The sequence below is a fragment of the Psittacula echo genome, assembly GCF_963264785.1.
Source record: "Psittacula echo genome assembly, chromosome: 1".
NCBI classification, from domain to species: domain Eukaryota; kingdom Metazoa; phylum Chordata; class Aves; order Psittaciformes; family Psittacidae; genus Psittacula; species Psittacula echo.
The window spans coordinates 109,588,478-109,649,425 of NC_137735.1; the positions used below are offsets into that span (position 1 = coordinate 109,588,478).

Below are 60,948 nucleotides of genomic sequence, written 5' to 3' on the forward strand. Positions count from 1 at the left end.
AGTAAATAGAACAGTGACTTGAAGAGGTATTGACATCAAAATGCACTGGATAAAAAGCAAAACCTGGAGATTCTTTGGAGGGAGGAAAGAGAGAGTGTGTTGCAAGCATAAAGGTATACATAACAGTGAAGTGGAGGTTTTATTAGAAACTGGCGAGCTGTAAGTAGTACTTGTGTAACTGTATTTGAGCTTGAAAGAGAGCGTATGTCAGAGAACACAGAGTACTCTGTAACATAGTGGTTACTAAGATGTTGCCATGACTTATTTTCTTGCAGAAAATAAAAACTACTGTTGTTCTTTTGAATCTCTTCTTAATAAAATATACTTGCTTCAATGATCATGTCTCAAAAATACGGACTATAATTAACTTCAATCTGAATAGTGCGCTTTACGTGCATTAATAACTAACGTAATACATTGAAAAAACTCCCCTCATACTGTTGTCCAGGCTGATTTTTCTTTTTTAATGTCATATTAATAATAGAATGTTTATTCTATAGATTAAGCTTGTAATCAATTCTCAACCATGTGTCAGAGCTCAACTTGCTAGAAAAGTGAAAACAGAGACAAGATAAATAGACAAAAGTTACAAATAGCTAGTTTTTCAGGAGTTTTAGGCATCTCAACAATAAAAGTTGAAGCTAAAATGAAGAATGTAACACGAAGTTTTCCACTTAAATCTTTTTTGACAGTGCTTGCTTGGTTTAGAGTCAGGAATCATCTAAACATCAAACTGGAATATAATTTAGTTTAAAATATATTATTTGATACAAAATATATTAATTGATACAATTTTGAGTAATATCACATTTAATGCATCTGATTCCATTCCGTTCATGTGGAAGAAAGCAAGCATAACTTCAGATAGATGTAAATCTGAGGTGATAGACTTATAAGTCTTGTCCCTGGAGCCTGAAGGCAAAGGTCACAAAACCTTTATGTCCTGTTGCTGATGAAATCAAACCTCCTGTGTTAAAGGGGTTAGCAGGCTTAAAGGGAGGCTTCTGATCTCATTGTACTGATAACCTAGAGCTGTGGTATTTCTTTACATCTTAAGTTGAGCTCTGTCTGCTAGAGGTTGACCAGTCTAATGTTTTGGATCATATATGATGAAATATATTTTCTGGTCTAATATAAAGTCAGTGTAAAAGTAGTGTATTTAAATGTAAAGTGTTCTCAACTGAGTTCCTAGTTACCAAGTTCTTTAGGGGCTTGTTGAGTTTAAAATTTCCCATTAGAAACCCATTTGATGCCAGGGTGTTGTTTTATTCTTTACAAGCAGCTTAAGTCTGTCTTTAAGCTAGATTCTGTTCTCAGCTTGAGCTTCCAGGATTGGAATTATTATTTTATTTATTGGAGTATGTTGTTTCAACTCAGAGTAAATGTCTGTATCTGTAAATGTCTGGGTTTCTGTGGGAGTTCTACTGCTGGAAGGAAGGATGATGAGTAAAGTGTAGGATGTGCGTTATCTCTCCAACCTATACGACAGTTCCATGGCCCTGTCAAAAGATGCTGCTGCTTAATGTAATAGAGATGCTGTCTGATCTGTAGAGCAGTTTTGAGCCCTCGTCAGAGACTTAAGAGGCATGGTTGCATTACTTCAGGCAATGCAAGTGCCTGGTTTACAGGGCCAGCCTGTTCATACAATTATTGGAATCTTCAGAGGGGATTAAGGCTTCACATACACATTTATTTGTTGGCCATGCAGCACATGTATCCCTCTCCCCAGCTGCTTATTTCTGTTCCCTCCACTGAGCCAGCACAAATATTTGTAAAGCTTTGAAGTGAACTGGATCAGGGAAGCAATCTGATCAGAAAGTACCACTTCTTAATTTGTAATCGTGGCCTCAGAAATCAGTTGTGGCTCTGGAAAGTCCATTGAGTTCTACTCAACCCAAACATGTGAGGTGCTTGACACGACATGAGATGAATTACTGCTCTTATTTCTGTTTGCTGAAAACTAATTTCTGCTTTGCAATATTTTTTCTCCATTGTTAATTGTGTCTATTATCTGAAAGTGGGAGGGTATGATATTTGAGATAGATAGTTTAATTACTGCCTGAATAGTTTTGTTCTGTCTTGCTATTATCTATTTCTTAGACAGTAGTCTTGGCAAAACAAACAATTTTTAGAACTGTTTGGAGTATAATGAACATGTTACATGATTGAAAGAAAACATTGGAGGAAGTAGTGATTTTTATAATCACAGAGTGATTTGTCTTGGGAGGGACCTTAAAGCTCATCCATTTCCAACCCCCCTGCCACAGGCAGGAACATCTTACACTAGACCAGGTTGCTCAAAGCCCTGTCCAGCCTGGCCTTGAACACTTCCAGGGATGGGGCAGCCACAGCTTCTCTGGGCAACCAATTCTAGTGTCATGCTTATAATCATGAAGGTATGGAAAGCAGCTGAACAGTTGTAAAACAGAAATGTTGCATTTAAAAAGGGAATGAGTGGTCCTGTTCAGAGACTTTTATCTTTAATATATTCTAGGCAATTAGTCTCTCACTTTCTGGAGGTGGGACCCATGAAGTAGCTTTTACCCTGTGCCACTAAATCTTGGAAAGAAGCTACAGGGAGATGCCAACAGGGATTGAAGCTGGCTCAGTAACTGCAAAGTAGTTGCATAGTGATGTTAGTGATTATGTCATCGTTCCCTAGTTTTTCAGTCCATGTTTCTACACCTTCCTTGGCTGGTTAGTTGCTTTCTTCCTGTCTTTTTCTGTCTGTTTCTGTGTAGGGTCTGCCCAAATTTTTGGAATTGAGCAGTGTTAGGAAATCATTTCAATAAATATTTTGGGCTTTTTTGGTCTTTTTAGGTTGTGATATTGGTAAAAGTGCTATTTTTTTTTTCTGTTTGTATATACAGCAGTCATAAGCAATTCAAAGTTCTATTTCATGAGGAAATAGAGTAGCATTTTGTCTAGTGATCCAAGATGACTTTGTATGCCTTGCCTTTAACTGAGATTTTTTTGTAGTAATATAGACTGAGGTTTTAGATTGTTACTTGAGAGGGACATAAATGTTAGACAGATGTTCTTAGAGCCTTAAACTTTTATTAACGCAGATCCTACATCATGGCTACTTTGCATGTAATATGTAAGGAATCTTTCACGTTTAGTATGGCAACCCCATCTTTTACAACCCTTGTTTGTTTTCTCTACAGAATTTGTATCCTGATCTTATGTTTTACTGTCAGTAATGCTCTTCTTGCCGCATGACAGGTGTTGCTTATGTTAGCATTTCCTTACATATGTTTTTATTTTTTAAGAGTGGTTTGCACCAGGAAACTTGTGGATTTGTAGCACGGAGCTGTAAATTACATTTTGTAATTTTATTAAGTAATTTCCTTTGATTTTTTTCAAAGTAAAAATAACTGAAGGCCTAACAAAGCAGTGACAGTCTAAGAATGGAGATTTTTGTTAAATGTCATAGCTCTTAAGAGTTTGCAATTTAAATATCATTTTTCAAAATCAAGGTATAGGAAATTTTATTTGTTTTAAATGCAAGGATGCTTATTAGTTTCATAGGATATCTTGGAGTACAGCTCTGTATTGGGGAGGGGTGCATCTGGCAGTCTCGAAGAGGTGGCTCGTGAAAGTTTTTAATCCCATGCATAGTAAATTCTCTTTGTCTTAACTTCTTAATACTTTGTGATATATAGAATGTTACTAGTATATAAGGTTACAAAGCATGAAAACTGAATCAAATGTCACAGGACAGAGGAGAAAACATGCATCCTTTCCCAGATAGGAGACTGTACTTTGTATTCTTGGTGCCAGATTTTATTTTCAGTTGTTTTTTATGTGTTGAATCAGGATATTGGAAATATCCTGTAGCTTAAAAATTCATCTCTTCCTGTTTACCTAAGTTTTCTAAACCTATCTACTGCAGCCGCTAGTTTTAAATGTGCTGTGTTCAGCTACAGCATTCTCAAAGTGACCGAGAGGTAATGATTGTTTCAACTTTAACCTTGATGTTTGCATGCAAGCCCTTTACACGATCAATTTGTTTATGCAGTAAATCCAGACTTTGTTACTGCTTCTCAGAGACCTTTGCATCTCAGCAACCCAAGGGATTATCCCTAGTGTGGCAAGTATTGAATGTGGAAGGGCCAGTGGTTCAGTCTCCCACTATCCCTTTCCAAAAATGAAGCAAATAACCGAATGCTGCATGATTAGGTATTTTTCTTTGATAGGCTGACCATGATTTCTTTAAGACCTGTTTCAAGATTATAGGTAAGTTACTCATTGGGTATTTGCAGTGTAGTGGTGGGAAAGGAAGACTTCTGAAAATAGGCTTACTTCAGAGATAAAAGGCTGTGAGAGATGGGTGTTTATTCTTAAAGTCATAATTACATGAAATTGTGTTCTTATTTCTCCACGTCATGCTCTCTTGTTTTCAGTTCACTTTTTGTGTGTTTGTATGTGGGTATAGGAAAGGGGGTATGAAGACTAAAATATCATATGGGGAATGGAGAAAATCCTCTGTGAATGTCTGGCACAGGATTTTTCTGAAGTCTTAAGAGTTAGAAGTTATACAGATGCTTTAGTGGAATTATCGTGCTGCAGCTACCACATCTACTGTTGTAACATGTACAGCTTTTTTTGCAAAGCAGAATACTCTCTGGGAATATTACTTAAATGAATTTCATACTCATTACCCTTTTTAGTTTAGAAGGTTTGCTTTCATACAAGCAAGGATCAATGCATATTAAGTGAAACCTGCCAATGAAAGCATACGCATGTATAAACACGCACAGAATACAGAGAAGACAGAAGGCAAATGGTTTACTGCATGAACTCTAGGCATTTCACCTAAAGGTTTTCTGTGCTTATGGAAAAAAATAAGTATAACCTTTTCAGTAAAGAAAAGATCAGTATAATTTGACAGTCTCCAGAAATGGAGAGTCTCAGAAATGGCTATGCTTCCTAAGGTAGCTAGTTAATCTTTGACAAGAGCCATAATGATTAAGCAGCTGTAATTCACTAGTAGTGTTTGAAAGTACAAAAGGGTATGTAATTTAGTAGTTAAAACAATAAGCACTTCATTTATGTTTCACTAGCTGTTAGATTGTTCTTACATCAATTCAGCTAAGATGACTGCTGAATTTTAAATATTTACTGTAAATGTGGAAAAGTATGGTGCAACTTGGGCAATACCAGGCATGCTGCTGGAAGAGCTGTTGCTATGTTGTGTTCAGCTATCAAGCCTTTCGTTTGCTTTCATGTCAAATAATGTCCATATTATTTCAAGGTAGACTTCAGTATTCACTTAGTCTTTTAAAAATGCTCTTGCTAGATGAAGAAGTGATACTTGGAGAGATGTATGTCATTCAGTAGTATACTTGAAGTAATTTGAGTACAAGGAGAGTAGTGTGTCCTGGAACCTCCCCAGCTATCCCGAGGCATACTACTCATGGAATCATAGAATGGTTTGGGTTGGAAAGGACCTTAAGAGCATCAAGTTCCAATCCCCCTCACACTAGACCACGTCACTCAAGGCTCTGTCCAGCCTGGCTTTCGACACTGCGAGGGATAGAGCATTTACCACTTCTTTGGGCAATCTGTTCCAGTGCCTCACCACCCTCACAGTAAAGAACATGCTATATATCTGCTGAGGAATATAATGTGTCTGTGTTGTGAACAACTCTACCCTGGGATAAGTTCGTGAAGAGTACTGTGAAGGGGCAGTGCCCATCATGTGCTCTGCCATTGCATTCTTCCTTTTTTGTTGATGGCTCCTTAGGGAGACAAATTTGGTAGTCTGTTTTGGATTGCTGGAGAACAGTTATTCTCAGCCATCATTACAAAACCAATGTATGTCAAGGTTTGTTTATTCTTCTCCTTCATCACAAAACAACTACATCACAGGGATAGCAATCTAACTTCATTTTCACAAATAAAATACGTAAGTGATTTCTCATTTCTCAGCTTGAGTATATTCCAATTGTGTCAAGGATATCAGGTGAATAATGTAATGTTTTGGACTCGGATCTAACAAACAGCAAACAGCGCGTTAGTTCCAGCTGTTACTGGGCTGGTTCATGCTGCCTCAACAGAGAAATAGTACAAAGATATTCAATACTGAAAGTACTGGCAGAGAATAACAAATGGTGTTAACCAGAAATGTTTGCAGTTGATTCTTTTTCTTTCTTTCTTTGTAAAAATGATGGTTTTGTAAGGCACTCTTCATCTGCTAAATTACTTTGTATGTTGGGGTTTTTTTTTTCAGAATAAGTGATTTATTTTCACAGGATGAATCTATCCCAGATTATCAGAGAAAAGGGTTGATTTCTTAATCTAAAATGTTCAGTGTCATATGAATCAAACTAGTTGGTATTTGAAACTTTAATATCAAGGAAGTTTGGTTTGGGTTTTTTAATCAGAACATCTCACTTTTATTTTAAAATCAGAATTTGTATGTATCCATATAGCCACTTATTGGTAGTTTCAAGCTTCACAATAAACTGCTGTGAACATGTGTTCTTTGGAAAGGAGTGGTAACCAAAGTAACAGTCAGAGCTTCTCTAAATGCTCGTGCATATTCATTGCATGGACAAGACTTGCAGCACTATGTGTATGCACAAGTGTTAGTTAGTCAGTGTGAGAGAAGTTTCTTTTAGCAGAAGCATATCTATGCAGCAGTAGTTAACATTCTGCAGTACATTTATTAATTCCTTATCTGAGAAGTCAACAAAAGAATAGTTACAATTTGGGATGTTTTCTAAGGGATTTGTGCTGTTACTCAAAGTAGATGACAGTGGTGGCTAGCTTTGTAGGCAACTTTGAAAACTTACTTCACTGTAGGAAATAAAACTAACTCTAGGAATTACTGATATATTGGATTGCTGAGATGTTATCTGACCAAAGTAGGTAAAAAAGGTATTAGTTTACAAAGATTTTAGTATAAGACAATATTTTGTTCCCTACAGTGTCATAAGACCTGTTGAACAAATTTGAGAGATGAGAACAGAGAACAAAATCAACATATATAAACCTGTTGGATAAAGTGAGAAAAGACTTGCCAAATGTACATGTATTGATATTTGTAATTTTTTTTGTATCAATTTTGATGGGAGGTGCATAATGCACAATATGTAATTTTTATCAGCAAAGGAGAGAAAACAACGATCCACAGATCAATCTTGTCGTAACTCTTAACTCATAATGAAATATATTGGGCATGTTTTGGGGTTTTTTCCCATGCCCTGTTGACAATTCATGTTGCATAAAGCTTCTGGAGGAACAGAATGCTGTACAGTATTTCACTAATGGATTAGAATTCATGTATTGTGTGCTGTGATTCAAATATGTATGAAAAATTAAAATATTGTGGTATTGTAAATACAGGGGTTTTTAATTATTCTTTCACCAGCATAAAGAAGTTTAAGTGACCGCTCTACTTGATCAACATGGTGGACACTGAAAACCAGCTCTATCCCCTTACTCCTTTGGAGGAGGATGATATAGGCAGCCCTTTATCTGGAGAGTTCCTACAAGATATGGAGAACATTCAAGACCTCTCTCAGTCTCTAGGTGATGATAGCTCTGGAGCTTTAAGTTTAACAGAGTTCCAGTCACTGGGAAATGGTCCAGGATCTGATGGATCAGTCATAACAGGTAAGAGAGTTTTGGTTTACCATAAAACTTCATTTTATAAATACATGTAGTATTGCGCAGTGACAGAAATTAAAAACCTTTTAAATATAATAATTGTTGCTTATGACTAGGTGATACTGGAAATATATAAGCTGATTTATAGCACAGTCATAAAATATTTAAGGCTGAAGTTAACTTATTAGACAAATGCCGTTGAAAAATGACTGTAAAGTCACTGTTTTAAATTATCATTAGTATCAACACCTTTTTCACAACAACTTGTAAAATATCACTTTGAAAGAAGTTACTACATATTGGAGTCATATAGGAAGTCATAATATTGAACTGAAGGAATTCCTCATTTTTTAAAGTTTCTTCAAATCACATATATTCAAAAAAGGTTGTGAAATGTTTGCAAAAATCTGACCCCTAAAAGCTCACCTAGAATTCCCATGTATTTTGGTGTAGTGGTGTTCTGAACATGCTGTTTTCTCCCTCTTCCAAAGAGGAATATTATTTAGCTAATGACTTCTACCCTGGTTCAAGTAATACTCTCAGAGTGCTAATACATTACATAGTCTTTAGTCAAAAGATCCTAGTGAGAGGCTTTGAGAGATCAAAATGGAATTCACTGAAGTGCTATGGGGCACTGCAATGATATCAGTAAGGTATTCCTTTTGAAACTGTGGGTTTACAAATCTTTTAGGAGTAGAGCCAGTTTATGATTAACTTTCTGGTTGGTTTACATTATGTTTTGTTTTGGGGTTTCTTACTTTAAATCAATTTACAGGCTGCGATTGCTATTTTACCTTACAAAAACTGCACTAACACATCTGAGGTGTGCCTCTGTGCTGAAGTGGTTGAAAGGAATAGTGTGAGTTTTCAAGGCAGCAGGGCGTGCTGCCTTTTGGCACTACTGCCCAAAGAAATGTTTGTAGAACAATGATTTGTGTCCCTTTTGGTTGTAGACCTTCACATTAGAGAGATGCCTTCTACAGAAAAAGTTTATATGGGTTTATAACATCATTCTGAGACATGAGGCTTTTAAATGAATTGCGTGTATGGGTGTCAAAGTTTCTAGTGTCACCTTCTAATTTGAGTATTCATTATTCATTGCAAAATGTTCTAGTTTTGCTGTTAGAGAAGATGGAAAGTGTAAACTTTCAAGGCTCAAATTCCGTAAGGCAAGTAAAAAGAAATTAAAATCAAGCTTTAAAAAAAATCTTGGGTTTTAGGCTGTTCTTGATGACTCTAATGCCTGTGGGCTTGGCAGTGCTGGCAGTGCAGACGCAGTTCTATGCCAAGGTTTTTTTCCAACATAATACTTGCTGACCTACATTCATGAGTGTTTCTTAATCTTTCTTTTAAAATAACACACCCATTAATTTGCTGAAGTCATGTGGTGCAAGATGCAAGATGGAAGATAAAAGAAATTCTGGCCTCGGAAAATATTTTCCTTGAAGAAGGTGGAAAAATTAATTGAAATAATTAAAGTTGGAATGCGTTAGGTCTTTAACATGTTCATCTAGTAGTAAAATGTGTGGAGAGGTTTTTTCATTGTACAACAGTTCAGAAATGCTTTTCCCATTATAATCATAGAATAGTTAGGGTTGGAAAGGACCTTAAGATCATCTAGTTCCATAAAATACCTGGGCGAGACTTCTGTTGCTAGATTATCTTGGAAGCAGACGTTTGTGTTACTTTCCGTTTAATATCTATTCAGCCTTTCTACTGATGTGCAGGAGCTGGCCTTCAATTTGAGAAAATCTCTTTAGAAAAAGAAGTTGTGTAACTGTTTTTTAGACTTCATTTTAGATTAGCATATAAAACTAGGAGTACCTCTTCAAAAGTCAAGGGGGACCATAAATGTATCTTAAGTGTAACTCACCATGAGCTAGGAATGTGTTTCTTGTCATATCGTAGCAATAGATCTTATGCTTCACACTAAGGCACAAGAGATGGAAGATGTAATGGCAAGTTGAGATGTTAATAACCTTTCTGGAAAGTGTGATTGACAGGTTGAATGGATATTGTGATACAAACTTGAAGTCATGGGGGGTTCTATTTCCTTGTGAGTTTTTTTGATAGGCTGTTCGGTTTTGGTTTTGCTTTGGGTTGGGGTGTTTCTTGTTTTGGGTTTGTTGGTTTGGGATTTTTTTTTAATATATTTTGTATCTACTACTCAAGACAAACAGTACATAGAATCATAGAATCACAGAATGGTTTGGATTGAAAGGGACCTTAAAGCTCATCTAGTTCCAACCCCTATACCATGGGCAGGGATACCTTCCACTAGACCAGGTTGCTCCAAGCCCTGTCCAACCTGGCCTGAACACTGCCGAGGTGGGGCAGCCACAGATTCTCTGGGCACATTGAATATTGCATTTTGGTTTCAAATTCCTGTTATTTGAGAAAATGGTATATGTACATTCTTATGGTTAAGAAAATTTCCTTGATTTAAATGAAATACTAATTCGGGGGGGGGTTGTTACTTATTTTAAGTTGTGGGATAAAAAAATCATGTTCACATCAAATTGAGAAACATTTGAAATGTTCCAAATAAAAAATGGAATGTAGGAAAATCCAGAATAGCTTGGTTTTCTCTTATTTTGTGTGCTGTGTATGTATTGAATCCTCAAGGACCATTATCAGACTTCTAGTTCTTGTTGTCAGAGTTACTTCAGCAAGGCTTTTTGTTTGTTGACATTGTATGTCTCATCAAAATTAGCAAGGCACACCCTGTGTTTTGTGTTTGTTTGCACTGTTAATATAAATATGAATTATTTTCAAACACTTATGGCCAAATTATAATATCACTTAATGACTATTAACTCATTATTTTTTAGCATAAGCTTTTTTTTTTTCCTGTGGTTTTAGTATAGCAATGGTATCAGTTTTGACAGTATAGTATTTATGAAGTGTTCCTTTTTCTTTTAGACACCCTTTCACCAGCATCCAGTCCTTCATCCATTAATTTTGCCACAGCTCCAGGTAGCATAGATGAATCACCCAGTGGAGCATTAAACATTGAATGTAGAATTTGTGGGGATAAAGCCTCAGGCTACCATTACGGAGTACATGCTTGTGAAGGTTGTAAGGTACAGTCATAATTTTCTTTTTAAGAACCTAAATCATGTTGCTTTATTTACAGGGTTATATGAACATAAACACTTGTTACATAAATGTTTAATTGATATAATTCTAGCCATTAAAAATATTTAAATAATAAACATATTGGTGATCTTTTCTCTGAAATAAATTGTTCAGATACATACCTGGATACCACAACTCAATACCAGACCTTCATCAAGCAGGGGCAATGCACAATGGTATTTTTAATGCTGATTTTCTGCATATAGATAGTTAATCACTAAAACAACTTAAAACACTAAACTGTGACCAAAAATCAAAGCCTACTTGCTCCACTAGTGTTTTATTTGTGTTGGGAGTATGGCTATGAGAAGCATGCCAGTTTGCTAGGTTTCCATTATAACAGTAACAAATGCTGAATTTCTCATCTTCACCACATTCTGCCTGAATCACTTAGTATTGTACCTCTTTTAGTTCTGGGGCCAGTGCATGTCTTTGCGGCAAATTAATGTTATCATCAGTGTTATCATCAGCTATTTTATCGTAGATCATTGGCCAATGAATTAGAAGACTCTTTTTTTCCAATGTTTTAGTTTTCCATTTTTTTCTAAGTTGTAATGTGAAGTTAGATAAGTAACTGTATATGTGTACATTTTTCTTTCATGCACAATGTCAGAATATGATAATTCCAATATAAATCTTCCAGAATAATGCTACAATACCTATGAGAGATGTGGGGCCAGTTCGTAGTCAGTTGTGTCCCACAGTCTAAATGACTTGTTGTTATGCCATGTAATACAAAATGGTACAGTGTCTCTAAATTTACTAACCCTATGATTTTGTAGTAAGAGACTAACCTTACACTGCAGTACCAAGACATCATGGTAAGATGTTGACTTACAGGCTCTTCTGTAATGCTTTTTTTTGTGTCCTTGGCTTTTTCCATACACTGTGCTGTGTTGTCATACCCCTCACATTTGCTGGATGAAGAAAAGATGTGTTACATCTGTGTGCTTGTGTGTCTTATACATATGAAAGATGAAGGTTATTTCTGACAGAGGATGCTGAGAGAATGTGTACAAACACAGTTTGTCACTGTTTTGCTTAATCCTTAAGGCCAAATCTACCCAGGTACTCCAGGCTCTTGGTCCTCTCCCAAGAAAGAGGGCTGGGACTTACTCCTTCCTTTTGTGTTTTCTATTCTGTACATACCTTCATACTTACCACTTCACTGCATAGATTCTTACCTTCTGAGAGGTTATACTTTGTATATTGTTTTGCTAGTGACATCAATAAACAATGAAACAAAAGAAAAATTACCTGTATGACTGAAGCTTAGTAGCCAACTTTCTTTAACATTGCATATTGTTTTCTCAAACTTTTTATAGGGTTTTTTTAGAAGAACAATTCGTTTAAAACTCATCTATGATAAATGTGATCGCAACTGCAAAATTCAGAAAAAAAATCGTAATAAGTGCCAATACTGTCGTTTTCAAAAGTGCCTTTCAGTTGGAATGTCACATAATGGTAGGTAAGAGTGCCCTTAATAATTTGTTTGGTCTTACCCAGAGTCTGCTTCTGGAAGCAGGCACTTGGATAGTGTTTTTACTTGTACATACGAGTTGAACCTCAGATTTTTACAGTCATGTGGGGGACACCATTTTCCCTAATGAGTAGTTAATGTAATTGATACACAGCTGCCAAATGTACTGTTATGAGCTTTACACTCAATTGTGCTGGATGTCTATTTGTCTATATGAGTGTTCATTTAGTTGCTTTCTTCACCCAGAACTTTGGCACCATTACTTGCATTGAAACAAGTTTCAATACTGGAAGAATTCTGATCAAGGGCATTTTAGATGAATAGGAGAACAGCTAGCTCATTGTGGGAGGGAATGATGTAGGATAGAAATCTGTAGGAAACCGGACTTATTATTTTTCAGGTTACAGTACAACAGCTCTTGGGCAGATGGTTCAGGGAGTGGTGAGGGAGGGCAAAGATCTGTGCTGACTGTGGAACAGAAATCTGGTAGGTTGATTGTTAAACGGAATGGTAAAAATTCAGAGTGATTAGATATTCAGTTTAAAAATTACGTTATTGTGTTAATGATTTAAGATAAGGCTGGTAAGCCTTTGGTTTACAGGCCAATTTCAACCCACAAGGCAGTTTTATGCACAGTAGGTAGCTTGCTAAGCAACTTTGGTAAAGAGGGAAAGGCCCAGCCATGAGAAAGCACATTTTGTTCAGGCAGATAACAGTAGTTTGCTTTTCCTACCTAGGTCTGATAGTGTCAAGGCTGACTCTGAGAGCAGGTGCAATTTGGGAGTGGGCGAAAAGTAGGTGAAAATGCTGAGCTGTGGGTTAGGAGACTTCCTAAGGAAAATATGCAGTCAAGATAGATAGCTGGGTGGGGATGTGGTTGGGGAAGCTGCCTATGACGTGGTAGTCTAGGGTCCTAGAATGGCATTGGGAGAGTTGACTTTCTGGTTCTGGGAAGTCTGACTTCCTTGTGGTGAGCCTTGACTGAGATTAAGTTCTGCTGGGAGAGAGCTAATAGTCTCTAAAAGACTGGTGATAACCTTCCTGAAGCAGCAGGCTTGAGGAGAATGTGCCAGCCGACAAAGTAACGGCCCAGTGGCAGGAGTTGAACAGGAAGCTGTGCTGGTTGGCAGGAACTGACATACAGTTGAAGCTTTCAGTTTAGAGCAGATATTCTTCCATTTTTCCAATAGACCCATGGCCAGATTCCAAACAGGCCTTCCATGTTGGGCTTCCACTGAAATCCAAAACCGTAAGTCACGTCATGCCTAGAGTCACCTCCTTATGTCATGAGATATCTCCTCAAGTCAGAAGAAAGTTCCTCGGGCATGTTGAAGGGCTAATTCTCCCTATGTTCTGAGTTGCTCAGTCTAAGCACTGAGGTTCTGTCCTCTCACTGGTGGGATGCTGAAATGTGGTAAGAGTAGCCATCTATATTAGCCATTCTAAAACCTTGCACATCATCAGAGGGTAAGGCCCCTTCTAAAATAGAGATGGTTTAGTTTTTGACTGAAACTAAAGAAGGATGTTGACATGCCTGTTTTATTGTTAAATTGCAAGACCACTTGCCCGAGAACTGGGAGACCTCCGTCCCAGTGGCGTTGCAAACTTATGTCTCCCTCTCAAAAGAATATCCTGATGACTAGATTGGATACTCGGACTCTGTTCCCATCCTCTTCAGTCGTGAAGGACTAATTTATTGAAGAAAAAGAAGCATAAAATGCTGAGGCTAGGAAGAGGTTTTGTTGACAATAGCCTTTAAGCATAAATCAGAGTCTCTGGTCTGTTTTATTCTCACTAGACAGTACAGATAATGTTGAACTGAAAATGGAGTGCATAAAGAACTGAATGCCCCAGCAGGTTCAAGATCAGCAGTGGGATTTGGGCCCAACCCTGTTGCAGTGTTTCCTGTGGAGTAACCTTCCAGGCAGGTCTCCAGCTGGCATGTGCACTCTCTGCCAAACTCCTGACAGGAGTTTACTCAGTTTTTAGAATTCCCAAGGCATACTTTGAGTTTCGTATTGGGAGCTGTAGAACACAACAAGGAGAGGAAAAAAAATAAATACAACTACTTAGGTAATGTAGAAGGAAAAAAGCATGCGTTCATTGTAGATACCAGGTTGTGTTTTAAAACATCTGATTACCTTCAGATTTTGTCTAAATACTTAATCACTGTGTTAGAAAGTATGAGATTTTTTCACTTGTGAATTTCTCATAATAAAGATGCTGCCTCTGTGTCAGTTTTTCTAGTCACAAAGTCTTACTGCTCTAACCAGCAACGTTAAAAGGTACAGGTTTCTGTGTAACTAACATTTGTTTTATAACTCTGTCTTCCCATCAGCAATACGTTTTGGACGAATGCCAAGGTCTGAGAAGGCCAAGTTGAAGGCAGAAATTCTAACAGGTGAAAATTATGTAGAAGATTCAGAAATGGCAGATCTTAAGTCACTTGCCAAAAGAATTCATGATGCTTACCTGAAAAACTTCAATATGAACAAGGTTAAAGCCAGAATCATCCTTGCAGGGAAAACTAGTAACAATCCAGTAAGTACTTTTGCAGTAACTTTAAAGTAAAGCTATCAGGTATATAAGATAATTATAATAATTTGTTGAACTCTTAATCAGATCTACTAGAAAATAAGTGTCATGTTACTATAGACAATAAATATGCAAAAAGAATACCTATAGTAAATATGGTTGCTTTTAGCCACTACCAGAATAATAGAAAACTTAAGGAAAATCAAGTGATTAACTTGTAAATGGAAGCTTAAAATATTAAATTGTAGTACGCACATAAGGGAAAGATAATTAGTTCTTAATTAAAAGAAAACAAATGACATCTAAATGTGAATACCTCTTGGTATGGGTGGGGGAAATGGTTCCAAAATAATTTCCTATTTGACAGTGGAAAAATAAATACGTTTTTTCCTGCCACAAATGCCAGGATAAATACTGTTATCTTTTAAGGTGTACAGGAGCTCTGCATGACTTCTCTTTTAATCACAACAATATTAATGGCAGGAGGGAAAAGAAAACTTGAGTTTGTAATTCTTTATTTACAGTGGTGGCCACTTCCTCACCCAGCCTTCCTGGTCTTTACTGTATGGTTACCTTGAAAGGGAGAAGCGAGCAAGGTTGTGAAGACACGTATGCTGTAGAGGTTATTTTTCTCTCAGGATAATTTAGCCAAGGCCTACTGACTTCTTTCACTTCATACATATGGTTTTAAATTCTGTTGGGATTTATGTTCATTATATGTATGTAGAAGATCAGTCTCTTATTTTACCAACAATTTTAATTTCAGGAAAAATTTGCAGGGAAGAGGCTTTACCTATGCCACAATAAAAACCCCATGTAACTGTGGGGATGAGTGTTATAAAAATTGTAAGCAAGCTGCCTTCTAAATTATGGAACTTGGCATATTATAGTCTAGTCTGGCCAAGAATACAGGCTTCTACATTAAAAGAGAGATATACGAGTAATCCCAGTCTTTTTCGTCGGATTAAAGAGATGTATAAAATTAAGCACAGGCTTAAACTTTTGGGGGTACAAGCTGACATAAGCCTACAGTAAATACCATGCTTTAACACCTTACCAAGTAGGTATCTGCATAAAGTTTTTTTCATGCTTGTTGCTACATGTCAGAATCACAAGTTAAAATATGTATCATACATGTAGGGATCCCAGATCACTTCATCCTAATTGTTGAGTTTCTATTTATGCGATCAAGGCTCTTGGATTGTAGTCATCTGATTGACTAGCTAATAGTGGCTGGCATGTCTTGGTAAATTTACAAGTAAAAATTAATCAGGAATAAGGCCTAGTATGTTATCAACAGGCTGGTTTCTCATTCTTCAATATGCAGGGAAGAGAAGAGGTTTTTTAAGCTATTTCATCATCTCTTGGGAAAACAAACATTTTAATTTGCTTGTGACTTTTTAACATAAAATTAATAAAAAAAAGGGAGCGATTTGTTGTTAGTAATCCACCTGCTTCTGAACAGTGAATTAGCAGCTGATTTACTGAATCCTAATTCCTGTCACCACTCTAATTCATTTGAGAATTAACTAGTGTTTTTAATAATGGCAGGGTATCATTTTTAAATTTAGCTTCTAAGTCGTTAGCCATATGTATTTTCTGCATAGTGAAATGATGATAAATCCAAAAAAAGATTTACAAGATGGTCTGCGTCTTTCAAAGGGTTTAGAAATGTGTTTATTGCTTTGCCACTTTCGATTCATATCCAGATGCACACAGAAATTTCTGTTCTGTGTGACACTAAGTATAGAAGTGAGCTGGAAAGTGTAGCTGCCATAAGCATTTCAAAGTGGGCAATTGTGGGAAACTATCATGCTTGACAGTTTTCTAAGTGAAATAAGTGAATTCTGTGAGTTTCTAACAGAACACCAGGTGTTCCTCATGATATTTAATCTGAGATGACCAAAACAGCACAGGGAAGGTGCTTTGCTTAGCATGTACATAACTAGATATATTTTCAATTGCCATGACTTTGGTAGGCCAGGGAGCATTGGGTTTTGTTGTTTTCCTTTAGTGGATTGCCCTCTTCAGACATGTATCAAAATATTTTTGAATTCTAATTGTTCTTAAGAAAGTCTGAATACTTTTTCTTATATGATGTTTTAAAAGACTGGCTCATCAGTTTGTAATGCACATACCTCTTTAAGCTAAGGGGATTATGGAAAAGACCAGGATCAAGACTGGCATTTTGTGTTGTCTGATGTTCTAGTGGGATTTTGGGTTTAGAGATGACTTAGCACTAATCGTAGCTAGAAAAATGAGTTGAATTTCTGTGGTAGATCAGCTGGGACATGGTCTATGAAAATCTGATAATAAACCACAAGAGTAGTAGAAGATTCATGTTGTACAAATATGCTGTCCTATATTTAAATGATTGTCTGTATTCCCCCTAGGATACTTCAGGAAAGCATCATTATGGGCATCAAGTGTAGTTAGTTTAGGAATCGATAGGAGTGTAGGCAGAATAACCTGGACTTCTGGAGAAGGTAATACAAGTCTTTTGTGAACCTTCTGGGACTTGCACTAAGATGGATATATGCATACTAAGCACAGTACTTCCGGATCTTCACTAAAACTACTACATAGAACTAGATTAAAGATATGTCATACATATTTACATTTTACCATTTGCATTGTTTGCAGAGCAGGCTTAGATATTGCAGTTTGTAGTTCTATAATACTTGGTTTCTCTATGCAGAAATATGAAAGAACTCATGGTTTATTGGTAGTTGAAGACTGATCAGCATGAAAGTTAGATTATCAAAATCTCTATTCTTTAGGAAACCAGTGATTAATAACCATTATTTTGAAACTGAATTAGTTTTGGTTTTTCCTCTGTAGCCATTTGTTATACATGATATGGATACCTTGTGTATGGCAGAGAAGACCCTGGTGGCAAAATTGGTGGCCAATGGAATTCAGAACAAGGAAGCAGAGGTTCGAATCTTCCACTGCTGCCAATGTACGTCTGTAGAGACAGTCACTGAGCTTACTGAATTTGCCAAATCTATACCTGGCTTCTCCAATCTTGACTTGAATGATCAAGTGACACTGTTAAAATACGGAGTTTATGAAGCCATATTTGCGATGTTAGCATCTGTGATGAACAAGGATGGGATGCTAGTCGCCTATGGAAATGGTTTTATAACCCGGGAGTTCCTGAAAAGCCTGAGAAAGCCATTCTGTGATATAATGGAGCCAAAATTTGATTTTGCAATGAAATTCAATGCACTGGAATTGGATGATAGTGATATATCCCTTTTTGTTGCTGCCATCATTTGCTGTGGAGGTAAGCATTGCATCTTTGTTCTTTAAGGTAGTAAATTTTAATATTCCTGTGAATCAATAATTTTAATGGAAAAGCTTATATATTTCTTGAAGGTTCAATTCTACCTCTAACAATGTCATTTTGCCTTTTAGCATGTTTCATGGAAGATGCTGTGTAACCATTAGCAGTCTTGATGCTGTATTTGACTTTGTAGAATTGTAGATGTGCTTGGAATTACTGTTAAGCCTCATTAGAGAGGGTTCTAGTTACTCTCTGTTATTAAAAGTGAGATGTGAAGTGTTGGTGGGTTTTTGTTTGGGGTTTGAAAGATTATTTTTTAATCATAGAATGTTTGCATTGGAGAGACCTTAAAGCTCATCCCACTCCAATCCCCTGCCACGGGCAGGGACACCTTACACTAGACCAGGTTGCTCAAAGCCCTGTCCAACCTGTCCTCGAACACTGCCAGGGATGGGGCAGCCGCAGCTCCTCTGGGCAGCTTGGGCCAGTGCCTCACCAGCCTCTTTGCGAAAAACACCCTCTTTCTAATGTCTAATCTAAATCTCCCCTCTGTCAGTTTAAAGCCAGTCCTCCTTGTCTTGTCACTACATGCCCTTGTAAGAAGTCCCTCTCCAGATTTCTTGTAGGCCCCATTTAGGCACTGAGGGGCTGCTCTAAGATCTCCCCTAAGCCTTCTCTTCTCCACGCTGAAAAAGACCAGCTTTCTGAGACTGTCTCCATAGCAGAGGTGCTCCAGCCCCCTTTATCATCCTCATGGCCTCCTCTGGACTCGTTCCAACAGGTCCACATCCCTCTTATGTTCAGGTCCCCAGAGCTGAACACAGTACTCCAGGTGACGTCTCACGAGAGCAGAGCAGTGGGGCAGGATCACCTCCTTCGACCTGCTGGTCACTCTCCTTTTGATGCAGTTCAGGATACAGTTGGCTTTCTGGGATGTGAGCGCACAGTGAAGCTGGCTCATGTTCAGTTTCTCACCAACCAACACCCCCAACTCCTTCTCCAAAGCGCTGTGCTCAATCCAGTCTTTGCCCAGCCTGTATTTGTGTTTAGGATTACCCTGACCCAGGTGTAGGACCTTGTACTTTGCTTTGTTGAACTTCATGAGGTTGGCACTGGCCACCTCTCAAGTGTGTCAAGGTCCATCTGCATGGCATCCCTTCCCTTCAGCATGTTGACTGAACCACACAGCTTAGTGTCATCAGCAAACTTGCTGAGGGTCCACTGAATCCCACTGTCATTGTTGCCAACAAAGATCCTAAACAGAGAAAAAGAAAATAAAAGATCAAGAAAGTTCCAACAACTGCTCCTGCCTTTTTTGCATTCTGCCAAACTCACAGGGTGTTTCATTGCCCTGGTTGCATCCTTAGCAATTACAAGGAGACATACAACCTGTGGACTTTCAGAAGCTTCATATGCTAGCTTAGATAGCAAATCAAGATCAAATCTTGAATTACTTTTGCAATAAATTGGTATTTTAACATTTTCAGAAGTGCAGAGAGTTCTTTGAAGGCAAAATGTTTTGTTTTGCTTTGCCCCTCTATCCTCCTCCTAGAAACTAGCTTAAGTTTTCAAGAAGCACATGTAGTCTGTTGTCCCAGAGTCTGGAGAGTGAAGGTATTACAGGACTAAGTAGCTGAAAAAGAGATCATATACTAGAAAGAGTGAAACATCCTTAATAGGGGCTTCTCTACATCCTGTCAATAACTTGTGCTATGACAGTGTACATACGGGAACCAAGAGTGAAAGCCTGCTATTTAATGTCTTTCTATGTTGCTACCAAACTTCAAGAACTCTCTAGAAATAGCCACATGCTCTTTCCATCATTACTGTTTGAATTCTGTTATCATGCAGAATATAAAACCAGATACTTCTGGTTTTGGGGGTGAGAGAACGGTGGAGGTTTTGTACTTTTGTGACAGGAGTTGTATTTAGTGGTATGAAATCTCTCCTCAAATAACTGTTGGCATTGATGAAATTAGGCAAAAGGGATAAGAAAGACTACTTTTTTTTTCCTTGTCTTTCTTTGTCAGATTCATTTTGAGCCTCATTGCCCTCTGTATAATGTAAATATACACTGTAGCCTACGATATAGAACCTATAAAGTAGCTTACTTTAAGGAATAAGTATAAAATTATGACATGTATTCTTTTGCTTGTGTTGAGAACAGATCGCCCTGGTCTTGTGAATGTAGGACACATTGAAAAAATGCAGGAGAGCATTGTGCATGTACTGAAACTTCACTTGCAAACCAACCATCCTGATGACACCTTCCTCTTCCCGAAACTCCTCCAAAAAATGGCTGACCTCCGACAACTAGTCACAGAGCACGCTCAGCTTGTTCAGATAATTAAGAAGACTGAATCCGATGCACATTTACACCCTTTACTACAGGAAATCTACAGGGATATGTATTAAGGATTTTTAGTAATTCTTTCCACAATATTTAAAGACGAGCAATACTAATAACAGATGGGAGCAAAACTACTTGCATGGTTATCTGCTGTTCACTCAGCCCAGAAAAATCTAATGCTGGGTAGCTGGAGTGTTACACTTCATTTGGTTTGGGATCTTTTGACTTTTTTTGAAAGATTTCTGCAGGAAAGTACTGATCATAGTGCTCGTGAAGTGTCTTACAATGGTTCTTTTACTTGGAAATTTGAAGATTGGTAAGGAATACATATTTGTATAATAAATCGGAATGTTAAGTAACAGAAATGAACAAAATTGTATTTCCTCTTGGCTTAGTCATTTTAGAATTACTATAACAAATCCCACAAATTCTCTGCAGGTGTATGCACAATCATAAAGGTTATGCGCTTTTGGCTAACGGTAATTGCTGAGAACCAACTAACACTTTTCCTTACAGCAGTCAGTCTAGGTGTATGAAATGCTTGGATATTACTGTACCTACACATCTAAAAAATTTGAAAGACCTTTGATCCACTGCTGCTTTAATTCCATGAAATGCAGTACAGCTTCATATACATTGGTAAACCTTAGGATTAGCCTAGGTGTATCCTAGTAAGGTTACACCTTAGAACTAGCATGTTTAAAAGATGGTTCTTTTATGAAATGGATTAAAGTCTGAACAGTTATCTAAAATACAGCAGGGATGTTCCATTCAGGTGTCTCTTGAAGAGTAAATGTGATAAAGCGATGGAACCCTTTTTTCAAGTGTTTTAAGGAAATATGAAAGTGTCCCTGAGGAAAAATGGTGTCATACCATGTGTATTTTGGAGAACTTGTAATAGCTCAAGCAGTTTTGGCTTAAAAATGCTATTTTGTATTAGCAAGAGTTTTGAAGAGACTGAAAACTCTGATCCTAGCCCAGAGAAAAGAATTTCAGCTGCACAGCATTCTAGTGCCGTGATAGCTGACTCTGAAGATTTGATTGTATAGGAAAGGCACCTCCTTTCTTGACAAGTATCTTGGCAGTACAGAGTTGTTTGGATCTGTTTACATTTGTGATGAATATGGTGTTTCATTCTTTCCAATTGTCCACTCAGCTCTATTTCTTTCTGTTCTGTCTTAGGCCTTGTCAATAGAAGTATTAGCTAGATTACTTCATCAAATTTTGTCCTTGTCCATACAGCCGCAGTGGATATGGGGACAATATTACCAAGAACAGCATTGGTAGTGTTGTTTGTGCAATATTGTGAAAGAGAGCAGAGTTGAGAGTAAGTTTATCACTGAGAGCAAACTCTGATTTTACAATAGTGCGTATTGCTAATGCAAAGTAAGCCGTAAGGAAACTGCTTGACTTTGCCATTTTACAGGATCTTTTATCAGAGAGTACTACACAAAAGTGCTAGCTGCATGCAAGACACTGTGCTATTTCTTTTTCTATTTTAATATGGTGACTTCACATTGTTTCCTTATTTTTGTGTTTATTTCATAACACAAAGATCTCAGGAGCCAATCTTAGCATTTTCACAATAGTTAAGCTTTCAGTGGCACAGGAGAACCCTTTGTACTTGTTTTATTGTAGCACATTTGAAGAGTTCAGAATCACACCTTTACTAAACGAATTAAGTAAAATCATTGAAGTGCGGATATCACACTACGATTCTCGTTTTAGTCACTTGTTTCTTTACAGGCCCGCTGGTATGGCTAAACACTGGATACATTACAGGTTTAAAAGCATCTTGTCATTTGTCCAGGCAATGGTCATTAGCAGAGGTTTTGGTGTCAGATATATTTAGTGTAAAATATTGAAGCATAGGCCTCAAATTTGGTGAACACTGAGGTCAGGATAGAACCAATGAAAGCACATGCACAAAAATTTCTCCTCTTCTCGGCTGCCAGTGGGCAACAGGAAGAAATAGGCCTTACATTACAGCTACTTCTAACACTTCATTAAAAGAAGATTGTTGCTCTTACCAGGAAACAGCAGATGAGAAACAAGTTGTCTTTTGTGGTTTACAGCAGTACAAGGTACGCTCTCAGAAATAACAAGAGGATTTTAGCAGTGATGCTGCTTTGTTCTTCCAGTCAGCCATGTGTCACTGGAGGACTGCGGGGTTTAAGTGCAAGACATTCAGCATTGAAATAATTGATCCGCAACATTGCTTACTCAGAAAAAATGGTCAAGGTATCAGCCATTCTGTGATGGCTCTAATACCCAAATGTTTTATCTTCTAAAAAAAAGTGTAAGCTGAATTTTCTTCCCCCAAAGCTTAGATATTTGCAAAGAGCAAATCCCGAAGTCATGTTCCATAGTTTGGGAGTACAGAAGTTTCTCAAGAAACCCAGACACAGTCAGTGCAGACAAAACCTGTTTTTCCTGCTCTTGTTCTCAAAAGTGTCTAAACCAGTTTTCTGAAATTTTAAAAAAACATGGAAAATTTAATAACAAATATATAAATTCTCAGCTAAACTATAAAGAATTGAAAACAGCAAAATGCAGTGGAAGGCATAATGTTTAGCTGTGTTAGCAGCTGCTTGTAACAGGTTCCTATTATTGGCATTAGTAAAGGATGTAATTTGCATTTCTCCTGTTCCAGATCCATTTTTTTTTTTGTTAGTTGAAAACCAGCAAGCATTTTTTGACTAGTTCCTTGGACACTGAAGTTTGATTTCTGTTTTAAATTAAATTGCAGACCTTTAATGGAAAAAAAAAAAAAAAAAGAAAGAACACATCTCTGAATTACAGAAATACAAACAAGATGTTAATATAGCCTAAAATTCTGGATGGATTCCACTGCCCACACTGCTGCACTGTGCACTTACCCACAGCCCCTTTAAAGAGTGACACAGGGCAGACGATTCACTTCCCCAGCATTAATGGCCAAAACAAGTTCTGAATTTCTACCTTCCACTTTTAATGAAGCACATTCACTACTTCAGTAGGTGACCGCAGCAGGCTTTTGCCATTTCAAACTGACCCCATTTGTGTTCCTTTCTTGGAAGTTTGGAATCTGAACTAGTTTGAACTCTATTACTGAGGAGCCTTCAGTATCTCCATCTTATACAGATCATCTAATACTTTAAAATACCCCTTCTGTGGAGGGAAATAAAGGGATCAAATTTTAGAATTACAAAAATATCAAAGATTTACTGACTTGTTAGGTATAGTTTTAGTCTGATTCTTACCAATGTAACTGCTATCATAACACCGAAGTGCTCTGGTTAGCAAGCAGGTATCCACAAATAGCTTGAGACAAGAGACAGCAGATGGATAGAGAAAAATCCTAGGAAACAATGGTACGACTTAAGTTCTTAACAAACGTACAGCTTGCTCATTTTTGACGGTTGTTTTGGAGGGGTCTGTTTATTTATTAGGATGCCCTAGGTACTTTGACAAGGGGAAAGAGAAACCCCCAAAAGTTTTTGTGTCCAGTATTAGGGAAACCTCATGTTCATTTGTATCTTCCTCTTAGATATTTTCTTTAAAGGTGTACTGTCTTCAGTGTAACAGCACACAACTGCCGCTTAAAAGCAAAAATCAGTTAATTTGTACCTTTGAATCCCTCTTATATTTTAAACACTGACAGACAATAGGTAAAAACGTCGAGAAATTGAATTTTTCTCTGCATTTAAAGAAACCTTTTTTATTTAATTGTAATTTCTATGTGCCTTTATGCTTTGGTTCTAGCCAGCTGCTAGGAAGCTGAAGTGTTGCCAAAGAGTGTATTTTTGCCTGATTTCTGGCCCGCACAGATTTAGGAAATACCAGCAGTTGCACTAAGTCTGTTCTCATGAGAGAGCTAGCACAAGTTTGCATATCAAAGAGCTTATAATAAGCATCTAAACATTTGTTTGTTTATTCAAACTGCTAAAACTTGGGAAGATTTATGCATCACGGGAGCTGGGTCACATACTATTGAATTGAATTTCTGCCTTAATTTCTAATGGAAAGCCTGGAAGACTTAATGCACCATCTCAGACAAAGCAGTTGGAGATTACACTGTAGCTGCCTGTACTGTGTTTGAAGAGGAACAATTTCAGCCCTGTCTCTCCTTAACAGCATCCCTCTTACTTGGTTGAAAACCTGCAACTACACTGAACAAATACATTTGCAGCTATTCTGATACTGCTTATGCATGAGGTCTTTCTTACAAATAATGGTCCTTCCCTGAAAGCCCTAATCCTTTCGTTAAGTGTTGAAATGTAAGGTGTAGTGTGGCATCTGGTGCTTGCTTATATCTCAAGTGCTTTCTTGGTAGTCCATTGCATATGTTGGGTTTTTTTAATCTAGGTTTAATCAGCTTTATTATCCTCCTTTTACTAGAGATTTAACTTATATGTGGGTTTGGTCTAAGGTTATTGATACTGTTATGTGTTGTGGGATTTATTGTTTAAATTAATGTAATACCATTTCTTCATGTTTCAATTTGTAAAATACAAGAAGATAATTGCAGGGTATAAACTTTCACTAAATTATATTACAGAGGTGCTTTAAGAAAAATATATAAATTATTTAATTTAAATATGTGTTTCATACTTTATCTTGTGAACCCTTTTGTACAGTGAGGAAAGATATACTTTTATGGGGCAAGGATAATGGGCCTGAAGTCAAGGGCAAACTGCTATTTATCCCTGTCTTTATTAATTTGTGAAGAAGTATCACAAATTCTGCAACCTATCAGTGTTTGGTATAATTGTGACAACATTTTAGAATATATTTTCACATGGAACATAGACTTCCTTTTATTCAGTTTTAATAAAAGTAAGTCTAGGCAAGGAAGAGCTGCAATCCCAAAATCGAGTTGGTATTTTTAATGTTTTAAATCAAGTTGACTGATGGGAAAGAGAGTTTCTAGCACAAGATGCTGAAATGCCATTACTGGCTTTTCTATAGGAGCGTTCCTTTGATGATTTTTAGTAGAGATGAAGTCAGAATCTGTTTGTAGGGATTCTGTGTCCTGTGATTCAAGTGTGACAGTCTGTGCCTACAGCATTCCTGCTAACAAATCTTGGTACCGAAACACTTTTAAGTTACCTTTTCAAGGTATACCTCTTATTTTGCTGTAGTCGAAATGTAGCATCTAGTACAAGCACAGTACATTACGAATGTTCCAGCTGCGATTTATACTTAGTGCATTTTATTTGTAATAGAATTTTATTTCCCCAAATCACTGCAACTTGCAATTTTCACTTGCTTGGTGTCACCATACAGGTATATTCCCTACTAAGATGTTTGTGTCGTATTTGTGAAAGGTCTGCTGGACTTTCTTGTGGTAACCTACAGCTACTTCTTTTCTGAATTTCATAGGCAGCAATGATAAAAACCCCTGTAAAAGGTACTAACAGAAGTCACATTACACTGTAAATACCTGATACAAATTCGTTGTTAACTAAACCCATCCTAGGGCAAGGGTGTTGCCTCTTTTGTTTTCTGTAATGTGCTTACAGGGGTTTTTAATCTTTTTCTGCTTCTGAAGCTGTTCTGATATGTTTTTCTTAAACACTTTTATTGTGCTTGTCGATCTTGTCAGATTCCATTGCCAGGGTGTTTCAAAAGAGAATTTCTATTGCAAGGACCTCAATTTCAGATGAGTTGCCTCTGCCCAGGGGATAGGCTGCATACACAAAAGAGATTAATCTGATTACTGGTTGGGCCTTAAATAAGGACTGCAAGATCAAGCATGAGGTACTTAAAATTGGTTTTGAGTATTTTGGTATGTCTTCTTAGGCTGGATATGCAGGTACAGTAATCCCCATTGTGGAAAAAACACCAACCAGCCTTATGATTAATGCAAGACATTTCCTGGCATTCTTTACACTTGAAAGGAAAAAAACCTGGCAGTATGGGAAAACACAAACCATCCGCACTGTTGGCAACGTGCAAGTACTGCATCCTACACCTACTGCGTAGGAGTGCAGTATAGTCATTCAGAACGTGTTTGTGCCGTGCGGCATCAGAAGGTTACCAAACCTTCTGGTGGGTGATTCATATGCAAATAACCATGCAGAGAGCTGTTCAAATCCACGCTTCATTACCTCTGGCACGTTGGGGTACTCTAGGTGCAATTTGCCACACGGTAGCATAAGGGTTGCCCTCGTGGAGACAAGGTGCCTTTGCCATCCTGTTAGTAAGAGCTGTTTGTGGTGCCATATGTGTGTTCAGGTATCTGCAGGCACTCACCAGCATCGCTGCTCAGCAGAGGGTCACTGAGGAGCCTGTTGCGGCCCTGCTGCGGCTCTTCTGCTGCTAGCGCTTCTGCAGACAGCAGCAGGGAGCTGCTTCTGATCAAATCACTCCCCTGGAAAACGAATCCTGGGGCTCAGGTGGGTATGTGAAACCATGGCTCAGTCTCAGTAGCCACAAGTACTTTCCTCTGGTTTCAGAAGTGGATGAACACTTACGGCTTTAGTTATTTCTTTAGTCTCAACAAATCTAATCAATGTTTTGATATTACGGATTTGAACAAGAACACCCCTCGTGACTGTTTGACAAAGTCTGGTTTATCAGCTACGAAGGTGAGCTGTTTCATGTTGCTCCTGCTATTTCACAGCTTTTGCAAACAATGGCTCTGAATTTTCTTTAGGAATGTAACACAACAGTTTAATTACATCATGATGTTAACACCCTTTATCACGTCTTAAATGGTCTGGTATCTGATATGGCACAAAAAAGCACATTTTTGTTAAGGTTGCCAAACCCTAATTACTGCAGCTAACAAGTGTTTAATTAAACCAAGATATCAATATTAAAGAATAAAAAAAACCAACAAAAACCAGATCGTTTCCAGTCACCTCTAGTTTTTAGGGTTTGGGTATGTTTTATGACAGTAAATACAGAACCTACAAAGAGCAGCCATTTCTTGCAGGGAGTAGTCAAATCTAATTCTCATGGAATGCTTGTTTCCCAGTAAAATACCACTAATTCAAGCCAAGTTCCCAAGTTTCTTTCTGTCAGAACAATGCAAATGCCATTTTCAAGAAAGAATGGAAGCCCTGGTCTTGCAGGGATTTGTGGGAAAGACTTGCACTTGTGAATGTGAAAATGACACATGGTTAAATATGATGATGCATTCTCAAATGTTACCAGCCTTCTGATCTAGGATGACACAAACTTGAACTAAACATTTTTCTTCTTTTTTACATTGATTTTTTTCTGTCTCCTTTAAAAACACGAGGTTGAATTCATAGTTTGTATAGAGACTGGTAGGAACCTATGTGCTTTAAAAAAGAGTAACCCTTTAAGACTGTAAACACAGTTAATTTGAAATGTGGATTTGCCTTAATGGTTTAAGAAAAAAATAAAGTATTTTTAAAAGTGAATTTAATGACTTCTGCTGATCTTTTATTTCTAGGAAAGTAATTCACTGTAATGTCATGGGTTTGAGACAAACATGCTCCTTACCCTCTGATGGATGCCTCTTGCACATTATCCAAAGCAGCTGCCAAGTCTTAAATGAGTCCTTCATTCAGTGACCATCCCTGCATGGGTAACTTTTGTGTACACAAAAGTAGTTGTGTTCTTTACCCTCGTACAACCACTTGTGATCTCACCTGATAGCTTGTGTAAATGTTTGCAGTTGAGACCTGAGGACGGTGACACCCGTCACTCCTTCCACAACAGTACCAGTGGCACGAATGTGTCTTTTGTGCTGCTCTGCTGCAGTTACGAACTTGAATGGTTTTGCCTTAACCTGATTTGCCTTCATTTGGCATACAAAGCCCTGCTTCAGAAAACTCTCAGCTGCTTAACTTTATACCAGGGAGTAATTGTGCTCATTTTCGTACTGAACAAGAGTAGATAAGCAACCTTTGCTGGGATTGATGCCAAGATAGTTTTGCGTTAGCATCAAGTATCTCTTAACAAATTGTATGAAGTATGTTTGCTGCATAATGTGTGTATTGCAAGGACATTTTGAAGGCATCTTTAAAGTGCTGATGCTTACAGATCTACTGTTAGACACACCTTTTAAATTAGGAATGTGTGTGCAACATACATATATACATAGCATCCATAATATATTTATTATAATATATATATTTCATCAGTTTTTCTGCTGATCTACAGTCCTGCTGTGTGCTTCCATTCTCATTGACTGTATGACCAGCTTAAGACATCTGGTCAATTTTTTGCCCAGAGAAGCTGTGGCTGCCCCATCCCTGGCAGTGTTCAAGGCCAGGTTGGACGGGCTTTGAGCAACCTGGTCTAGTGGAAGGGGTCCTTGCCCATGGCACAAGGTTGGAACTGGGTGAGCTTTAAGGTCCTTTCCAACCCAAACCATTCTATGGTTCTGTAACTTCACAAACACTGAATCCACTTTACATGTAGTGTAGCATGCTAACTAATTTGATGAGCATGGCTTCAGTGTGTTGCAGATTACTGTTTTCTGTCAAGAATCTGGGGATTTATTAAGCTGATAAAAGAGGGATGAAGCAAAAACCGCAGCAGAGGATAAAGAATCACATTTCTTCCTCAGCTGTGCTCAGCACTGAAGTCCTTATTTGTGAGCAGCAGAAAGTACTCAGAGAACCTGATGAAGCCGAATTGCAAAGGCCATTCTTGAAGAGTAGGCCTTGTGGCTGGTAAGTTGGGCATGATGGCATTTGGCCCATGAAATCCCACATATACCAGAATTATGATACCAAGACCATAATGCTCATGTTCAGTGGGAATATGAGAACACGGAATACCTAAGTTTTAAAAGCTGGGCACAGATGGTAATCCTTTGTCATTCCAGGAAACACTAAGTTGCATATAGGTCAGCCTTCTTTCCCAAAAACATGGACCAGAGGTGACAGAACGTATCTGATGGCCCTGGGCTACTGAACTACTTTGTGGTACTTACTGGAAGTGTGCTTTTCTTCACCTAAAAGGTATGCAGAACCACGTACTGTGAAGCAGAGGTACCCTTAACTTGGCTTTTTGTACTGTACTCAAGATAGATAAATGAGTTGTACTGGGCCAAAGTAAAAATACTGTAGTTACAGATTCTGCTACCTTTCAGTATGTGAGTCTACTCCTGCTCCACCACTAAGCTGTGGTTCAACTTAATAAGTACTTAAAGGCAGGGTCATTTCTGAGGGCTTAAAGTGGTTCTTATATCTTAGCATGATGGTAAAGATAATGTTTATGATTAAGTTAACTGCACTTTTCTTAAAGGGCACAGAGGAGGTTGAACAGGAAGGAGAATAGCTCAGAGATACAAGATACTTCCCAGCATATTAGTGGGTGCATTTCTCAGTGCCAAAACAGATTGGACGTCATACAACCAAAAGGCACATCCTCATTTAGATGGGAACTGTGCTAGCCAGACTTTTAAAGCCTATTTTCAAGATAAGAGTTAAGATGCAACCTGCTGCAAACATTGTGAAATACAGGAAATAAAATGTTTTAGAAAAACATTTGCTGGTATAAATGTATTATGTGATCTCATGTAACTGTTGGTTTCTGTCAGCTTGATTATAGCACTAGAATTTTAAGATGGAAAAGTGCTGTGATTCTTTTTTGAGCATCGCTCATTCTCTTTACAGTTGATGTTTTAGCATGGGATGTCCTTCTGTTATGCATACAGGGCAGATAGGTAAACTACAGCTGTTAAGCAGATAGGTACACTTACAGTTTTTTGGTGTGGCTAACATGAAAATGAAGTTTCCAATTTTATATAATTTAATATCACTTTCTTTAAAAGAATAGGCTCTTGTTACTGCAAAAAGAAAGCTGAAATATTGATTTTTTACATGTATCTTTTCCACAATTAAAGATGTATATGCATTTTACGTCTTAAGGCATCTAGAGCTTGAAAAGGATATGAGTAAGTCCATTATTGCTTCTCTAGTAATTGCAAGAAATTCCAGTCCTCAACAGAGGACACCAATTCAGAAATTAAGACAATTCTCGGATACCCAAACAGCTTAAAGATCTAAAAATAACTCACTGAAATGATGTTGATTTCTTTTAACAGACACACAGTTCATTCTACTAAAATGATCAAGTTTAGATGCTGACATACGACAAATGATGGGGATGGAAGAGTTGAGCAAAGAGATGTTAACCAAGGCATTAACAGGTTCTGAACCACTGGCCAACAAAAGCTTGAGTAAACGCATGATTTCATGGTTAGGGAGCATTCTAGACATACCCTTAAGGTGTGGGACTAAGTGTTTTTTACATAAATGCCACTTAATCTTCCTGTAATTAAGACAAAGTCAGCATAGATAATTGTAAACCTAATTTTTGAGCTAAACAAACTGCTGTTTTCCCAACAGACGGAAACCTCTATTCTCACTGCAGTTTAATTGCCCAGTTCAGGAAAGAATTAAACTTATTAGCTGAACTTTTCTATTTCCAGATTAACTGATGTGACAGTGAAAAGGAAATCATCTTTACTTGTAAAGTATAAACCAGCTATATTAAGGATCTTCTCCTGTTGCTGTATTTATATGGGCTTAGAAGATTGAGGGCAAAATTACTGCAACTGAAAGTAACTTGTATCTTTCTTTTATTATTATACTGATATTCTATTACAAGAGCACCTACTTTCAGAAGTCTAATGCTGTGATAGTATTGATATTCTAATCTTGAAGAATCTAGGTATTGCTATGGGTATCTGTGTCATTGTCTTGTAACTATTTTATTTTAGACTTAAAAATAAAGCTTTGAATTCCGTGCCTACTGTAATCTTATCAGGCCAGCTTTGTCATGTTAACAATTGGTGTACACTGACTTTCTTGGATATATACTGAATCGAGCCAGATAAATCTGTCTCAGATTTTCATAACATTGTAGGAGTGTCAAGAACAATACAAAACATTAAACTAACAAATGTGAAAAGAGGGACATAGTTCCTATCCTATACACTGTTCAGTTTTTTACTACATGCACTTTGCATGACGACAACAGGCTTGTCTGCCTTTCCTTCTGGCTCTTCAACACCTTCAGGCCATACTGCTGGCACTGCAATCACTGCATGACAATGTTTGAAGCCAAGCCAATTGTAAGGAAACGTGTAACTGTGTTCTGTAGTAGCGAGACGATGAAGGTCACTTCTTTAAAAGGAGTAACATGATAGTCTCCAAAGGGAGAGAAGAGAAATCCTGGCCAAAGAACCGTCTCTCTTGGTCCTTCAGTATTTATGTTCTTGTATCCGTTTTTTTGCAGGAGGATTTTTCCTGGGGCTTCCTTTTATCCATATCTTCTTGTATTTCCAAAGGAAAGGCTTTTAGGTTTTCATTCACACAAGGGAGGCAGAACCTTTTGGAGTAGAACAGACTACATTCCTGTAAAGAAAGTAACATTATTAGCAGGATACACAAAATGGAACTGCTTCCGTTCCAGTCCCATTAAGCCACATTTATATTTAGAATTATTCTAAATTAAATTCTTCTTCTAGGTTGAAATATTCCAGCAATTTTGCTTCTTCCTATTCAATAACTAACATCTGATTAGAGCTAACTGACTGAAAAACAGAAATGTTGGGTCTGTAACACCGCTAACCAAACCAGTTGTGAATGAAACCTGTCAGATCACTGTGTTATTGCACTTCAAGGGCAGGGAAAATACCTTGTGTGTGTACAACAGCTTTTATACTTTGCCATCAAAAGTTCAGAAAAGAGATATCAGCCCAAGCTTTAGCACCATGTATGTTTTTAGTTTCTAATCAGTGAGTACATTTATTCAAGGTAAAGGTGGGCAATGGATGAAGTGTCAGTTTAATTGTCTCAGCCAGTTTACAGTACAGAGTTTGGGCAACTGGAAGAGAAGCTTATTAATGTATGATTCCTTTGCCCTGCAGCAAGACTGAAGTCCATGGTTCTCCCGGAGTGCTGATCACTAAATTCCAAACAGGATTTAATGGGTAAGCTGGTCCTGGTATTGCTGATGGATTATTCTTGGGGATTTAAGCATGAATAACGATATCAATTTTAGATGGTTGAGGACATCTTTTGGGGAGTAAGGGATTCCATTGCATTTTTCCTAAATAGCAAAGTTTTCTCTTGCCATGGTCATTTGTGGCTGGCCTTTCTCTGGGGGCTTGGCTTGGCTATTTCTGTGCTTCCGTTCTTCCTTTTGTATCCTTTGTCACTACTGAGACTTTAGCAGTAGATGATTTTATCACAATCTCTATCAGCCTGCTTCTGTGCAACTTCCAAGCCCAAGGAACAACTCCTCTTCATCCATTGTCCGCTTCTGCACTGACTGCCAGGCACCTTCGTATTGAGAGCTAGTGTGAGGACTTGGTCTCTGAAAAGCCCTGAAACTGGATTTCAGTTGCACAACCTCCAGAGCCTATTGTTTTTTGTCTCTTGGTATCCCTAATACTTTAAGCTGCCAATTAAAAGTGAAGATTAGAGTTTAAGTTGGCCCTGCTATTCTTGTTTGTATTGCAAAATGACACACAGCTCCCCCTGCCTCCAGGTTAAGTTCATGTCTCCACAGTGATGGACACTGCGCCACCAGGCAATAGCAAAGCAGGGGAGAGGCTTTTCTCCTGTTCTGCAGATGGGGAACTCCGATGTCAAGGCGCAGCTCCTCACAGATATACAGGTGCTCAATTTACATTCTTTTAGCTGAAATAAGCTGCCAACTTTGGCCAGTGGGACTTGGACAAATGATGAATATGAACCACCGCACATCTGAGCGCTGGGCCCATCACTGCAGAGCCATGAATCTAACCCAGAGGCAGGCTGTGGGATCAGAGTGGTGAGGCACTGGAACGGGTTGCCCAAGGAACTGGTGAATCCTCCATCCCTGGCAGTGTTCAAGGCCAGGTTGGACAAAGCCTTGGGCAACATGGTCTAGAGTGAGGTGTCCCTGCCCATGGCAGGTGGACTGAACTAGATGAGCTTTAAGGTCCTTTCCAATCCAAAACATTCTGTGATTCTATGATTATTCAGCCTAACTTGTTTTAAAGCCCTGCGAATTACCCTTACTATGTATAGACAAGCCCTTCTTTGACCATTATCCTGATAGGCTTCAGGGCTTAACTGGAAAATTCTTTAATAGGTTTCACCTCTTCCATGACCAAGGCAGGATGAGGCCATTTCAATTTCAAACTTAACAATCCAGTTCAGGAAAAACTGTGCTGACAAGGCATGCTGCCAGAGTTTATTTCTGTTGTGACATGGATCATGTCTGGAAGTCATATATACAGGGATAGTATCTCTATCACACTTGTAAAGGAAGCTGTATGTAAAGGAAAGGTTCTGCCTAACCGTGTCCAGGATTGACCCTGCATGACTGGAAGTTGACTGGAAAGTAGCTGTAGTGTTACATTTATCACTTAATACCTACAATCATGTCCAAGGTCAGTATCTAGTCACTGTCTGCTGAGGTGAGCAATAAGAGATGAAACTTGCTCCCTGTCCTACTTTCTTCTCCAAAAGACACCTCTTTTCTTTTCCTATGTTTAATGAGTGTTGCAATAAGAAAGAAATAACTGTTTTAAATGACTACTATGGTGAGATGGCATCACTTCCTCTTCCGCTTTCTGAAAGGGAAACAGGAAGAAAGCCACTCAAAACTTCCTATGGACTTTTAAAAGCATTTTTATCTTCCTTTCTGTGGGGTTTTGACATGTTTTAAGACATTACAGATAATAATTAGAATTATTAGTTATATATATTATATATTATATTATATATATAATATATATTATATATAATATATATATATTATATTAATATATATATATTATAATAATATAGAATTATTAGTTGGACCACAAATAACAACACTTACCAATACACTGTGATAAAGATTGGTTCAGTAGGGTGATGGACACTGCAAGCTGACTGGAGTAAATTAACTGAGCAAGGCTTAAGAGAATATTTGCAGAAGTGAGTTTATGAGCATTAAACAGAGCACTTGTTTAGTCCTGACTTTCACCGGCAGAGCAGCTGTAAGGGAAGCCACTTCAGCTAACATAGGTAGTCTCATGAAAAGCCTAAAATCTGATCTGTATCTAAGCCTCCTTAGATACAAAAGCTACAGGTTAGTCCAGTACAATTTTGAGTCAACATAAAAATGAAAGCAACCTGCCACTGAAAAATTCCCATCCCTTTGGTCCAGCTTCTTTGCCAAAGAGGCCCAAGAAAGCACCATTTTCTTCAGTTTCAATTGTTATGTTACAACATTACGGAAAGATTCGGAACAGGACTGAGTTGATCTACTTGGGTCAAGCACAAGCAGGAACCAAAACCAGTCCACAGAGATATTATCCTAATTTCATCTCTCTCTACTGCCTTGGATGAGTCTTTGCTTCTCTGGACTTTTAATTTTCCTTACATGAAAGAGGAATAGTATGTGTTTACCTACTTCATGGTGTGGGTGTTTAAAGCACTAATCTTCATTTCTGCAGATCTCTTTCAATGTTACCTAAGCAGTATTGCTAAATACATTTTGAAACCATAGCCATAGATGTGATTCACTATCTGGTCTGGCCAGTTTGGTAAGAAATTTATTCTCAATTATTTGCAATCAAGGTTTTGCTTTGAGTGATACCATAAGGGGAATCTTGAAGATAACAAGAAGCAAATGACTGATATATTTCCACAATGGGTGAAATAGGCAGGCATGTCAAAAAGATTAGAAGGGGCTTCTATTAGCTCAGTGCTAATATCCTCTTTACATTGCTATGCCCTAGATTAACAGAAATAATTTTTAAAAAGAAAAGGCCCCACCTTCATTCAGAAATGCACAGTGTGGAAATATACTGAGAGGCTAAAAGGCTGTATTTCTGAAGGATTTAACTGCCAGACTTGGAAATACCAGTTGAATCCTTCCTAAATTCAAGAAAACTCCTTTGGGAATGAAGACAGCTAGACGTGCTCAAGTTTGCCCAAAAGTGCCTAAACTGCCAATCTTCTGCTGTAAAAAAGAGGACTAAACCTGACGTGTCAGGGCAGGAATCAAGCTCATAAGCCCAAACGATCGGACTGGTTGCATCTGCCTCTACAACTGGCTCTCGGGGGGAGTGAGTCAACTTCCAGCCAAGACAGCGACATTGTCACTGGGAGGATCTTGCTCACATGTGAGCTCTGCCTCCACACAATTGCCTTTAGCTACTTGGCTCTGGAAATCTGAGCCCAGCTATCAAAGATGTAACCAGAGAGCACTGGTACTTCATCTGACTCTCACATAGTCCTCAGGTAGTTCCAGAATGGAAAAACATAATCTCAGTTGCAATCCCTAGTCTTGATGTTCTGGTGATTTTCGGTCATTTAAATGACAGAAGAGACTTCAGAAATAGGAAACAAATTTAATTAGGAGCAAGGTGCTATTCCACACTCCTCTTAGGACAGGGGCCAAATCCACCCTTGGTGCTAACTCCCTGCAAATCAGAATAGCAGCTAAACTTGTCCAAGTGTGCCAATTTACTTTTGGCTGTGTTTGTCTAACCCTCTAAATTTTGTCAGTGTAATCTGACCTTTTGTTTTGTTCAAGAGAATTTCCTCAAGTCCCCACACAGAAACTGTCTGGCATTGGCATATGAGCTCAGTCTCAGTTGCCCAGATTACCTCACCTCGTGCTCTGAGGAGGCCAGGAGCATTAATTTGTCCCACCAGAGCTATAACTGGCCACCAAACATGAAAAATAAATACATAAATAAATCTACATCTTCACAAAGTTTTTAGCAGGTCTGTTTGTTTTAAAATTCCCACTACTAGCTACCTGCAGTAAGGATCATGCCACTGGAGCTGTCCCCTAACCACTGCAATTACAGAGCAGGCTGAAAAGGTTGAATCTGAAAACTGCAAAAGCTGACACTGAAGACCCAGGTATGCTCTTGCTAATAGCTCATGCTACTAGCTGCACTCTTAGATTTAAGCATGTTACTCTAGGATAGCAAACAACCACTTTGAAAGAGGAGGCCGGGATCTGGCTGGCATTACGGCAATGGTGTTTGGCATAACAGATGCATGCCGTTGTCCATGTCAACAAGCCAGTGATGTCTCCTCATGGGTTGAATCATACATGAATCCTGACTACTGCAGTCCCGACTCTCTTTCAACCACAGAACTTGCTTGCTGAGGGAAAGGAGTGGAGCCTAAGTTTTCTCAATTCATTTTACTGCCTCCAAGAAGCACAGTACAGTCTCCAGACACTGATAATTGTGTAATAACTTGTCTTCATTTTTGCTTTGAACTCTCAGCAAACAAAGGGGCCAGTTCTGCACTGAGGAGAAGGAATTAAGACAACTGTAATTTTACACCACCTTTCTGGACCGCACTCAGATTTCATAGTTTTAAGGTTACCTACCAGCTGCTACTCAAATGCATTCTTCTTCAGAGAGCTATCACGCCACTTCACAGCTCTCCTCCTTGCTCACTTTCTACATTAACTTTTGCAAATAGGATGGTAGCCCTGTGCTCTGGACAAACCTAACAATCCATGGATAGAATCATAGACTGGTTTGGTTTGGAAAGCACCTTAAAGCCCATCTGGTTCCACCTCCCCTGCCATAAGCAGAAACACCTCACACTAGACCATGTTGCCCAAGGCTCTGTCCAGCCTGACCTTGAACACTGTCAGGGATGGAGCATTTTACTTCTTTGTACAACCTGTTTCAGTGCCTCACAGTAAGGAACTTCTTCCTTATATCCAACCTGAAGTTCCTGTTTAAGTTTAAACCCATTGCCCCTTGTCCTGTTGCTACAGTCATATTCCCTTTAGAGGCAAAAAAGAAAAATCTATTGTTGGGGATAGTATGATCTACTGAAACTTAAAGGTCTTGAAATAACATGTGATCTGCCTTGCATTTCCTTGTGCTAGGAAAGTGGAAAAGAATACTCATTGTGAGGTTGGACTGTGCTCATCTGTAAACAGGACACTTAAGTTGCTGATCATTTTCTTTTAATACAAAAAGCTTTATCTGTGGGAATCCACAAGAACATACAATTAGCTTGCCTTACAAATAGGCTGTTTGGTTTTTTTTCTGTTTGGTCTTTCTCCAACAGGTCACCAGGACTGTAACAAAAAGAAGTGATTGAAGAAGCTTGATTTACTTGTTACTTACTGCACCAACACACACTGATTTGCTACACAAACTGCAATGAGACCCAAGGATGAGGAATTTGTCCTTGTCAGGGGTGAAAGGATCCTTCATGACATAGCTTTCTTCCAAAAGCCTATTAAAAAAAGAGGATAATTTCAGGCTTTTAAGGGTACATTTCACAGTAGGGGAGAGTTGAAAGGCTGGGGCAACTGTGGAAGCTGAAAAGGTATCAGCCCTTTCTACTTGACTTCCTTGGCCTGGTGTTACACGAGGCAAGGTAGCTCATATGCGGCTCCTTTCCTCTTCAAATACCAACGTTGTGGCTGCCTTGAGTCCTATATTGCACTTCCTATGTGTCTTCTAAAACTAGGGGAATTGGTGATCCTTTTAACATTACCTTACTATGATTTTCTCTACCTTGAAGTATTTTCTTATCTTCCATATTTCTGACAGGCACACCTTAGCATGGCCAACTTCAGTACCTTGTCAAGTTAGCATTTCAATTGCACAGCTTTTTATTAGAAGTTCTATTCCAAAGCTGGGTGCACGACAGTATAAAAAGTTTTTACTGCTCTTAGTTATGTCACTGCTGTAAAGCTACGGTTCCCACCTCTTGAAAGCTGGAGCTACTGGCACAGAGCTTTGCAATGACCTGGAATATGCTTACTTTATGTCACAGGCTCCACTGTTTGCTTCAGGGTATTAAGGGAGTGTATTTATTAATAATTTGGCAATCTGCTTGGGAAAGACTAAGGCCTTATCCTTCCTGTGAGCTCCAGGCAAAGTATTACAGAAGTCACTTGGGTGCCTGTCTGCACAGGGCATCCTGCAAGGCTAACTTATTCTTGGAATTAAATCAAACTTGGATTCTATAGTAACATGGAGTAGAATATATATATTAAAATGTATTCTTTAAATTCATATTGCCTTCTCCTTGTCTACATACATACACACTTCTGTGTGCATCTGTGAGTGTATTCCTTTTTCTTTTTTGTCTCCACTCAAACAAAAAATGGTATAGCTCAAGCCTTCCGTAGGAAAGATCAGGCATTTTATCACTGGAGATCACCTTGTCAACAAGTCTCTCAATATACAAAGACTAGATTACCTTTGCAAAGTTTCCCTTGCAAGATTCACAGTCTTAATGGAGTCATCATCTGTGCAGAGACCTGGCCATCATACAAGCCTTTATGTCTGGCATATGTTTCCCGCATCAATTGCATTTAGGACATATGAGTAGGCCAGAAAGAAAGCCACTAAAGGCAGTGTGTAAAGTTATTTCTTATATGCATGTATAGAATTATTATGCTTCAGCATTATTCTTTTGCTTTTTGAATCTCAGTCACCTATATAAAGGTGAGATGATAACAGCTTGGATAACCTAAAGTTAAGATTATGTTCAGCTTTGATTTAGACTCTTCAGGAATGGACCTGATCAAAAGTAGGCCATTGCTCTGCTGAGTAGAAGAGAGAAAACCAGAAGCACTGTGGGATTTGCAATGATAAAAATAGAGCTGCCCAAGAAAAATAGCCCAAGCAGGTAGCGATCAACAGCTGTGCAGTTTAATGCCTGCAGACAACATTGTAATGGCATAGTTTCTGGTCAAACTATCCCTACTTTGCAGAGATGGAAAAGGATTTGGTCTCTTAAAATGTAAATTTGCACTACATTTCCACACACTTAAATACCACACAATGTGCCAAAGAATTGTCTAATTCATGCAAAAAAGCATGGCTGTTCAGAACTCCAAGTCAAAAAGCTCTTAAAAAGCGTTTTTACCATATGTATTTAATTGATTCTGTGTTTACATGTTTCCCAGCTGACACAGCTGAAAGGAAAGGGCTATGCCCAGAACTGATAGGCTGACAATCAACAGCATTCTAGTTAAAAAATAATGATACAGTTGTATTCTAGGGTGGTCAGTGGAGTTAAAAAATAAGTTAAATGAAAATCTTCACATGGTGTTGAAGCAGATTGGGAAAGTTTGATTTTTGTCTTTGCTATCAATGCTGACAACTTTTAACATTTCTTCCCTTTGGAAACAGGTCACTTTAAGCACCAAGCCCTATACATTATACAGTATGATATGTTACTGCATTCATGCACTGTATGTCATTCCATGGTACAAGGCTTCTAATATTCATAGCATAAATGAAATCTGTAATATGAAAGACTGTACTTACACAATAAAGCGCGTGTATGGTGGCTTCTGCCCATAGTACGTGTATGGAGCCGTTAAGTTACATAGCTGACATGTGAACTCTCCTGTAGGTTGAACTTCTTTAGGAGCATCCATCTTTAAGCTACCTACAAGCAACACAAACACCTTTTTAGAGCCAAAATGCAATACTGGGAACATGCCTGCATGCAAGAAGATTAAACTGATGTGGGACATCTGGCTATGCAGATTAAAATCCAATGGAAAATTGACTACTGCAAACCTTGATGAGTAAATCTTTTCTCCTAAATCAAGTTGATTTCTCATGTCCCAGTTACACTTACAAATCCCTTAGATAGCCTTAGGCTTGACTATAAAGTTCATCTGTTAATTTGGAACTTGATCCATAAAAGAATTTAGGTAACAAAGCACATGCCTGTGATCTGGAAAACCCTTTGCTCAACCAAGGCCTATGCTCCCTAAGCGCTACCTGGGAAATGACTCTCTATCTGCTGGGTGGAATCCCAGTTCTGCAATGCCTATCTCCTCCTCCCTGCAAATGGAGCCATGAAAGGGTTTGGGACCCTGCTCAGGAGGCAGGCACCAGAAAGGTAGGCGCTGCAATGATTTACTACATGTTTTTCTTTGCTTCTGGTTCACCTTTGAATAGTTTTGGAAGCTTAACCCTGGCTCCCTCTTCTTATCTGGCTTCCTATGGAAATGAGGCTGATGTAATCACCCTGTGCCTAGATAAGAGCGCTGGCCCATGCAAGCCACAGAGGACAGAGGAACAGGTACCTTTACAAAAGTTTAGGTTCTATAACTTTTACGAAAATAGGCAGAAGAGGGATACTCCGCTTTACCCTCATGGAGGATACCTATGTATTTCTATGAATCAGAGAATCTGCACATAGGAAAGCTACTGTATCTATCTGAAAGACTTCAGACACCGATTACAAAGGTATAGCTATCTGTCAATGAGATATAAAACCTAGAAAGCCATGTTTCATCAGCTTTGATGTTTACAAGATGACTTGTTTAACATCTTGGCCATTGGTTTACACTTGGGAGCTCACCTTTCACTAGTACCACTTTAGTTGGGTGTCATACCCCAAGCTTTTCAGAGCGTGGTGTAGCAAGTATGCTTTTACGACTGATTTTGGTGTGTATGCATGATCAGATCAAACACAGCTAACCATGTATTTGTCCCCAGATTTGCACTAATCACACTTTTCATGGCATGCAGTTTGCTGCTGCAAATCTGTCAGCTTTTTTTAAGTGAAGCAGAAGTCACATCAAGCTGTTAGGAAGATGAGCACTAGGAACCTGGATTTGAGCAATATCTCAGCAGTTAGGTTGTGTGTGCTCACAGCTGAGCAGATGCATGGTCTGCCAAAGGACTGCAGCTGATTCCCACTCACCTAGCTTTGCAGTCATACTCTTCCCCTACAGAGCTGATTCAGTTCACTATGTGAACGCTTGGTTTGCATCATGAAGCAGTCTGAAAGCACACAAACTGGACAGTTTCAGATGAAACTAAATGGAAAAATGTGCTCCAGAAGCACAACTAATACACTTCAACCTGAATACATACCAGTCGCCATACAGTCTACAGGCTATCACCAAAGGTAATCTGAAACATCCCAAAACATAGAGTGAGCAGCTGGTATCCAACATCAAGCACCTTGGTTTACGGTTTCATTCTTACTACATCTCATCAGTTATTACTGTAGTAACGAGTAAAAGAACTACCTCTTCTTTTTATTTTTTTTTTCTCCAATGTCTTTTTTCTCTCTTATTTTAGGGAACTAAATTGGCTTGCAGAGGAATCCAACAACTGTTAACAACAGTTCAAGGTAAGAGGCAAAACTACACAGCCAGGAGAAAGGGAGGTCTGAGACGAGAGACCTGTATTTGCCTCTTTCAATGACAGTAAGCTGCTATTTCTGCTCACCCTATGTGGTGAAACTGAATCCTTAGGGACATATGCTGCTAAGGTGAATTAGGGGCAAGGTGAAGCAGAGTTGTGACTACTTGTCACCTAATGTTCCAGAAGAAAAGGGAGCCCCAAGATATTCAGAGGTTACAGAGGCTTCATAACAGACATCCAGTTCAGAAAGCCCTAGCCTTTTAAATTTTGGGAATAATCTCCGTAACCCCATCATTCTTTCCACCATCCTTTCTACTTCCATTCCTGTCATTTCAATGGTTCTTCAAATGTAACACAAACGGGGGTGGATACTGGTTGAATAAATAAATATGACTTATGAATACTTTTGGCAACTACATTTTTTCAAAAGTGATGTAACCCGTGGATATTGTGTACTTTCTCTACCTCACAGGGATGCTTGAAAGAATTTAATTTACTAAAGTGCTTTTAGATTTTTCAGTTAGATATAAGTCATGAACATGCTCCCTAGTTCTCCCTGTATATTAAAACTGGGATTCTTCAAACTATTCACAAACTCAACTAAGAATATGCTTTTTGAACCATGCATCTGCATTTTAGGATTACGAGGTAAGTCCCCCGAAACATACCTAAATTTACGTTTTCTGTAGGTAGTCAGCAGCATTACCAAGACACCAACCTGTCTGACTGAGATTCAGTCCAGTACAGTGTATGCAATTTTTTGTAATCAATCTTTTTTTAAAAGGGGAAATAATCAACCCCACAGAGGTAGAGTACGGAAAGTCACTTGAATCAAACAGAGAAGAATATCATGGTGATATTGTCTTTAAAATAATGCAAAAGACTCAGAAAAACAACAACAACAAAAAGAGTATTTATGGCAGTGAGGGTCATAGACTTTGGAATGAATGTGTGCTGATTCCAAGTAAAAATAACAGCCATGGGTTCAGAGCTGAAGTGCGTTAGATATAGAAACACCTGCTCTCTTATAGTCCGTTGGCATGTAGAACAGAATCTGTTCAGTGACTACCACTGGGAAGGAATGATATCTATGTACAAACAGATTTTTGGCTATGCCAGTTGAAAAGCATATGATCCTGCCTTCAAGGCACAGATGAATTTATGATGCTTTCCATTTTACTCCCAGCTTACAAGTCACTGGTATCAGCTATATCACTTGGTATAAAATTGATACCAGTTTTATTTCGCTGGAAACATCATTTGTCTACACAGCAGCACTCAGGAATGTTAAAGTTACCAACTCAAGGTGTAAAGTGAATGTATAGATTTCAGAGCGAATGCTTCAATTCAGAAGTTATATTTATTAGTTACATATATTGCTTTATAACCAAGTAAAGCCATTTCCCTTCTTAAGAAAGAGATTCAATGGCAAATGTAACAAGCTTTTAGTTTATGCATGTGCTTCACACCTTTAGTCCAAACAACCAAGCAAACAAGTCCTAAGATGCACTCTCCCACAAGGCTTCCAAAAACCTCATATGCAATTAAAAGACCTGTATGTCAGATAGCAAACACACAGAAGCAAATCTGGGATAAAACCACAGTCGAGACAGACACTGGTTTATCACAAAGTAAGTTTGTTGGTTTGGCTCCATACACCATCTTAGTAAGATGCCTGATATGACAACTATGGCAGGGTGTCTGCTTCCCCTCCAAGCAGACATACGAAGCGTGAGTGAGAACTTGTTTCTTTCTAGTACACCAACAACAGGATGAAGGATCTCTTGAGCAGATAAAAGTCTAGGGCACTAATCCCTTCATAATAATGACAGGCAAATTTCTGACCTTAAGTGACTCAAATCATCACCTGTGCTACCACTGGCTTTTTGTCCTTTCCCTGAAAATTTCTGAAGCAGCAACACGTCCCAGTAACATGTCAAATATCCGGCTGGCTGGTACTGAAGAAGTCTTTCAGAACAGCTTTTTTAGAACTAAACTCTGCCCAAGCGTTTGCCATTTTGGCGGGAAGCTGCAAGGTACTTAAACACATACTTACTTTAAGCACATGCATAGCTCTTCTGAAAGGAACACAGCTACCCACACATGCTTGATTACGAAGCAAATGCTGAACTAGCATGCTCAGCAGAAACTTGCCAAGTCAAGCCCAGAATGCTGTAGGACGTGTGTGAGGTTGGCCCATGTGTCATGGCGAAAGGTAAAGAACACAGATTTGAATGCCATGCTAAGGAAATAATCACAATGAAAGAAAGGCGCAGGTTAGACAGCGATATAAGAGTGTTTCTCCATGCTGTCTGTGACTGATACATGATATGGATGCGGGGAAATGGCTCTCAGTGCTGTTCTCTAGGGACTCCTAAAAACTTCAGGGCAGTTCTGCTTAGAGTATTCCGCTAACAGGCCTGGAAGGCATGCCAGAAATAATAAATCACCATTAAATAGTCAGGGTCAGTGGCAAAGTAGCAGCACAGATAAGTAACCTGATTTTCTTTGCTTCAAACCTCATTAGCACAAGTCTTTACAATGCATAGGTTAAGCCCCTCTTAATACTCCACAGGAGACTCATGTATTTCTAAGTCACTGATAAACTAGAGAAACTATACAAGAAACAAACTGCCTACAGACGCAGGCTTTGATTTGAAAAGGTGTCAGATAAAACCAACATTGACACACCTTTAATCCTCTCCAATTAAACCCTTGTTTCTTTTACTTGCCAAGATTTTCCTGCAGTATCCACTGTTGATGACAATGACCTACTATGATATTCACAGCTTGATTCTCTATGAGAAAGAATGTTCTCTAATAGAAGGGCAGCAGCCAGTAAGTTCATAGCCTGGCAAATGCTAACTTATTTTGCAGTATGTGGTGTGACATAAATTCAAATACACTTTGGCACCAAGAATGCACTCGCTTCCTTCAGAAAATTGCCTAATTGCTTAGGTAGTAAATGAAACAGCAGAACTTTCTTGCTTGCTAGTTAATCCCCAGGTGAACAACTCTCTCTCTCCATTTCCTCTATGTTACTGGCCTTAAGGCATGTTTAGGTCACCTGCTCTTCCTTTGAGGTGACTTACCTTGGGTTCAGCATAACAAATTAGCCCAGGAATGCAATTTCACCAAGCATGGTCATTTTTTACTCTTTACATCTTCTACCCTTATTACCTCTTGCAAAGATCACTTGATTGAATTAAACCTTGACTTGTTGCAGCAACTTCTCCCTTCAGGCTGTGGGGACTGTGCTGGTATTGCTATGCTTTCTCTGCTCTGAAGGAACTGAGATGGCTGCAGCACACAGGCTTCTCTCTAGGTATCACAGGGTCGTATCACAGGCTCATATCGCAAGCCCCAAGCCCTGCTTTTCAACAACAGCTTGTGCAGATTCCCCATGGATATCTCCTAGGACAAACAACCTAGGTAGTCACAGATGTGAGCATGTTTTCTGAACAGTTGTAGGGTATGTCAGAAGAGACGAGTAATACAGACAAGCAAATCAAAACACTACCTTAGGTTAAAAGGCTTTATGAACACAAGATGAATCTCTAAAAAGCATCTATTGAGAAGACGTATGATTTAACAAAGCTGAGAAACCAAAGCTTAAGAAAACCTAGCCCAAGTCCTCCTTACTTGAATATGGCAGGCAGCCAGCTCTAAATTAGACAGCCTTTAATAATCAAGAATCTCAAATTAGGTGAGAATGTAACAGCTTCACATAGGAACGCTGCAACAAGACGTTAACCGGCAGATACCACTGTCCTCTAGTGGACACATAGGACCTGCACTGCCCTCTAGTGGACACAAAGGACCTGCACTGCCCTGGTGACTGGCGGTATCCCCGTTAGTAGCTGCAGGGAATACTTGTTTCAGCACCTCAGCTGTTCAGAGTAACTTAGTTGCAAAAGCCCAGCTAAGCGGATCACACAGTAGGAGTGAATGACAGAATAAAATGAAAGCAAGATGCCTAAGCATGCCTGCTGGAGGCCATCTCCACGCCCGTTTGGAGAGGCACAGTGTGTGGTGGATCTCTTTGCTGCGTAACAGAACAATCAGTCTTGACAGAGGAGGAAGAACTATACTGTCATTCTTCCTTTCCTTCTCCCAAGAATTAACCTCTCATCATATCTAGTTTTCTGCTCAATACCCCTCTTTCCTCTTTCTTCCCCTTGTCTTCCAACATGCCTTCCTAAGCAGAGTATAAAGCTTATCACGCCATCATCCATAACTCCATTCTAACATTCTATCAGTAAAATGGCCTAGAAATTAAAGAAAGGCAATGCAAGATTATTGCTGTTCTCACAGCACAGTTATAGGGACTTACAAGAGAGGAGGTAACTGCAGCTCCCTATTATAGCTTTGTTAGATTAATATCTATAGTGAGGAAGAATAAGTCAGTAAGGCTCTATTAATATAAGTGATGATGATTCCTTTTAAGCTGTCCTTAAAGAATAGTTAAGGACACTGTCCAACAGAGTCTAAAAATAGGAACTCCAAGAATTTGTGGAAATACATGAGGAGAGGCTAACATGCTGTTTCAGGAAACAAGACACTGCAATGTGACATAATCCTGAAAGAAATAAATATAGCTTCACTGATTTATCTCCCTACAGAAAGCAAAGTTGGTACTGTAAGGGAACACTCAGCTCCCACTATGTGGGGTTGCAATTTACAGTGTCCTTGCTGAGACAGCCACTGCCCACTTTCCCTTGTGTTCAGCATTAATACACTTGTGAAGGAGAATTCTTTCCAGTAAAATGTGAATGAAGCTGTCAGTGTTTTAGGACTGGGCTCAAGCAGAAGACTTCATAATGAAGTAAAACAAAATCTTCAAAAAGAAAAGACAACACAAAACTACTGGTGGGGAAGGGGGCATGGGGTAGTGTCAGCTTCAAGAACGCCTGAGAATAAAGAAACATCTGTACCTACTATACTTACAACTTTCTCATGCCCATAGTCACACACACACCCCTTCATACAGGCATGCCCATTTCCTCTAAAAGACATGTTCATCAAGTTTTGTTATCCCAGCTGCTGAGAAGAGTGAGCACAAGAAAACACCAAAGAGTATTTCTAGCATATCTGACAAAGCAAAGAAGTCCACTGTCACTCAACCCTTAGAAACTTTTCTTTTCCAGGGTACTTGCTGGGAGTTCTGTTACAAGAATTTACAAACAGGGGCCTTGTTTCACACCTTCACACAGAGGTCATTTTGGTTTTGCCCCTTTGATTACATTTTACATTGGAAATCAACCCTTCATTCAGGGGCTAACAGCTTCAAGACTTCCTAACTTTCATCTGGTAAATTCCTTTTTTCTAGCCATGTAGCAACATGAAATAAAGTGAATTCAGCCACGTACAAACACTGAGTTTTTTTGCATTTTTTCAGGTTAGTCTGTTTGCTCTTCTCAGACTTCACTTCCCAACCAGTACTTGGATTACTGTGCCCAGAAAACAGGCAGGTACTAAGGCTGCACTTACTTCTTCCAACACCTGATGCTCTCATCAAATAGGTATCAATGCACATATACAAGAACCACTTCCACAATTTTCTGTAGGACACAGAGAAATTATGCTTGTTCTTAGGCAAGTATGTGGAGACATTTTGCAATAGACAGCCAAGCCATTTCTTTTGTGCATGCTCTGCAGTCTGCACAGCTGGTTCTCCAGAACACGTGTGCTTATGCTCTTCTCTTCAAGAAGCTCTTTTGGACAAATTCACTGCTCTGTTCATCACAGGTAAAAGAGGAGAAAGGTGGGGTTTTGACATGTGACAAATTTAATCATGGATAGAGAAGTGTGCTCCCTGGAATTCTCTATAAACAGAGTAAACTGCTCCTACTGGGTCATATGCTAGGAGGGCAGACGTTCAAAATCTTTGCAATTGTGTCTTTTTGCCCAAGCAGCTCAAAATCCAGTGAGAACTAGCAGCATCCTCAATGTGTCACAGATACTTAAGGAACTTTCCTTTGCTCAGCAAGCATAGATGCATCTGACTAAGATTTCACTGAGGTCCAAGAAGAAAGTATGGGCTGCAGAGTAGAGCTAATTAAGCAGGAGAGCTGATGGGGTCTTGACAGACATGTTATATGCCATATGGTTACATCAGGAGTTTTTAAAAGTACTGGCTATTGCTAGATAGATAAGGCTTAAGAATGCTGTGATGTCTGTTACAGAATTAAACACATTTTCTTTTTGCACATATGCACACCTCTAAGTGTGGTTAATTAGTAGTAACTTTACTCAGTGTTAGACAGAATAAACGAAAAGGTGGGGAAGATAGCTTGGTGGAAAATTGTTATGGCATGTAGTTATAAGGAGACTTTACAGGAGGCAGCAGAGTTCACGTTAGCTGGCCAGCAAAAAAACTAACACATTGAGCAGGTGAAAAATGCTTTCATTTTTCACCCGCTCAATACCCAAAGTATTGAGAAAAGGAACATAACAAAACATTCTCTCTTGCTTTATCCTGGCCTAGAGCAAAAGAGAAACCTCAAACTGTTGCAACCACAGAGATAACTTACTTATTAATCCAAATCTCACGTTTTACTTATCTATTTGGAGTTTTGGGACTCTTTGCAGTTTTTTGGTTGATTGATTTTTGTGCCAATAAAAGCACTGCTTTAGGAAACAGGCCAGCGCAAAGGTAATGCACAGGCTAGGAAGTTTAACATCTCAACAAACCTAGGGAGTAGATCTCAATTCCAGTTCAGGTTAACAGCGGAATCCAATCCACTGTTATTTATCATCAAATAAAAACCTTCTTTGGTCAGAATACCTCCAGGCAACCCCAGATTGGGAAATTAAGGCATAAAGAATTTTATTTTAATTTTTTTTTTTTTTGGCATGGAAGCATGAAGGTCTTACATTTTACATTTTGTTTTGTATAAAACATACAATTTCAATTATAAGCATATAGGTAAGGTAGTGTTACAATTAGTTACACTGACATAAAAGGGTTCGTATCAATACAACCTGTAAACTATACCAATTAAGGGAAATTAACCAGCACATGGTGTCTTTGCACCACTATACTCTAGTGTCCATCCGAGGTGGTATACTGGTAACATTGCCAATCTGATCTAGTTGAAGATGTCCCTGCTCATTGCAAGGGGCTGGACTAGATGACCTTTGAAGAGCCCTTCCACCCAAAAAATGTTCTATGATTCTGTGATTCTATGAGACTACAGCAGAGGAAAAACCCTAACTGAGAAAATAAAATCAAATGTAACCAATGCACAAACCTGTGAGTACTAGTATAACTAGCTGCTAGTACATAAATCCAATTCTTTGACTCATAGATGTGCAGAGATGGAAGACAGCTCAAGAGATTATTTAGGACATCATGCCTAAGGCACAACTGGCTTTATTTTGATGGCATTTTGCAGTGTCTGTAGAGACTTCAACCAGCCCAAGTGCCTTAGAGACAAGTTACAGGTTAGCAATCAAACCTGGATTGAGCATGAAGGAAAGCCATGCGATTAACACCTCTCCTTAAGCAGAGACCATTTCTAGCCTCACTGAGATATGGATATATTTCTTACTATATAGGCTCTCAGAGCAGAGTCAAAGAGAAATTGTGGCACCCCATCTCTCATACATCTTGCAACTTCTTACTTCCCCTCATTTTGCAAGAGGAGTTGAGCACCCAATTATTTACATAGCTCTACAGTCCTCTAAGCCCAATGTTGTAGTCCCAACACCACCTTATCCAAGTGCAATCTCAAACTGGAAATGCCTACATAGGACAGGAAACAAGGGTTTCCCCTAAGTTCCCTGGAGTCCTTAAAGCTCCATCTTTGTGTATATCCAAAAGCAGTGCCCTCAGACAGCTCAGAATTTCCCTGGAATCCTCTCCCCAGTCTCCTCTGAGGCTGCATCCTGTAGTTCCAACCTCAACTCATGCAGTTTCTCAGAAAAAGCAATCTGTGGCCACTACATTCTATTAAACAAAGAATAAGCTTTACACTAAAAGCCCTGTGTTGAAGAAAAATCAGAATCAAGCTTCAGCTTTAGATCCAGAATCATGAGTATCTCCCAATAAGCAGTCAACCTGGTCAGCAGGGATGCTCTCTCTTGACCTCAACACTTTCCTCACTTGCTTCAGAAATCTGAAGGGAAGAAGCAGTTTAACTCACGCTCTAGCAAGTCAAGCATCCTGGAGGTGGGAGGTGCAGGCTTTAAAACTTTAAGCCTTCCCCACTCCAAGCAAATACTGGAATCATAGAATGGTTAGGGCTGGAAAGGACCTTAAGATCACCTAGTTCCAACCCCCTGTCATGGGCAGGGACACCTCACACTAGATCACGTTGCCAAACGCTCTGTCCAGCCTGGCCTTGAGCACTGCCAGGGATGGAACATTCACCACTTCTCTGGGCAACGTGTTCCAGTGCCTCACCGCCCTTACAGTAAAGAAATTCTTCCTTGTATCCAACTTGAACTTCCTCTGTTTAAGTTTAAACCCATTACCCTTTGTCCTATTGCTACAGTCCCTGATGAAGAGTCCCTCTCCAGTATCAAACGGAAAAAAATCCAAGGTTTGAACTCTGCTCTCCCACCTCTGCAGGGACGCTTCGGTACTGCTGTGCGCTGCGATGGAGAAGCCTCCACAGCAACCGCTGAGCCAGCCCGGGTCCTGTCCGAAGGAGAGAGATCTTCCAGGGAGGGATCACGGCTGGTAAGGAGCACAGAAAAACCGTTCTCAGATCCCAGATGACGTGAGAATAAAAACTCGCTCCTTTCAATAATATAATACTCATAACGACTGTTGCCGGGGAGCTCGGGCTTCCCACGAGGCCCGTACACCGGGGCCCCTTTTCCCGGGGGGGCGAGGGGAGCTCCGGTTCGGTTCCGCTCCCTTCGGTCCACCCCTAGGCCAACTCCCGGCCCCCAAGCACCGCGGCACGCACGCACCGCGGCACGCACGCACCGCGACACGCACGCACCGCGACACGCACCGCGACACGCACCGCGACACGCACCGCGACACGCACCGCGACACGCACCGCGACACGCACCGCGACACGCACCGCGTTCACCCGACCGCTACGAGCGCTCCCGCGCAAAATCCCAACGTCAATTCCCTGCGCCGCTCCTCCTTAAAGAGCCAGCGCCATAGGGCGGCCGCTGTCGGGGTGCGCCTGCGCGCTTGTCGCCTGTCTTTACTTCGGCGCGTCGGGTGTTCGCAGGCGGTGCCAGCGTCTTTCTGGTCACTGGGTCCGCCGGGCCTGCGTCGTGGTGCGGGACGACCCTGTAGTCTAAGGGAGAAAGACGCTTTGGTTTTGGTCTTGGTCGTCCCTGCACTGCGAGGAGCAAGTGGCTGCGGGCCGATGGGCGACACCATCTCATGACCTGGAGTGCTGCCTGTGAACTCCATGCACTGCGTGGAGCATGTAAGACTTAACTAAACAGTAATAATAAAAAATTCAGTGGGCTCTGTGTATTCGGAGGGAACTGCCTGGAGGATGCCCCCTGCTTTGTGGACAAGAAATAAGAGTTTGCACCAAATTGCTCTATCTTCCTAGTTTACTTGGTCAGTCTGTCTTTACTTACAGCGGGGCGCAGGGTGATCCGTGTGCAGGTGCAGTTTTACAAGACAAAAGTCTACTTCTCCCCAGGCCCTAGAACAGGATTTTACGGTCCACAGTTTGTGTCTTCCAAAGGGACATCCTAACAAAGTCATCTGCATATAAATGCAATGCAGGATTGTGAAGCTCTATTTTTAATTGCCGGCTGGCACCCTGCTAACTCATCCGGTCATTTCCTATTCCTTACGCTCAGAGTGGGAGGGATTTATCACCATTTTCAAATGTCAGGCCACTTCTGCTCTTATGTTAGCCTGTGCTCAACCGGACGCTAGAGTCCTGCTCACACTCCTGAGCTAACTCCTTATGCACCACCTCTGTGATACAGGTATCCTTTCCTGTGCAAATGGGGCCTGGCTGGCATGGAGTTAGTAAAGCCGTGAGATACAAGGTCACGCTTCACAAGAAAACTGGAGAGAGGGGAGCTTTTTGAAAGTAATTATGATTCAGAGACTGGCAGGGCATCTGTCTGCCCGTGATGAGTGACTGCTTTTCATTGCTTGTGGGTTTAGGGTTTTTCCCCTTTTTGCTTCTTAAACTGTCAATACCTCAACCCACAGTGTATTTTTCCCTCCATTTTTGCCCTTCACTTCCCTCCCCATTCTGCTGGGAGGGGAGTGTGTGAGCAGCTGGGAGCACCGTGACAGACAAGTGCCACTGAAATTGATGCAGAACAGTCTGGGGAACATCTGAGCCCAAGCACTAGTAAGGGGATGAATGATAAAAAAAGTCTTAGAAGTAAATAATTTATTCATTAACAATTACTTGAAATATGAATATTACAGAATAAAGTGGTCTTGAATACAAAACTAGTATCTCCTTTCTCATATGACAAGATAAACCATTTTCTTTCCATGTATTTTTCTGCTTTTGAGTCCTAAATGTCGCTGACGTCTTCTCTCAGACTGCCCGTAGACTGCCCTGTGAAAAAGGTCGGTCTCACTGGTTTTGGATTTTTTACAGATCAGAAGATAAAACATCCTTCTGAGCCTTTGCAATACAAAAGCAGCCATTTGTGTTTCATCAGATGGTTCTTCATATACGGGTTGTTTCATATCCGAATAGGCAGACATAATGACAGCTTGGAACAGATTGATCAAGACACAAACCATCACCACCACAAAAGAGGCTAGGAAAAGGCCACCCAGCAGTCTGTTGGATGAAAATTTGGTATCTCTGAAAGCTGAGACGCAGTAAGAGACTATGGTCTGAGCTGAGTGAATCATGTTATTGTAACTCTTTTCATGCTGACCAAACACAAGGTAGCCAAAAGCCAAAAATACAAAGAAGCACAACACTACTATGACGGCCATTGAGGAGATTCCAGGAAGAGCTGCCAAGAGCGATCTTTGTGCCAGGTGCATGTCGTAAAAGAACTGAGAATATTTTAGAGTTTTCAAAATTGCAAGAAATGCTAAAAAGCCCATTGTACCCCTTAAAAACTGATCTAAAAGAGAAACTGCATGAAAATAAATGAAATCATTTGGATGAAGTAAGTAAAAGTTCACTATATCTTCTCCCATCTTAAACTTTATGCCCTTTAAAAGAAAAAGAAGCAGGAATGCCAATTTTAAGGCAAAGTTGATTAGATTGGAAATTTTTTTCATATAGTCTTTTTTTTGTTGGCCTATGACATAAAGCTCATCTGCAATGTAAATGATCAGAAAGGCAAAAACAATTGCAGACACAAACATCTGAGCTTTGGTTTGCTGGTTAAAAATTGGGAGCGCAAAAGAGTGGACTGACAAACTTGGTTTGATGATCCCCAAATGAGACATTTCAAATATGACTGAGATGGTACAAAAGACAGCTGCATCTGAGTTAAATGTAGTTAGTTCAACGATTACAGCCCATGTCTTTTCATCAAGCCAGTTGTTCTGTTGTAGAGCATCCAGCCTTGTTGTTGAATTAGATCTTCCTTCTTCAGGGAAGAAGTAAAATGTGTATCCTGCAGGTCCATAAGTGTACAAATCTCCATACGAATAATACATCCATGGAGTCTTGTTTGGCTCATACATGAACCCATTGTAACTGCTGGCATCTTTGGAAGCAGACTGCTTGGCAACTCTTGTCCACATGCCAGCATAGTCACCTGTCTCTGGGATGTCACTGCCGTACTTGTGAAGACAGTGGCTTTTCCTGATCACAGAGTTATTTAGAAAGCTGTGAGGATGGAAACACTTTTTCTCAGTACCTTTAGCCCGCACCTGCCTCATTCGGGGCAAGCCGATGATTTTGGACCAGCTCTCGGGAAGAAAGGTTGGCTGAATGTCATTGTGGATCAAAGGCAAGAACACATCTTTCACCCACACATAGATATCGTCTAGCTTATCTACACTGGAAAGTTGTGGAGAGAATTGGTGATGTATGAACTTGTTGTAGGGGAAACTGCTGGCTTTCTCAGCGGAATAGGCAAAATTTAATAGCAGTGTTAAAAAGACAAGGTGACTGATGAAACCTGTGGTGAAAATAAATGCCTTGACTTTAATTTTTGCTCTTTTACGCATTTTTGCTATATCAGCAGCTTCTAAAGGCCTGTAGTGCTTGCTGCCTCTGACTTCAGCCAGTTTCAAGTGCGCCTCTCTCATCTCATCAGCACTCATCATTCCTCTAGCCAACATAAACTCACAACCCTTACCCTGAGTTAACCATGGGATGTTTTCACAGTGTTTGGGGCGAATCGTACTCACTGCTGAGAAAAAAATGATTTTTAGAATTGAAAGGAAAAATACATTCTCAATAAAGGAGGCTGCAGATGCTAAAAGCCACTCTAGTGAAGTCTGATAGCCATAAGACAAACCATATAACACAATGAAAAATGATGATAGCCCAGTTACAGCTACAACCAGGGCCCATGAGACATAGACACACCACCAATTAAAAACGATGGGTGTTCTCTTGTGAAGGAGCATGGAGGCGGTGCCTGGTGGTTTCCTTTCTTCCTGAGAGTTGCCACCTGCTTCTGCGTAGTTCTTACTAAAACTAGAATGTGCTGGTGGCCTTCTCTGGCAGGCTTCAGCCGCTGGAGGGGAACTTGCAGTTATCGCCTGCTCTTCTGTTCCAATTACGTTTGCATCTCTTTCAGGAACAGCGCAATTCCTCCAGTTTTGGGGAGCTCCCTTGCTTCCTGTCCTCTTGGAACATGGCGGGCTTTGTGAGTTGTTGGGACCAGGAGGGGTCTCTGAGGGAGTGATATTCCTCGATTGTTCTGAGAGGCATGATTTTTGCAAGCGTTCCTTCGAATTCTTACAATTTCCAGATAGGAGGTGTGAGCTTACCTTTGGGACCTGAACCACACCATGAGGAGGAAGAGGTTCCTTCTGGGAATACTTGAAGAAGGCAATTATCATCATTTCCACAGGTATGGTAAGCAAAGCACATTCAATTCCTAGTGTTACTGATCTCAAATACCTCAGGTGTACTGACGATTCTTCATTCTTCGTTGCATTAAAGAACATGATGTTAACAAGCAGGTTAAATAACAATATTGCTAAACATGAAGACAACCTTTGGAGCCTGCTGTAAGTGCCAGTGAGATCATTAGCAAAAATGGAGAGCCATAGATGGCCCTCTGTTAGGCTGTTGGCAAGTTTAATAAAAAAATAGTCGATTCTGGACAGCGGTGTCTTGGGGTTTGTGACAGAAAATCTCCTTTCTATTAAACGATCACCCTTGTCAAGCGAAAGCCATTTCCTGCACATAACAAACCAGGTCTTCCTAGTAGACATGTTCTCAACTTTGGCTCTGCTTAAGAACCAGCTTGGAGATGGGCCCTTGTTATTGTGCCAGACCCTGAGGGAACAAATGTCTCCCAAGTCTTCCTTAGCAGTTAACAGAAAGCAGGCCATACTTCCTTTTTGGAAAGATGGAAAATGTGGGTGCCATAAACAATGGACGTCGCTGATGCCATTTTGCCCGATGAGCTGAAGAAAGACGTTGGCTGTGGTTCCAGCTCCCCAGCGACTGCCTGTGTATAAAGTCACCAAAAAGCTCACTTTGTCAAAGGGGTCATTGTCTGGCAGAACTAAAATCTTGTTTTTGCTGACCCTGTCAGCTTTGTCCTTTCTTATGGCCCAGAGAGACAAAAGAAAGTAGATGGCAAAAATAAATAGCACTGTTAAGAGAGTCACTGGGTTTTCATGGATGTCTGCTATCAGGATTTTCCCCAGATCTACTGTGTTGGGGGTAACTATTACTTTGGCTGCCAGGAACCTGATGTCAATTGTGGATGCATTTAATGCAGTGTGCACTGACAGGCTTCTGTGACGCCGCTTCATATTGCAGACACAGTGTATCTTCTGCCAGTCGGTCATGGAGCCAAGCCTGCACGTGTCTTCTCTCCACAGACTTAGAACCCCCTCCAGAAACAAGCACTGATCACTAAAAACATAAATGCTCACCAGTCTCTGGCTTTGATACCTTATGAAATAGGGTGTCATCAAGACAACGGAGATGTTCTGAGTGTTGGTTCCGCTTCCTTGAGCTGTGGCTGTCAGCAGTGACTCTGGGAGACAGATAATATAGGGAGCCTTGATGTTACATTCAGTGCTGGCTGTCTCGGTTTTGCTTGCAACCGCTGGCATGTTGTGAGAAGCAGCAAACAAAGCTATGGGATGAGCATCAGTGACGTTGGAGCCTGTAAATACTAGCACCTTGAATGTAACTTCTAATTTTGTCAGGATCTGGATGTATATGCTCTTGGTGTTTCCATTGACTTCTAAAGTAAATCCTCCAGTTGTGTAAGCTTCTGTTTTATCAGGTCCCATTGTTAACTGAAAAGTTGAAGATTCCTTATCTTTTCTAGCAATTGTAATTTCTGCTCCTTCAGGCACTATCCCTAGCTGATCCCCATTAGCTTTAGTCTCTACCATTTTGAACCCAAAGACTGTTGTTGTGATTTCTGTTGTGTAACCTAACCAGGGGAAGGGGTTCTCATCAAACTCAAAAAGGGCAGTGGAAATCACAGCATTATGGGGCAATTCAGAATAATTTCCCTTTTTCAGTGATGGATAAAAGCAGTTCCTGCAGGTAGAAGAAGCATTTACACTGTTCAGATTTTCATCTTTCTTCAGAGTGATGTTCCAGTGTTTTGTTTCCATTAGAGTATCTGTTTCTCCAGGGACTTTGCCCAGGAGAACTATGTCTATTAAATTTTCCATGATGGAGAAGACTTGTTTAACTGCACCTACATTGACATTTCTATGATGCAGAAGAGCAGCTCTCAGGATGTTGGACAAGCACGTTAGTATTCCACTACTCTGAATTTCTGCTTCTTCAGACCAGTGCTTCCTGTTCCTCTGTATCTTCATCAATCCCGTAACTTCTGTCAGTTTCCTAACAGCAAGGTCTTGTGATCTAAAGTTCAATTCAGCAGGGTTGTCTGTGACTTGAGAAAGAGAAGCAACTACTTGATTGATTTCCATTATGTTTTCAACTGAAATATTCATGGCTATTTTAATCAGGTTTTCCCGAAACTGAGCGTTAGGGAGCTGGATGGTTGGTGTGGCTTTAATATAGTTTAAGACTGAGGCTGTCAGATAAGCCAAATATCCTGCGCTAAAATAATCTCCAGTCTGGAGATAAGATGTCATTGGTGCGCTAAAACCGCTTACTGAGGCCAGCAGTTCATGAAACACAGCAGCTACTGGTCGACTGTCAATTGGATTCTGCACCCGGGCATATAAATTCACTTGGGTAAATGCTCCAAGGGAATCGTGGATTTGAACGTAAAGTGTCAAGGTGTACTTCTGAGACGGCACTCCAATGGGGAGAAACGATGGAGGAGTTTTAGGCTGATAACCAAAGTACATAATTATGCCAAATGTGTTTTCCTTCACAGAAGTTATTTTGGTAGTTTTGTCAGAAGCTACTATTACTTTATATGTCAGAGGTAAATTGCTGTCAGAAAATCCACTGCATTGAACAACAAATTTTGTCAGAAAGGCAGTACCCCAGCGTGGGTTGATGGTACACTTGCCAGACCTAGGAGGAATATTTATCTTAAAAGCATACTTGTAGACGGAGGACCTACCATCCCAGGTAGTTACTTTTAACAGAAGTATGTAGGATTGATGTGCAGTCTTCGTAAAAGTCAGAGCATGTATAGATAGGTAAGTCCCATATCTCCCCGTTGAGGTTCTGGAAGACCAGTCAAAGCTAATTTCTGTAGAGTTTTCTGAAAAAAGGGACCAGTAGTAGACTGGCTGGTTGTGTGTTCTACAGTTCAGGCATTTTCCAGACAAGGTAAATCTCTCTGTTGGAATGAGACTGCTCCCACAGTTTTCGAGGCATGTCACGTCCAGAAGGAGTTGGGAGCCGGGCTGCACATTTACAGTTTGGTCAGCGTAACTCATCCTTGTATCCTTTCGAATCACTAGACGGAAGTAGTACATGGCATTTCCTGGGAGGGATTCTGGTGGCATGGCTTGAACTGGACCTGAGGATCTTAACCATTTCAAATCACTCTGGGCTGGATGGCATTTTTTTCCTGGGCTGATTTTCATGTTTTTGTAGTCTGATATCTCTTTAGTACAGTACCAAGTAAATGTGATTCCCACTAGTCCTTCCTGTGTGTATGAATCAGGATCATAGGATGCAGAGCCACTGAGAACCCAGTTGTCATGAAAACCCACTGTGCGGAATCTGCCTCCTGCAATATTTGCCACTAGACTGCTTCTCTCAATCAGAACATAAATCCCATCTGAATCCTTGACAACTTCTTTGGTAGCAGCAACGGTTATCTCAAAAGTGAAATTAAACAAATACAGCCCATAATCTAAAGCAAATCCAGGAACTGTTAAGCGTATCTTTTCTATACCATCTAATGAAGAAATGTTCATTGGGTTTGTCCAGTCCGGAATAGTGGTTGTGTCCTGAAGAGGATAGACTCGCCAGAAGGGTTTAACAATTCTGACAACTCTGCACTCTGCTATCACTTTGGCAGAGAGGATGAAAGTTGATGCTCTTTTCTGATGCAAGATAGAGGTATGAAGAGTAGGTCTCTGTATATACACGCTGTGTATTTGACATGTTTTTTCCTGGCAAGACACTGGTGCTTCTATGGTTTTTGCAGCATAGTTGTTGACTCTGGCTCTTAAAAGAGCTGGTGTAAGTGCACTTCTGGTACAGTTCACTTTTGCCACAAACCCTGTATATTTCTCTGCATCAAATGGTAAAGCAGAGCGACGGACAAAACGTGTGGCATTTCTTACATGATCATTGTATGTGTACGTGCTATTCTGGAGAAGGTGGTCTTTTTGTGTTCCAAAAATCTGCAGATGGAAGGTCCACTCACACTGGAGCATTGGATGTTGTGCAGGGATAAACCACACTAAATAAGTAAAGCTCTGCAAAAAAGGATGGCTGCTGCTGAAAACATGGACTTCAAGGTCTCTTTCTGCCAGGGACCTAAACAAAGCCCTCTTCTGATTTACATAAAGGTACATATTGAACTTGTAAAAATGGAAGGCCACAAACTCTATGGAGAATAAGTAAGAGAGGCCCTTGTGTTGGTAGAACACAGTGTGTGTGTTAGGGCCATCTGTGTAAATAGGGCTGTGGTTATCTTTGGTTGTGTAAAATGTCCCATGGTTGTACCTGAAAATGTATGTGCTACTGTTGGTCTTCCCTGGCTGAAGGTTGACATGGGTGGGTGTTTCTCTGCCTGCAGTTAGACTGAGAGTACCATTGAGTAGATGTATTTCTCCTGTCAATTCCTCAAACCTCTTTCCATCAACAGGAAAGTAAATACTGGCCACCACCACCTCAACCAGGCTTTGAGGTATGGGAACAGCACAGAAGTTGCTCTGCAAAGTAAAGGCACTGTAGGAACGGACCCAACCTCCTATAGCCTCTGTGTCCACCAGTCTGTAGGCCAGTGCCTGCAGGGTAAGGGGCTGAAGACTCCAGGAGAGGCTGAGTGGCTGTTGAGAAACACTAAGGAGTTTGGAGCTGATGCTGAGGACATGCAACAAGTCAGGCTCTACCTTGAGAGAGATGTTGATGCTTATCTGAGGCATCTGCTCAATGCTGACTGAAGCAACATGAAGCCCGGGATGCCCGTAGCGCACAGTCAAGCGGTAGCTGTAGTAGGTGGCACAGGTCTGCTGCAACTCAGCTGTTGGGTAAATATCAAGTGGTAGCGTCTCTTGGTGCTCACTGCTGGGAAGGAGAAGGGTAGAGGGGCTGCCTTCCTGGCTGCTGAAGCGGTACTGCCAGCTGACACTCTTGAGACGTGCACACCAGCCCAGCTCTACTGGCTGCCACACGAGGATCAGGTGTGCCTGCGGCCAAAGCACAAAGAGCCGCATGTCCTGGGCAGCCATCTGGATGCTCACGTTGTGATGGAAGCACTCGGGGGCAGCACATGAAGCAGATGAGCACTGCACTGTGAGAAGGCTGAAGCCCGTGGGTGGAGGATCACTTCCCGGTAGGAGGCCTGTTTGGAGCGTGACCTGGCCTGACCAGTGCGAGGTGTTCTCCACCCAGGCTGAGTTCAGGTACCAAGAGCAGTGGGGTGGGGATTGTGGCCACCCCTCTTTTCTCTCTACCTTGGTCCTTGCTCCCAGGGCGGGCTTGTAACGCAGGTTCATGGTGCTGCTCCATAGGCATGAGACCCGGTGCTCGTTGTCCTGCCGTCTAAAGACTTGTCCGTGAGTGCCCCTGCAGCTGACCAGCAGGGGCGGCGGCTGGAAGCAGGGAGAGGAGACCCCCGAGCCCTGGGGCCTGTAGCTGAGCAGCAGCAGGAGCAGGTGGAGCGCTGCCATTGCGTGTGAGGTGCAGGACACTGAGTGAGGCACACGGTCACTGAAAAACGTTGTGGACGTTGCCAGTTGGGTGCCTCGTCCTGCGCCTGGCCCGGCCACGCCTCCTCTTCCTGCTCGGAGGCGCGAGGCGAGGAGCTGCCGGGCCGCGGCTGCGGGAGGGACTGAAAGGTGAGGGCAGGTCTGAGGGGAGCGGGACGGAAGCCGCCCGACCGACACGGCCGCTCTGACTGTGGTCCCTGGGCGGCCAGGGGCGGCGGGGTGCGCCCTTGAAGCGGGTGGTGTCCTTCCTCAGCGGCAATCCTGCCCTCCCCTTCCCTTGGGGAGGCCCCGGGTCCACCCGAGCGGCGGGCGGGGAGGGGAAGGGAAGGCAGGAGAGCCGCTGAGTCTGGGGCGTTGGGTCTCGGGCGGGATAGCAGCGAAGCCGGCCTGGGCTGACAGGAGGGCGCAGAGACCCAGCCCCGGGGTGGAGAGGCCTTTGCTGGAGAGAACTCATCTGCCTCAACCCACAGAGCCTGGCACTCTGGTTGCATTCATGGAATCAGCTGGGTTTGAAAAGACCTTTAACGTCATCAGGTCCACCTGTACCCCAAGTCCACCACTAAACCATATCACTGAGGGCCTCATCTACACGGTTTGTGAACACTGCCAGGGACGGTGATTCCACCACTGCTCTGGGCAGCCTGTTCCAATGCCTGAGCAGCCTTTCGGTGAAGAAATGTTTCCTAATATTCAATCTAAACCTCCCCTGGCACAGCTTGAGGCAGTTACTTCTTATCACTTGTTACCTGGGAGAAGAGACTGACACCCACCTCTCTACATCCTCCTTTCAGGCAGTTGTAGAGAGCAGTAAGGTCCCCCCCTGAGCCTTCTCCAGACTAAACAACCCCAGTTTCCTCGACTGTTCCTCATCACACTTGTGCTTCAGACCCTTCAACAGTTTCGTTGCCCTTCTTTGGACCCGCTCCAGCATCTCTCTTGCAGTGAGGGGTGCAGAACTGAGCACAGGATTCAAGGGTCTTGTCCCACAGGCACTCATCTGCCCTTTCTGTGGGGCTCAAAAGCGGCCAGGCGTTCTTTTAACTCAAAGCCATCTTTGAGTCCAAGG

At 40.4% G+C, this 60,948-nt stretch overlaps 3 protein-coding genes across 5 annotated transcripts; 1 reads left to right on the plus strand and 2 right to left on the minus strand.

Annotated features, from left to right (window-relative positions):
• Positions 1–7,412: 7,412 nt before the first annotated feature.
• PPARA (peroxisome proliferator activated receptor alpha) lies at positions 7,413–20,504 on the plus strand (the record flags this gene model as incomplete). 3 transcript variants are annotated; one of them, XM_080613139.1, is made up of 6 exons in its annotated part: positions 7,413–7,623; positions 10,540–10,700; positions 12,081–12,219; positions 14,574–14,776; positions 17,612–18,059; positions 20,227–20,504. In XM_080613139.1, the coding sequence occupies 6 exons, from the start codon at positions 7,416–7,418 to the stop codon at positions 20,472–20,474; spliced, it is 1,407 nt and encodes a 468-aa protein (XP_080469265.1). In that variant the 3' UTR covers positions 20,475–20,504. The 3 variants fall into 3 exon arrangements, with proteins under 3 accessions (XP_080469265.1, XP_080469264.1, XP_080469266.1); XM_080613138.1 differs by having other exon boundaries at positions 7,416–7,623; positions 14,574–14,761; XM_080613140.1 differs by lacking the exons at positions 14,574–14,776; positions 17,612–18,059 and having other exon boundaries at positions 7,416–7,623.
• An 11,088-nt stretch (positions 20,505–31,592) lies between these two features.
• Positions 31,593–39,753, minus strand: CDPF1 (cysteine rich DPF motif domain containing 1; the record flags this gene model as incomplete). Its single annotated transcript, XM_080613832.1, has 3 exons — positions 31,593–31,739; positions 37,478–37,589; positions 39,641–39,753. The coding sequence occupies 3 exons, from the start codon at positions 39,751–39,753 to the stop codon at positions 31,593–31,595; spliced, it is 372 nt and encodes a 123-aa protein (XP_080469958.1).
• Positions 39,754–51,902: 12,149 nt separating this feature from the next.
• Positions 51,903–59,843, minus strand: PKDREJ (polycystin family receptor for egg jelly; the record flags this gene model as incomplete). The annotated part of the gene is made up of 1 exon (XM_080639153.1): positions 51,903–59,843. The coding sequence occupies one exon, from the start codon at positions 59,841–59,843 to the stop codon at positions 51,903–51,905; it is 7,941 nt and encodes a 2,646-aa protein (XP_080495279.1).
• Between the last annotated feature and the right edge of the window lie 1,105 nt (positions 59,844–60,948).